General features: G+C 38.2%; 1 protein-coding gene and 1 long non-coding RNA gene across 2 annotated transcripts; one reads left to right on the top strand and one right to left on the bottom strand.

Moving 5' to 3' along the window:
• Window positions 1-17353: 17353 nt before the first annotated feature.
• Window positions 17354-50421, bottom strand: cand1 (cullin associated and neddylation dissociated 1). The gene is made up of 15 exons (XM_003224631.4): window positions 49970-50421; window positions 41392-41535; window positions 36450-36604; window positions 34329-34452; window positions 33497-33753; window positions 33302-33407; window positions 32793-32938; window positions 31785-32077; window positions 31248-31389; window positions 29551-31044; window positions 28221-28316; window positions 25514-25683; window positions 22063-22227; window positions 21151-21258; window positions 17354-18168 (listed from the first exon to the last, which is right to left on the bottom strand). Exons 1-15 carry the CDS (start codon window positions 50035-50037, stop codon window positions 17944-17946), a joined length of 3693 nt encoding a protein of 1230 aa, XP_003224679.1. The 5' UTR covers window positions 50038-50421; the 3' UTR covers window positions 17354-17943.
• On the top strand, window positions 50418-55899 carry LOC134299527 (uncharacterized). Its single transcript, XR_010006745.1, has 2 exons — window positions 50418-50472; window positions 51445-55899. It is a non-coding gene; the product is annotated as an uncharacterized LOC134299527 (long non-coding RNA).
• Window positions 55900-72089: the final 16190 nt, after the last annotated feature.

Raw genomic sequence — 72089 nt, 5'->3', positions numbered from 1 at the left:
CAGAAGCAACTTGCAGTTTCTCAAGTCACTCCTGACATGAAAAAAAAGTGACTTTAAAAAAAGAGATAAGCATACTATTTAATAATATTTATGGTATTTTTATTGGTGGATAAATGGTTTCACAGTTCATGGTATAATGCTGAGTCCAGAGGAAGCTGCCTCATACCAGGGCAAAAACAACACAGTTTTCTCGTATGCGTTTTCCTAGCCAAATGCCATGTAGTTGGATTGGCAGCAGGCCTTCAAAGTCTCAAATAAAGGCCATTTCCAACTAGAGTTGTTAGATCCTAGGGCTTGGCCTGGAGTATTAAATCAAAATTTCCTTTAAATAGCTCTGCAGTTTCTGGCCCCTCAGATTGCATTAAGAATTGCATTTAATTGTGTTAAGATATTATTTAGAATCGTGTCCTTTGTAAAGCAGAATTCATTTAAATTGTATGGTTAGAATTAATGACGAAGTAGGCATAACATCTGCATGTGGCTTTATAAAGACATGCAACTGCATTTTCTGTTACTGGGATGTGTTCGAGGTCTTTTAGTGACTGGAAGATGGTAGGAAGGGCTAGGTAGCAACCAGCTGGTTCTTACAGAGGTCTTTCCTCATGCACAAAGAGAGGGAACTATATTTTTTATACTCCAGTGGTCTAGTACAGGATTTCAGCTTATGCTTTAAATTGTTTTTAATGTTATGGATTGAATCATAGAATCATAGAATTGGAAGAGACCACATGGGCCGTCTAGTCCAACCACCTACTATGCAGGGAAAGCACAATTAAAGTACCTCTGACAGATGGCTAACCAGCCTCTGTGTAAAAGCTGATAGCTGAATTCCATTTTAATGTTGGTCTTTTGTATGCTTTAACTATATTGTATTTCTGTTAATGTATAACCCTCCCAGAGTCATGATTTTGAGGGAAAATTAAAGCGCACAGAATGTGAAGAGGGGAGGAAAAAAGGAGAAATAGGACATGTAGACACTCAATTATCAAGGTTAATTAGATCCAATTACTGTATATACTTGGGTATAAGCCTAGTTTTTCAGCCCTTTTTTTAAAACTGAAAAAGCCCCCCTCGGCTTATACTCGGGTGAGGGTCCTGGTTGGCTTATATTTGGGTCAGCTTATACTCGAGAATATATGGTACATTTATAATTTTTCTCTATTATTATTGGTATTATTACATTTATTTTACTTTATTATTATTATTATTATTATTATTATTATTATTATTATTATTAATACATTTATTATTTTACTCTGATCTTATTATTATTATTATTATTATTATTATTATTATTGCATGTGTTATTTTACTCTATTATTTATTTATTTATTATTACATGTATTATTTTACTCTGTTATTATTAAAAGGATACATAAGCACATTTACATTGAAGAAGATGAGAATCATTATTTGATCAGAGTTGGACAGTCTTATCTTAAATTTGAGTTTTATGTAAATATTCAAAAACATTTAACCTGACGATGCCCCGATTAATGTAATTTTATTGGTATCTATTTTTATTTCTTAAATTTAGCACCCTCAGCTTATACTGGAGTCAATGTTTTCCCAGTTTTTTGTGGTAAAATTAGGTGCCTCGGCTTATATTCGGGTCGGCTTATACTCGAGTATATACGGTAGTTTCACCGGGCCCTTGGTACCTTTGGGATTTGGTTCCAGAACCCTCATGTATACCAAAACTCATGGACGTTTGTGTCCCATTATGTACAATGGTGTCATGCAACAGTGTCCTTTACACAAAATAGCAAAATCAAATTTTGCTTTTTGCTTTGGGTTTTTTTGGGGGGAGTGTATTTGTGTGGATACCAATGGAGGACACTAAGAATATGTATAATTTCATACCTTTGCTCTCAGGGTGTACCTGGATGACAACAGCTTCCAGAATTTCTTTAGAATCTGCCTGGAGGTACAAATCAAAAATTATATATATTTGTGTTTGAAATAATAATATGTAGCATTATGAAGATGGAGTGAATCACACATCATAGAAAAGAGGAAATGTATCACCTGAAAAGGAATCTTACAGTAGAATTTGCATTCATGAGGAAAACTGGAATGATGTCCAACTGACTACGCGTAATGAGCAACATCAAGGTCCATTTTCTTCTTACAGTTCACCTTTAAAACCACACTTTCAGTAGTCGTTGTCCCCTTCAGTCCTTTACAGAAGGCAGTCTCCTGAGAAGTATTGGCCAGCCTGCCATCTAACCCTACTTTTCTTCTCTATTTTGTAACAGGTGATTCTGTGCTCCATTGCATTTACTGGAGTCATTCTGAAGTCACCCAGTTACGTTAGATTCTTATTAGAATCTTTCTTTGGTTGATCCACTCATGGCTGCACTGTTATTATGGAAACCACAACATCTGCAAAGCCACAAAAAATGATATCTAGTTACTCAACTAAATATGTATACAATCGAAGAGGCACATGTTAAATAAAACACGCTTTCTTATCAATATTACTCTTTTAATTAATTTACAGACATGCAAAATGTAAGGACAGTATTCGGAGCCATTCAAAAATATCTCAACAGCTTGCCAGAAACTTTGCAACTAAAGAATTCTAGTCTGGTTGTTTGTTTGTAGTCTGGAGAATGAAAAATTGGGAAATTAGATCAGGAAGGAGATAGTGACAAATCAAAGGATGACGTGTGCTAAAATTCATGAAGGAACAGATGGGAAAAAATATAGAAGTAAATACGTAGAAGGCACACTCTTCTTCTTTTCTTTTTTTTTAACTTTCTACCCAAACGTGGGTAGGAGGGACATATCTTTCTCTTCTTTGCTTAAAACTTCAGCTTTCTATGAACTTGCTTTATTCACAGTAGTTGAAAAGGGGGAAAAGGAGAGAATGCTATTGCTGTTTCATTTACTTCCCATTGCCTCTGAGGTGGGGTTCGTCTTTTGTTTTTAGGACACTATACATGGACTGAACAACAATATAGATCATCATGTGGATTGAATAACAGTTTCATTAAGAAAGCAGTTGAAAACTGGAATATTTGGGAGCATATAATCTGAGAATAAGGAGTAGATAAATAGGTACTGCTCCGTTGGGAAGGTAACAGCGTTCCATGCAGTCATGCCAGCCACATGACCTTGGAGGTGTCTGTGGACAATGTCGGCTCTTTGGCTTAGAAATCGAGATGAGCACCAACCCCCAGAGTCGGACATGACTAGGCTTAATGTTAGGGGGAAACCTTTACCTTTAATCTGAGAAGGAAAGGATTTATGAGAACTACCATTCCTCTTGATGATCCCCCAGCAACAGCAAGAGTATCCTTCTGGGCAGCTAAACCAGGAAATCCCAAATGGATGGTCCCCCACAAGGGTCTTCCTTCAGGGGCAAACCAAAAATGGACAACTTGGAAGTCCCTGAACAGACTCAGAAGCAGAGTGGGCAGATCTGGTCAAAAATTATTTAACTGCTTGTGTTCCCTCTATTTTTTAATCAGTTTTATACTAATTTATGCAATGTTCTTGACACAAAATTAAAACAAATCTGAGAAAGATGTCAACCGAGACAGCAAAAAAGATGATAACAATGTCTGAGACTATGGAACATTCAACCTCGTTTGTATGTTTGGGATAGTAGATGCATTCTTAGAACTACAAAAAGTAACTTTTCCAAGCAACCTTTCACTCTGCCCAAATAGTCCAGTGGCAGATGAAAGTTTCAGAAAAGAATGTCTCAACAAGCATAAGGCAGAATTCATAGATATAGCTTAGATAAGAAATCATGTCTAGTTTCTTAACTTTGGCCTAGAACCACTGCATTTACTATTTTGATAATTTAATAAATATTAAAAATCTCTCTATATATTTCTAACATTTCCCTAAAAGAGAAGGATTTTGTTTCCTCTTGAAACAATTATGGTTTTTTTCATGTCAGAAGCGACTTGAGAAACTGCAAGTCACTTCTGATGTGAGAGAATTGGCCATCTGCAAGGACTCTGCCTAGGGGGCGCCCAGATGTTTTGATGTTTTTACCATCCTTGTGGGAGGCCTCTCTCATGTCCCCGCATTGAGCTGGAGCTGACAGAGGGAGCTCATCTGCACTCTCCCCAGGTTGGATTCGAACCGGCAACCCATCCTTCAAGTCATCAGTTCTGCCGGCACAAGGGTTTAACCCACTGCACCATCAGGGGCTCCAATAATTTTCCACCCAGAGTTTCTGTTGGCAGAAAGGACTTGTGGATACTGACAGGGTTTCAGTTGCCAACCATGTGGAATAGCATGACGTATGTGCATCACGGTTATCAGTAACCTGCAGTCCTACACTTTGGTGCTTCTGTGGTAAATTATTCAGGGTGACAAGGCTGAGCAAATAGCTTAACGAGGGAGGGTAGATTGATCTAACAGGAAATGAATTGTTTTGGCTTGTGGAAAAACCCGCAGCAGGAGCCTGGTTGCTATTTTTGTTTAGCTAAATAAATCTGATTTTGACTAGACCGGTCTGGAACTCATCTCAATAACAGAAGTCCATAAAGGAAATTGGTGTCAGCAACATACAAGCCGATAGATTCTTTTTTCTTCTTTAGAGAGTTAAACCTGGCATAGGTTCAGGGCTTTTAAAGGAGTGTGAGCTGGGAGTTATTTCAGTGTGTGGGAGTGGAAGTGAGGGATACATTGGAACAATAACGGAATTGCTTGCTTAAGACAACAAAGAGGATCGGAGTCCACATATCCTGCCCATGTAATCTTGTGGTTGTGTAAAACAAATTAAAGCCAATTGCTTTCTTTTTGTGCATTCTAGGGAAGAAGATTTTGCAGCCAGTAGATGGTTCATTTTCTCTTGGCCAGTATTTTTGGATTCGGGCCACATGTCATTAGTGACCTATTTTTGCTGCAGTGAGATCAGCTGTGTGTTACAGGACCCTGAATCAGCAGCTTTCCCCCAGGCTTTATCTATCCAGGACTTCAGCCAGCTCAGATTCCCCGAATGTGCTCCTTCCATATTCCCCGTATAGAGCCGTAGGAAATAGCATTCAGCCGTAAAGAACAGTTGTTGGGCCACGGACATCCTAGAAAGACGACCAGGCTGAAGAGACTGCAAGCAGCTGAGACAGCTGAACCTGACACCATTTCTTCTAATTTCTTCTAATTTGCTTAAACTGAACATAGCAAAACCTTGCACACTTTTCTGGATGTTAGAGCCCTGCAGTGCTTGGGACAGAGGATGTACCAGCAACAAATGCTAAGTTTGTTACCAGCAGGAAACAACCATCAAGTTGGGTTATGAAACTTGTCTTCTGTTTGAATAAAGCAAAGGTGGCTTGTTCCCTAGGCAATTTCACACAAAATGTAGAAATAACGCTAGGAATGAACATTTTGGGGGGAAAAAATCTGACCATAGAAAACCAAGATGACTAAGAGATTAAATTCAGTTCATATCATTTCAGAGCTCGCATTCAATCTGGAAAGTCTTCAGACTTCACTTTTGAAATCTGATTTTGTCAGATGCTCCAGAGATTAAGGACAACTGAGTCCCTTTTACAAATGAATCAACTCACACACACCAGTTATAAACATCACCAACATCCTGCCATGTACATGAAAGATGTATGTTAGATGTTATCTCTCCCTAAAACAAGAGTTTACAAGAGTTTAATTAATGGGTGTTATGGTAATATTTTAAAGTGTATATGCCCTATTTGACTTTAATCTAGACTGGCCTCCTACACCTCATACCATTGAAATGACTAAGAGAAAAATTTAAAATAAGATTTTGAATGTTTACATTCAGATTTGCTTGTAGCTGCTCCAATTAATATTTTTTAACCAAATGCCCCCTACCCTGCCATATAATGTGGCCCTTCTAGTTCAATGAATGATAGCTGTTATCCGCAAGATGGGGGTGAGCTCCCGTTGCTAGCCCTAGCTTTTGCCAACCTAGCAGTTCGAAAACATGCAAATGTGAGTAGATCAATAGGTACTGCTCCAGCGGTAAGGTAACGGCACTCCATGCAGTCCCCAGATATGAACCACTGACCTTTTGGTCAGAAAGTTCAGCAATTTAGTGGTTTAACCCACTACGCCACTGGGGTGGCCCAACTTTGCTTAAAGTAGGGCAAAACTGGAGTATAGCCACAAATCCCAAAATACTCACTGGAGCCTCAGTCCATGAAGACAGCCAGCAGTCCATTCCCTGGATTTTTGGCCCTGTCTAGGCAAGCATGTAATCTTGATCCAGCACATTGTATTTAAAGGATCTAAATTATGTTGGTGTGATTTTATCACCTTCCACTGATGAATAGAAATTACATTTAAAATGGGCCAGAAACATGTCTACAATGAACTATATTGCGTGTTTTACAAATCTCTTTGTTGTTTGCTGCCTCCAACAGGATGGTTGTAGAATATTTTTTCACACCAGCATTAAAATGATTTCTACTTGATTTCTACAGTAGGCAATTATAGGTATCAGTTGACACAACTTTAATTGCATATGGATTTCTAAAATTTTCAGCATAAATAATTATCTGCCAGAGAATACTACTACAGTAGAACAAAGGTAATCAGTGGAATAATGGACCAGGTTTTCCCCATCCAATATGCTAGGGATTGGCACTGTATTTATGACCATTGACTACAAGTGTTTCTTCCTTTCCTGAAAACTTAACGGTGGATTGGCAGCCATGGATTAACACTGATTCATGGACAACTCCCAGGACTCTCTAGCGGAGAAATCTAAGTCCTCACCAAACCATTAATTCAGGATTCAATAAGAAGAAGACATTATAGTACTTCATAAATATTCTTATTTAATTTTAATATCATATATTGAACAATTAACAAACAATCGAATTCACACTGTTGCCTAAAAAAAAGGGGGGGGCAAGAGAGAGTTGACAATAGATTTTCAGTTCATCGGCAATCATGGGAATTGGTAGATGCCGGATAAATGATGTTTCTGGTTGCTTGAGAGTTACCTTTAAAAATAGGCCTAACAAATACTATACACCATACTATACCATACTATAAAGTCTGTATTTCCAGTACAAAGATAAAGGTAAAGATTTTCCCCTGACATTAAGTCTAGTCGTGTCCGACTCCGGGATTGATACTCATCTCCATTTCTCAGTCGAAGAGCCAACGTTGTCCGTAGACACCTCCAAGGTCATGTGGCAGTCACGACTGCATGGAGCCCCATCATAAAACAGTGGTATACATTATTTCTTTGATTATTTTTGCCTGTTATTGAGTTCTGGTTATCTGAGTCTACTGTACCTGGTTCACTTTTGTTAAATGTTGTGAATCACAGGAAAACCATTGGAGTTTCTCCACCAGCTTCTGACAAAAACAACTGGAGAGGTATGATTTGATGAAATTGAAAGATCTTTATTTTATTAATCCTTCTCATGTTAAACTTTATTCAACCCACAATCCTATAAAATCAACTTGAAATGGCGATAAAGAGGTGGTCTGTGCTATCTTTTGATGTTCAAGTGTAAGCTATTATTATTCTAGTGGAAAATGTTATGCAAAATTCTGCTGTGATGCAACATGAGTTGTGTAGCTTTTATAGCTGTATTTAGATACTTTTAATCTCTTAACAAAAATTAAAATATTGCCAGATATGATTTTGAACACAGGATGGTTACAGAACGCTAATAAAATTGCCTCCAATTTTTTAACATGCCCATGGTGCCCTGCTATTGGTTATTGGTTGTTGTTGAGTTTATGCTTTTTATGATTTTTATGTTTTTATGTATTAATTCATTGTTATTAAATGTATCTTATGTTGTTGTATTTTATTGTTGTATTACTGGGCTTGGTCCCCATGTAAGCCGCCCCGGGTCCCTTTGGGGAGATGAGGTGGGATATAAGAATAAAGTTGTTGCTGTTGTTGTTATTTGTCTTAGTATTATCAAATTATCCGTCTTTATGTTAGTTCCAATACTAACATTAGATATTGCAAATCACTTTCATTGAATCGAAGAACAGAAAAACCAGCTTGTGGACCAAAATATCTTTTTTTAAAAAATCTTCTGTCCACTTTAATTTCCCATTTTCACATGTCTCCAAGCACACTTTTTATCCAGCCTTTTTCCTAGCCCAGTTTTCCTGTGCTGTGCCGAGTAAGCTTAACAAGTGATGCAAATAAACCAGGATCAAAGCATCATTGTCTGTGGAATATGACTGGTAGTAAGAAGTGATACAGAATCTGCATGGTGATTCCTGTGCAGATGTCTTTCACTTAACAATGTATTACTAATATGCTTTTCTGAAATGGCCCACAACTTTTGAGAGGACTGTGGCCAAAAAGGCCACACATGAAGCAATTTATGGGACTTTCTACTTGCAATAGCATAGAGACATAGTATGCAATTACAAATGGTGCAATACAAATGTGTGAGACTATAAAATGCAATTTCCTGAGCATGTTTTGTCAAGGAACAGGGATCAAGAAGAAACCAGGGTTTTCCTCCCAGGCCTTCAGGTGATTGTAAGCTGAGATTGTCTTCACAAAGCATATTTTAATATGCCGGAAAGACGTACAACAACCATATTTGAATAGTCCATACATTTGAATGTATTAGTGACTTTAGATCGCCATCTTCTGGAGGGAAAATCAAGCAACTCAATTGGAGAGGATGAAGAGAAAGACCAGATACCACTTTCAAATAATTATAATAATATGTAATTTATCCTATTATATATGGCATAATTTTCTGCTGAGAAATAAATGACACTCACAAGGCTTGCAATAAACTGTCATTCTTTCTGAATGAGGTTGAACAATGAAGAAAAATAACTCCAAGTTAACTTCAATTAGTGTGCGGTGTGATGTCCTTTGAGAAAAGGTGTTTATGCTTCTTTTTGGAGAGGTGACATCAGCTGCCATCTATGAGGCAACAGAACTGTTAATCTCAGGAGGCCAATTTCTTTCCCCAGACTGCTCTGCATAGATTTTATGTTGTGGTTATTGGACTGCATCTTGACAAGACTGTTTTTCCAGGTGTGTGTTTGTGCTTTCAAATCGCCTGTCAATGTACGGCGACCCATGAATTTCATAGGGGTTTCTTAAGCAAGGTAGTTTTGCCAGTTCCTTTTTCTGAAACACAGCCTACAGCATTTGGTATTTGTTTGATGGTTTGCCATTCAAGTATTAATCAGCACTTACCCTGCTTAGCTTTCAAGATCAAATGGAATCTGGTGCCTTTAGGGCATTTCAATCCACTTGTTCCATATTACTATGATGGGATGGATTTCTTACAAGAAATCCAACCCATCTCTTTGATGCCATTAAAAAATACTATTAAACCTACTATTCCACAGCTTTATTTCAGAACTCAAATATTCATGTGATTTAAATCAGTCATGAGCAAAACACAACACTAAGTCCATATGTTTTAACCCTTCAAGGCTTCACGTTTGTGTTTGTTGTGGGGGGTGTTCAACTTTTTCAGGCTCCTTGGACTACCCCATTTCTTTTTGCTAAAAAAAGACATTGCCTCTCCCAGGAGCAATTTATGTTTACAGTAGGTTTTCTCCATTATTATTTTTTTAAAGCACTTGTTTTTAATATAATTGAACATCTGTTTTGTTGTTATGGTTGTCATGGTTACAGCTGGTACTGGTACTGGTTGTTTTGGGTATTTGGGGCAGTGCATGTTATACCCATAGTGTTTCAGAATCAGTGCTACACTACAGTTCCCCATCCATTCCATGTAAATAAATGCCCCTATAAGGCCAATTAAAACGTAATCTTTCCGTTTTATTTCGTGTCAGGAGCGACTTGAGAAACTGCAAGTTGCTTCTGTGTGAGAGAATTGGCTGTCTGCAAGGATGTTGCCCAAGGGATGCCTGGATATTTTTGTTTTTACCATCCTTGCAGGAGGCTTCTCTCATGTCCCCGCATGAAGCTGGAGCTGATAGAGGGAGTTCATCCATGCTCTGGGTTTATTATTTATTTACCCCACTTGTACCCTGCCTTTCTCCACCCCGGAGGGGACTCAAGGCGGCTTACACAGGCACTTGTTCAATGCCTTCAGAGCACATATCAGACATAAGTTTAAAATTCGAACCAGCAACTTTCAGGTCAGCAGTCCGGTCAGCACAAGGGTTTAACCCACTGTGCCACGGGTGCTCTGCTAATGTATCTTTCTGCTAATAGATACATTTTACACTCATGGTAACTTCAAAATTACCCTGATCTGACTTTTTTTGGCACATCAGGAACATATTCTGACTCCCTTGTTGAATGTTTGTATTTTTTAAATTCACTTCAGTTCTGTATACTAATAGCCTCATGTTTTAATTTGGATCCGTGTGTGTGTGTGTCGTATTCCAGAAAATAAATATTGGCAACAAAAGGTTGCAATGCCAAATAGTCTTATTTAAGCCATACTGTCTTCCAAAAATGAGCAATCCTGATCCTGTTGGACTTCAGTTTCCCCGGCATATCAGATGGCTAAGCTAATAGAAGATGGAGTCCACTTCCCAATGAAGCTGAAGAAAACAAAAGGATTGGGCCTCTGTCAAGGTAGTGGTGAAATAGTGGTGATAGAGTACTGCAACTCCACCTTCTTGTGTCAGGTCTTCCCAGCTGCTGAACAAAGCCCTTCCCAAGCCTCATTCAATTAGGTTTCTGATACAGGTCAGGCTGGTATACTCATTGAAGACCAAGTCCTAAATGGCAGCTGTCTTCCCATTTCACCAGCAGCATTTTCAATCTAGGGGTTGTGTTGCCAACACCATCCAAGTTAAGTTGCGAGCATGTAAGGTATGATAGCACTCTATTCCTGTCCTGCCTATTAAACTGGTTCTTGTCTCCCCTTTCCGTTTCTCCCTGTCCTGAACAACCACAATGGCTGCCCCAAGTCCAGTATCTCCCAATCTTTTCAACAAAACTCCCCCCTGTTGTAGGCTGACTATATACACTTCAATATGATAATGATGTAATGGTAAAGTGAAAATTAACAGATGTAATCCTATGTTTTCTTTCTAGCATGAGAGTCTTAACAACGAGAACTATAAGATACTACACTTACGCAGAAAAAATGAAAATCTTATTAGCTGGAGGTTTTCGTATAGTGACTCTGTCCATGTGAGCTCTTGGAGAATATCAGTTATAGGTAAGCAACTTGTTTATCTGTTCATAATGTTTGTCAGTTAAATGGCACTTCCTCCTCCCTCAACCTGTTGTTTTAAGAGCTCAAATTAAATCAAATCCCTCCCTGGTGATTGGAATGCTCCAACATGGAGACATCATAATTGCCAAGTACTCCAGAGTAGAAGACAGGCAATCTGCTGTCCTCCAGGTATTTACAACTATGACTTCCATGTAGGCCCCACCATCGTGGATGTGTAAAGAACTTTCAGAGGAGTCAAGAGTTAAAAGGATTTACAAGAGACAAGAAAGGAAAACCACCAGAGAGGAATACAAATTGACAATTTTTGTAAGGAGAATACCAGAAAAGTTAAAGCTTAGAACAAGCTTTGGTTTGTTGAACCCACTGTTGTTCAGTATCAGTTCAACAGAGGAGTTAAAATAATTAAAAGGGTTTTGTGGGGAGAAGATCTAGGAAACTGAAGACCTGCTTCATACTAACAGAAAACAGAGAAAAGGCAGAACTACACAACTAATTACTTTGCCTGATTTTTCCCCAAAAAGAAAGCAGAGCTCAGCATGATGTAAATACAACAAATGATGCTTAAGGGAACTGCAGCCTACTAACAGGGATATCTACTCTACATGAATTCAAGCCTCTGGAGTAAGCCAACCAACACCTGAGGGCAATAAAAGAATTTGTAGGTGTAATTTTATGAGCTTTGTTCATAACTTTTGTGAATTCTTGGAGAACACATGCCCCAACATACTAGAGCAATGGTTCTCAACCTGTGGGTCCCCAGGTGCTTTGGCCAACAACTGCCAGAAATCCCAGCCACTTTACTAGCTATTAGGATTTCTGGGAGTTGGAGGCCTAAAAAATCTGGGGACCCACAGATGGAGAACCACTGTACTAAAGGGTAAATATTGTCTCTCTCTATCTTCAAAAAGGAAGAAAAAAGAAGTAAGTAACTATCAATTAGTCAGTTTGATGTTGATATCAGGAAAGGTTTTAAAATACATTAGTCAGTCCGTGAGCATTTAGAAGGGGATGCTATGATTACTAAAAGCCAGCATGGGTTCATATCAAGGAAAACTACTGTACCGGTAATCTTTTATAAATTTGGTAGATTTGGGGATGCTGCGAATGTAGTGCATTTTGATTTCAGTAAGGCTTTTAACAAGGTTCCCAACAATATTCTTGCAGATGAACTTATAAAATGTGGGCTAGGCCATTTTGTTGGGCTAGATATTGAGTTGGTTGATGGATGCAAAGCGTGCTCACCAATGGATCTTCTTCACCCTGGAGAGCTGTGACTTTATGAGTGTTTAGTTTTCTGTCCTAGAGCCACTGTTGTTCAACATCTTTATCAAAGAATTTGATGTGATAAGCATGGATAATATGATTATCAACTCTACAGGCACCACCAAAAGAGGAGAGGTAGCTAGTTAATACCCCAAAGGACAGAATCAGGATTCAAAGTGACAATACACCGAGAGTGAGGCCAAAACTAAGAAATTAATTTCATCAGGGATAAATGTAAGTCAGGAAAAATTGCCAATATCTGAATTGACAAGTCTCTTAATAGATGACAGGAAAAATGTGAATCAGCAATGTGATTGAGTGGCCAAAAAAGCCAATGCAATTCTAGGCTGTATAAGCAGCAGTATAGTGTCCATTTTGAAGGATTGGACTCATCAGTATCAGGCTCCCCTTTGCCAACAATCTTTAAACGAAGACAGAGTGAAGTACTTTATGCCATATGCACTTCTGCATAACAGAAGGCTGGACAAGATGGCTCTTGAGGTCCTTTCCAATTCTATGATTTTATGTCGAATGGTCAGATGTTATAGTTGTAGTCTAAAACCTGAGCAGAACCACACTGCCGAACCCTCTTCTTGTAGACCAGTGGTTCTCAATCTGTGGGTCCCCCGGTGTTTCGGCCTACAACTCCTAGAAATCCTAGCCACTTTACCAGCTGTTAGGATTTCTGGGAGTTGAAGGCCAAAACATCTGGGACCCACAGGCTGAGAACCACCGTTGTAGACTAAAAGCACATGGAGTATAACCAGTTCCCCTTTGCCCATGCAGAGGACTCAGGCACCATGGAAATTTACTTTGGCAGGGTGCTCAAGAGCATATAGCATCACAAGCAGCAATGAGGACTGGATGCTCCCACAAGTTTTCTGCATTATCCCGCTGCTAGAAGGGATGTGTGTGTTAAAGTCACTTCACCCTCGAGAAGGTATTCCACAGTCTCTGCACTCCCAATGCTTTTCCATGAAATATACCAAGTTCTAAATTTTGAAATTGGGCAATTTTTAAAAACCTAGTTATTTCCCGAGGGATATAAGGTTTTCCAAGTTAAATTTCATAGATAGCTTACCTAAAAAAGGTTAAGGCAGCTAAAGTAGTGGTTCCAATCAAATCCATATAGAGAATATGACAATTATTGTTAATTTATCCTTGGTAGCAGAAAGTTGAAATAGATTGGATAATCTGTATTGATCACTGCATTAGAAAACATCTATGTTTCCATCAACACAGCTAAGACACAACTGGCAATGAGATCTCCCGAGTGTTCTAACAATTCTGAACCGATATCAGTATCTTGCATAACGTTATCAGTGATTCTCAACCTGGAGTCCCCAGACGTTTTTGGCCTTCAACACCCAGAAATCCTAACAGCTGGTAAACTGGCTGGGATTTCTGGGAGTTGTAGGCCAAAAACATCTGGGGACCCCAGGCTGAGAACCACTGGGTAAAAATGGAGTATACTTAAGACATATAATAGGTGTCCTGGAAATGCTGAGTGTAGCATAGAAATGTATTGTCATAGACATCATTAGCAGTTGAAGACTCAGACTATCCTTAACTTATGCTACACTGAAAGAGACAGGGCCCTGACAAAAACATAGGTGGTCTACTTCATGTTCAACAACCTCTTGGCCATTGATTTCAAAGGCTAACTTGCCAGTGAGCTGCTTGGTCTCAGGCAAACATAGCCAACATCAGCAATAGCCAGAGGATCTGAAAACATATCAAGATACAGTTACTGTGTGTTGTTTTATTTGTTCTTTACTTGAAGAAGTTGAAAATACTAAGAGTTGAAGATTTAGCAATATATTATCTGAGAATAGCCTTCCATCTACCCTACTGTAACTGATTGCTAATATTTGAAAACAAACCCAACTTCACATTCTGAATTGGACGAACCATTATTTAGGAAGCAGGTATTGCACGTGAATTTAAGTTTGCATGCTTATGCAGAAGTAAAAATTCTCCAACTGATACACAACATCTGTTATCTATTTTTGAGCATCTTATAAGACTTCTATTAGAAATCTTGAAGTTGCTAGAAACAAAGCTGCAGGGATCCCATCTGACTTTTTCTACCTTTATTAAATTACAACAAATTATCAAAAATGTTACTAAGGTGATAGAACGTGAGTAGGTTGTGACAACAGTAAGATAAGAGCATCTATCCAAGTGGTCAGATACTTGCTAATTAAGCGCCTATAGGAAAAAGAGTGAATGCTCATCTAGTGAATGCTCATCATCATCTTTCATAAAATCATAGAATCATAGAGTTGGAAGAGACCTCACGGGCCATCCAGTCCAACCCCCTGACAAGAAGCAGGAAAATCACATTTAAAGTACCCCCTTTAAAGTATCTTTAAATCAGAGCATAATGTAGATTAAAGTGGTTTCTTATGACTAATCCAATACTTATCAAGCTCAATCATGGGGCACTGTTTCTCACAGACCTTTCAAAGCAAAAGCTACAGACTACACTGGCACCAATTTTAGATAAAAAGCAGGCAGAGGAAAAGTCTTGCAACAACTTGAAGACCGATTTATTTTAGCACAATCTTTCCTGGATTTCAATCCACTTCTAGAGTGAAGTACATTTCAAAAAGTGGACTCAAATACATGAAAGCACATGCTAAGATAAATAATTTAGTATTAAAGGTGCTGCTAGTCTTCTCCAACACGTGTTCTTTTCACACCATGACAGCCTAACACAGCTATCTTTTTGAAAACCATGTATAGATATGAACCTTAGTTTTCATTTTCATGTAGAAATGTATGGGAAGCTTTGCACCATGCTGCTATTTGAATACATTTTGTTTAGGTCTCCATACTATGTTCTGTCACATCTTAAAAGCATGATCAATCTTCCACCAATATTTTAAAATGACAGTAAAAATACTTGAAAGAGCAAGGACAGGTTTTTTAAAGCACATTCCCCTACTCTCTCCCTTATTGCGGGGTTGAATTCTAGGTTAGGTAACTTTCAATCCTCTATGGATCAGTAGGGGGGAAAGCTCCTAACAATGGGAAGGTATTGCAAAGGGGAGCTGGTGGGAAAGGAGAGAATCATCTAAAATTTAGCTATGACTTCCAATTCTAGGAGCCTGCTAAACTTGTCAGGAAGACTATCAGAAAAGCACTGGGTTTGGGGAACAATAGGTCACAAAATAAAGAAAGCGAAGGAAAACTTTCCTTACATGAACACCTAGCAAACAGCAGTTCTTAGGACAGAAGCCATTTCTCCTAACTCTAATGACTGCTTAAAGACAAGGCTAGGTTTCTTCATATGTAGTCAGTATCTCACTAGGAATGTTGTTGAAGAAATTCAATATATCCAATTAAATTTGATGCCTATTATGTTAAAGATTTTTTGAAGTTTTGAACGCCAAGTATAATGCAAATTAACTATGGAATTCCAGCTCAAAATGTACTTTCAATTTGCTAATAAATATATCCAAAAGCCCAGTGAACCCATGCATATTGAGTGCTAATAGAAATACATATATTTGTGTCTTCGGGACTTTATAAGTGTTTGCTCTGAACTAAGCATTATCACGGTCAAATAGATTTTACTTCAAAGAATGCAAAAGATACCAGTCTAAGTTCTCTTTAGATTAATGAAGACAGAATGCAGCAGATACTGGCAAAATGCCAACAACAATAATGCATTCCTCATTAGTTGTACTATATGCAAATCGAAATCACATAGACCACTGCCGAGAAAAGAACCGTAGTTCTTCTGTACCAATAATGAAAATGCACATCTTTCATACGCAGTTTCTAATTAAAATTAATACAACTACAGACCATTTGCTGTGTCATGTTCCACAGCACTTGGAAGCAGTGTTCTCAAGCCGACTTTCCATTACACACATACAGAGAAAAAGATACTGATATTAACACCTGCAAGGTCTATATATCATGACCTTAAAATTAAAGATGCATTACCTTTTTGTACAGGCTGTTTTTAAAGACAAGATACAGACATTAAATTTTGATTCAAACAAGGCAGGATTTTATGCCTCAATATTGCTTTGAATTGCATAGATATAAGCCCCACCAAGCTGAGAAATTGCAAAGTGTCTCCCCCATCCTGGAAACGTGGGATTTCTCCACAAACATTCAGGATTCATTGTATGTTTGAAATATCATTAAGGATGGCAGGCTAACATGCAGAATGCAAGGTCTCTTTCTGGATTCTTACTCCCTCAGAGATCTATTTAACCTACTGCTATACTTTGCTCCCATTATTGTCAAGTTCTGTTTTTCTAGGCAACTTGTCCTTCAGATTCTAAACATGGGGTTAAAGAGGAAAAGGAACAGGATAGAGAACACATTTTCTTAAATCCTTATCCAAGATAGAACACATGGGACTTGTAATATAATAGTAATTCCGAGTACCCCAATCCCTAACCAATTTCTGTGAATGGCTGCAGCCCTGGAATAGTAGCTGTGTGGTTTTATTCAGATTAATGATCGTAGTGGGTTCAGCATATATTGCCTGAGCTCTGATCCCTATCCCAATCTTTTAGGTTGCTTCCTATAAACTGCAAGGGGCATCAATCAATACGCTGGTACTTTCTCTTTCCTTTCAACGCGGATCCTATCCTCTCATTTTTCAGCGCTTCTCTAGTACAATCAACTGATAGATGCAAGCTGTTTCTGACTTTTATGCCTTGAGACTTTTCTTCCTACCTTTCTAGAGCCTCAGCAGTCATGAATATTCTATGCCTCTTGAAAGCTCATATGTTCTTGCCAAGCAATTTAGGACTTAAAAAAAAACATTCTCTTTCTTTTTAACCTACAAAAATGTATGTATTTCTGTGTTTTGGATGACCCTGTTTTGCCTCAAAACAGTCAAGCACTCAAATAATTGTGTCTGCTCTGAAAAGAAACGATACCTAGATATGCATTGAAACCACAGTACAAATTTGACCTTAATTATGAATAAACTGCGCATGCTGTTTTACAGACAACATATATTTGTAAACTTGTTCATGCAAAAGTAGTGTGAACAACAGGAAACGTTTTACCCCCACATCTTTATAAAGAACATTTACTTGTGTCTGCATTTTTAAATGGTGCGCAAGTCCTCTGCACAATAAGTATTACAAAGTTTCTTTTGATCTGCCATCCAAAATCATTTTATGTAGCTGAAACAAAAAGATGAAAGTTATACAAAACAGTATTCTTATATCATGAGAAAAATAATAAAGAAAAATCAGGGTCACAAATTTTTAAACTTTTAATCCTAAACATTACAGGGCAAATGGATGTTGGAATCTATTTCCATACATCATGCATTTTAATGCCTTTTATTTCTATTTAATGTGTGTCCAAATCCACTAAAACATGAGTGGCTTACAACTTTTGAGTTATGGAAATGTATATTCTGGAATAAATGCTACAAAAGCAACAATGGGAAAAAGCCAAACTGTCTCCATAAAAGTAAATTTGAACATTGTGAAGTTTAGACACTTTCTTTTTTAAAAACTTGTCAATTCAGTGCATCATACGGTTCAAATTAATGGTCCCTGTTTTGAGGAAATGTTTAACTAGTGTCCATTGATTCCAAATTAGTAGATGATGAATCTTTTTGGATACTTTCAAAGATGGCAGCAAGCTCAGGATTAGAGCTTATTTGTGACTGAAATTCACTCATCAGAGGACTCTTTTCTGCTTCTGGAATGGTTAATAATGCTGCCACTGCTCTCATGGCAGAACGCTTCAGTTCATCTTGCTTTTCAAATTCCTGCTTCACAGAATTTGCTTTTACCTGTTTTGTTAAAAAAAAGGTGAAATTTAATAAGTTTAACATACAAACCCAATCATGAAATCAAATGAGTGAGATATTCAAACTGATGTACCGTATATACTTGAGTATAAGCCAACCTGAATATAAGCCAGGGCACTTAATTTTATCAAAAAAAAACTGGGAAAACTTATTGACTCAAGTATAAGCCGAAGGTGGAAAATGCAGCAGTTACTGATAATTTTTTAAAAGGTCTCTGCCTCTTTCTTTCCTTCCTTCCTACGTACTTGCTCTGCTTTCTCTTTGTCTGTTCTGGGCCCAGTTCTGTACAACATCTTTATTAATGACTTAGATGAAAAGTTAGAAGGCATGATCATCAAGTTTGCAGGCAACACCAAATTGGGAGGGATAGTTAATGCTCCAGAAGGCAGGAGCAGAATTCAAAACAATCTTAATAGATTAGGGAGATGGGCTGAAACCAACAAACGGAAGTACAACAGGGACAAATGCAAATTACTCCACTTAGGGCAGAAAAAATGAAGTACATTATTAGAGTCTGGATTGCCATTGTTGGGGTTTTTATTGTGGTTTTCCTGCATGGAAGCAGAAGGGGTTGGACTACATGGCCTTTGGGGGTCTCTTCCTACATCATCATCATCATCAGAGGCTGGGATGCCATTTTTGGGGGCTTTTATTGTGGTTTTCCTGCATGGGAGCAGGAGGGGGTTGGACCACCTGGCCTTTTTGGATCTCTTCCTATTCTGTTATTATCTCCATGAAGCATGCCTTCTCTCTCTTCCCTCTCCTGCCTCACACCCTGTATGGTCCCTAAACATTTTAAACAGGGGGGCAGTTCACAGTTCCTCAAACTGTTAGAGGGCCAGACTATAGTTTCTTTCAAAACTATGAACGAATTCCAATGCTCACTGCACATCTCTTATTATGAAGTAAAAAACAAAAAGGGAACAAATACAGCCTCAATGTTAATGATAATAAAAATAATAAAGAGAGTTGGAAGAGACCCCTTGGGCCATTTAGTCCAACCCCCTTCTGCCTTTGTGCACCAAAAACACAAGCAAAGCACCCCTGACCGATGGCCACCCAGCCTCAATGTTGTTGATAATAATAATAATAATAATAATAATAATAATAATAATAATAATAATAATATTAATACATCACACAGTCCTAAACGCTTGGGAAGTGTTTACCTTGTGATTTTTTGATATGAGTTCCAGCATATATATCTCGTTTGCTGTGTTATGCTGTGTCTTTGTGTCAATAATAATGATGATAATAATAATAATAATAATAATACAGTAGAGTCTCACTTATCCAACATAAACGGGCTGGCAGAATGTTGGATAAGTGAATACGTTGGATAATAAGGAGAGATTAAGAAAAAGCCTATTAAACATCAAAATAGGTTATGATTTTACAAATTAAGCACCAAAACATCATGTTATACAACAAATTTGACAGAAAAAGTAGTTCATTACACATTAATGCTATGTAGTAATTACTGTATTTACGAATTTAACACCAAAATATCATGATATATTGAAAACATTGACTACAAAAATGCGTTGGATAATCCAGAATGTTGGATAAGTGAGTGTTGGATAAGTGAGACTCTACTGTAATAATAAAAAAGAGGGTTGGAAGAGAACCCTTGGGCCATTTAGTCTAACCCCCTTCTGCCTTTGTGCAGCAAAGCACTAGCAAGCCACCCGATAGATGGACTCCCAGCCTCAATGTTAATAATAATAATAATAATAATAATAAAAAAGAGGGTTGGAAGAGACCCCTTGGGCCATTTAGTCCAACCTCCTTCTGCCTTTGTTCACCAAAAGCATTAGCAAAGCACCCCTTAATAATTAATTATTAATTAAGTAATAATTAAAATATCATTATAAACAAGCAAAGCTTTGGAAAGCACGCACCAGGCGAGGGAGGAGGCGGGAAAGGTGTGTGCCTTTCCCTCCTCCCTAGCGTTGCATGCAACTTCCTCAACGGAGAAGGAGCGAGCCGCCGCCGCGGGGGCCCGGATAAATGGCTTCAATGGGCTGCATGTGGACCCCGGGCCTTAGTTTGGGGACCCCTACTATATGGCAAGGACAACACAGAGAGGAAGAGAATGAGAAGAGAAGTAAGAGAAAGAGAGAGGAGAAGAGAAGTAAGAGAAAACGGAAGAGGAAAGATAAGAAGAGGAAGGAGGAAGACTTGAAAAGGAAGAAGAGGAAGTGAAGAGGAAAAGGAAGAAGAAAGGAAAACAAAGGAAGTGAAAGAGTTCAGCAGGACTTGCCTCAGATTTCTCTTTTGCAGGCATTGAAGGAAGGCAGCATAGCGGCCAACAGAGGGGAAGGAAGGGGGCGGGGGGAGGAATTGCTTGGGTCTTCAACTCCCAGAATACATGACCATTGAAGAAGCTGGTTAGGGCTTCTGGGAGTTGGAAGCCCAAACAGCTAGAGGTCCGCAGTTTGAGGATGCCTGTTCTAGACATTATGCATGTGTAATAAGTGATGGCACAACACTAACTTTCATAATACCACATAAAATATATTAAGAAATTAAAAATTTACATAGTAGTATCCACTAGCTCACGCCTGAACAAACTACAGCCCTCCAGCTGTTTTAGTTTCCAACTCCCAGAAGCCCTAGCCAGCTTATCCAATGGCCAGGAATTCTGGGAGTTGGGAGGCCAAAACAGATGGATGGGCGCAGGTTGTGTAGGCCTACACTAGCTCAAAGAAAAGCCTCCTAGAAAATAAAATGCAAAGATTCTTTCTGTACAGAGGTTACTCATATTGACGTGCTATTTTACAGGCACAAAAGTATTTTATTAGAAGCAAGATTTCTTTTTTCCTTTTTGCTCCTAGCAACACAAGCAGACATTTTAGTAATGCACCAGTCAGTGAATAAAAGTTTAAGAAGATAATATCTGGATATTACATTTTATTTAAACAAGAGAAGCATTCAGCAAATTAAAAGAAATTCACGTATTACCTTAGTTGTACATGTAGCCCGCAAAGGCTCAACCAGTCTATCCAGCCTCTGCAATACTGCACTTGGACATAGGGTAGACAATCTTACCAGCATTAAAAATGTTAGCATCTGGTTAGAGAGAACAAAAATATGAACAAATAAGCCATACAATATGTTGCAGTATAGAGTACTCCAGCCATTGTGTGGGGCACTATTTTATGGTATTTGGGTGAAAGACTAGTTGTGTCCAATTTCAGCTACATTGAATCCTTCCACTTCTTTGATGGTACTATTTGAAAGAGCTCACCACCATAAAATGCGTATAGGACATTTTTTTAAAACTCACCAGTGAATCAGGTAATATCTCATTCAGTTCATTCTAAAGTCATTTATATCTATATGGCACTTCCTTCTATTCTAGTCATTCCTATTTTCTCACCAGATTTTTCCCAAATTAGTCAGTCAACAACAATGTGTGAATAATTGCTTAAGGGGCTGTTTGGCACACATCACAGATTTCTTTGAATATTTGCACACCTTTTATTAGCAAAACATGCACTGAATCAGTTGGAATCTGATAAATTATAATTACTCTTTACAAGTTATTTTCGTTGTTCTTTAGCCATCTAGAAAAGATCAGCAGGAACAGAAAGTAACAGAAGCTGAAAGCACCTGCTACTATTTGTTGAGAAAATAAATGCCTTATGTCTTAGGGCAGTATAAAATATGGAAAAAGTTTTCATCTTAAAATTTGTACCAAGTTATATGTTTTTATTTCAGCCATAAAGCTTGTGGAAATACATATTTTATCAGAAAATATGCTGATAGTACAAATGATACATAAAAACATTTAGCCATTATTATAGAAAACACTGCATTAGTATGTAGTGAAAACGTATACATATCAGAACATGCACAAGATAAAGAGCTAACCTTAATATCATAGTGATCCTTCAAGCCATCTTCAACATGGTTTAAGAATTCAAAGATGTCTAGTCTATCCAGACAACTATCCAGAAGAGTGTACATGCATTCAAAAGCTGCCTTCCTAATATCAAGACCATCATCAACTGTATGCTTAAAAGGCCCCATTTCTACCTGAAAATAAAATCATCAACATTCAATAAGTGTACATGCAGTTGGTAATTAATACTTTCAATAAAGTAGTATCTGACCATACAAAAATGTAAGGTTTTTTACCCTAGGATAAAACTAAACTGTGTGTATGTTTAAAAAAAAACTACCATATGATATTGTTGATAAATGACCAGAGAAATTGTCCCTGTCTGTGGTGCAAGAAATAAGTTCCTTAATTTTGCAAAGTACCTAAAAGAAATAAAGAACCTGAATAGACAATCTGAGTAACCTGGTGTTTCACTCTGCCTGCCTTACATCGCAGTGTTGCCCAACAGTGCAATTTGAAGGGACTAAATGACTTATTACATATCCCCCCATAGTAATGCAAAGGAGCTATGAAGAGTTGACTGTGGCAAACTTGCAAAGCACCTGGCTGATAAGAAAAATTATGCGCTTCTTTGAGTTGAATTCCACAGTAAAATAGATTTTACTGAAACCAGGGAATCATATAAACAAAAACACAATCCAGTTCAATTCCCTGCCACACATGAATCAAAGCACTCCCAACAGAATACTTTAACCTAACCGTCTGTTTAGATCTGATGTCCACGTTTCAGTTTTTTCCCTTGAGTGTGAAGATAAGCTGCTTGAAGGAGGCCTATCACTTACTTCTTAGACTCACAATCATTCCAGCTTATAAATATTGTCAGAGAAAAGCTGGCTAACCAGATGCTGAAAACTATATACATAACTATGGATTCTGCATCCCAGATTCAACCATCCACAGCTTGAAAATATTTGAGGAAAAAAAATTCCAAAAAGCAAATTCTGATTTTGCCATTTTATATTCCATTTTATTATGCCACTAGCTGTGCCCGGCCACGCGTTGCTGTGGCGAAGTCTGGTGGTATGGGAAATAAAGTATTGAGGAATTGGTGGTAGTTAAGGTCAAGGGTAAAGGTTTTCCCCAGACATTAAGTCCTGTCGTGTCTGACTCTGGAGGTTGGTGCTTATCTCCATTTCTAAGCCGAAGAGCCGGCGTTGTCCGTAGACTCCTCCAAGGTCATGTGGGATGACTACATGGAGCGGCGTTACCTTCCCGCCGGAGCAGTACCTATTGATGCACTCACATTTGCATGTTTTTTGAACTTCTGGGTTGGCAGAAGCTGGGGCTAACAGTGGGGGCTCTCTCTGCTCCCCCAATTCAAACCTGCGGCCTTTCGGTCCAGAAGTTCAGCAGCTCAGCGCTTTAACACGCTGCGCCATCAGGGGATATTATTTCCTAAAGGTTGTGAATATACAATATTTCTGATTGGTTTTTTTTGTTTGTTGGAGGCAAGTATGAATGCTGCAATTAGGAAAAATGATTAGGATGTAATGGCCTTGCAGCTTTAAAGCCTGGCTGTTTCCTCCCTGAGTGAATTTTTTGTTGGGAGGTGTTAGCTGGCCCTGATTGTTTCCTGTCTGGAATTCCCTTGTTTTCAGAGTGGTGTTGTTTGCGATATTTTATGTGCTTCTACTGTCTGTGGCCCTGAGAAAACAGAGGATTTTCCAGACTTTGATGATGGGAATACTTTGTTGGGAGGTGTTAGCTGGCCCTGATTGTTTCCTGTCTGGAATTCCCTTGTTTTCAGAGTGGTGTTGTTTGCGATATTTCATGTGCTTCTACTGTCTGTGGCCCTGAGAAAACAGAGGATTTGCCAGACTTTGATGATGGGAATACTTTGTTGGGAGGTGTTAGCTGGCCCTGATTGTTTCCTGTCTGGAATTCCCTTGTTTTCAGAGTGGTGTTGTTTGCCATATTTCATGTGCTTCTACTGTCTGTGGCCCTGAGAAAACAGAGGATTTGCCAGACTTTGATGATGGGAATACTTTGTTGGGAGGTGTTAGCTGGCCCTGATTGTTTCCTGTGTGGAATTCCCCTGTTTATTTACTGTCCTGGTTTTAGAGATTATATTGTTCTGCATTATTCTATCCCAGTAATTATTTCATATTAAAGAAGAATCTCACTTATCCAACATTTGCTTATACAATGTTCTGGATTATCCAACGCAGTCTGCCTTTTCATAATCAATGTTTTTGTAGTCAGTGTTTTAAATTCATTGTGATATTTTAGTGGTAAATTTGTAAATACAGTACAGTAGAGTCTCACTTATCCAACATAAACGGGCTGGCAGAACGTTGGATAAGCGAATATGTTGGATAATGAGGAATTAAGGATAACCCTATTAAACATCAAATTAAGTTATGATTTTACAAATTAAGCACCAAAACATCATGTTAGACAACAAATTTGGCAGAAAACGTAGTTCAGTACACAGTAATGCTATATAGTAATTACTGTATTTATGAATTTAGCACCAAAATATCACGATATATTGAAAGCATTGACTACAAAAATGCGTTGGATAATCCAGAACGTTGGATAAGCGAGTGTTGGATAAGTGAGACTCTACTGTAAATACTACATAGCATTACTGCGCATGGAACTACTTTTTCTGTCAAATTTGTTGTATAATATGATGTTTTGGTGCTTAATTTGTATAACGATTACCTAATTTGATGTTTAATTGGCTTTTCCTGAATCCCTTCTTATTATCCAACATATTCACTTATCCTGCCGGCCTGTTTACGTTGGATAAGTGAGACTCTACTGTATATTTCTAATCTTATATTATCTGCTTAGAACTGGATTATCTGAGGCCCCTTCTTCACAGCTGTATAAAATGCACACTGAAGTGGATTATATGGCAGTGTGGAGTCAACATAATCCAGTTCAAAGCAGATAATATAAGATTATAAATGGGTTATATAGCTGTGTGGAAGGGCCTTGAGTCTACACTGCCATATAATCCAGTGCAAATTAGATAATCTGTGGAAGAAGCCTAAGTGAGGCCTAAATCTGCCTGTCCCCGAACTGAAACCTGGCTGTCCCTTGGTTGCTAGGCAACCAAGTGGGCAGAGATTAGCCCTCTAAACTGGCAGCAATTGGATAAAAAATAATTATCGCTCTCCCTCTAATTAGGACTTTATTTTTCTTTTTGTTGTATCAACCTTGAGGCGTGGATGATGGGTTGTGTTGTCAAATTTTGAGGTTGGGGGGCCTGTACTTTTGTTGTTTTGTGAATTGCCGTGATGCCATCACTCTTTTATATGTATATAGATTATATATAATGAGATTTTGGTATCCATAGGAGGTCCTGGGATCAAATCCCAGTGGATACCAAGGGCCCACTGTAAATGCCTATCTTAATGATTTTCTGGATACAACTGCATGCTTACCTTGAAATATGAATGCTTTACATACCTCTCTTATTAACTCTTTTCGGACTTTTGTTTCATTATAAAGATGTGGAAGCACAGTATCTAGAAGGTCCCTTATAAGCGAAGGCTTATTGTGTGCCGCTGAATTAAATGTTACCAGAGCTACTCGTCTCACATTAAGATCTGGATCTTCCAATGTTTTGAGAAAGTCACCTACAATCATAAAAATGTGATTAACATGTGCTTTCATTCACTATTTGTAATGGATGAAAGCTGAAGATAAAGGCACATGAGCAACCTGATGCTTATCCTTTCCTGTTCCTGGCCTGATATTCATGTACTGTAATTCTGGTTTCTAGCATTGTTTGTATGACATACTATGGTTCATTCCTTACTATATTCATTTTCAGCATGTCAGCTTTAACTATCTGTGGAAGTAGAATTAGTCAATGAAAGATTATGCTATGAACTTCATTCTCTCAAGGTATAAGATGCTAGAACAGAGGTGTCAAATTCGTGAGCCTCCAGATGTTTCATCCTCCACTCCCAGAAGCCCTAATCAGTTTGTTCAAATGGCCAGGAATTCTGGAAGCTGAAGTCCAGAACATCTGAAAGGCAACCAGCTTGACACTGCTGTGCTAGAAGAGTCCTGTGCATATGGTAGTTTTAAATACATTGACTAATTTTGAAATTATAAATTACATATTTGCCCACAGATTTGTTGGAGCACAGCTTCAGGAAAATGTATTTCACAGAGTGAGCACCATCACATTAAATGTCCTGTCCTGTACATCTTTGTAACAATGGTTTCAATGACTAAAATAGACCTCACAGCAGAAGCACCTGTGCCATAAGGACCAAATAAAGGTAAGGTAAAGGTTTCCCCTGATGTTAAGTCCAGTCATGTCTGACTCTGGGGGTTGGTGCTCATCTCCATTTCTAAGCCGAAGAGCCGGCGTTGTCCGTAGACACCTCCAAGGTCATGTGGCCGGAATGACTGCATGGAGCGCTGTTACCTTCCCGTCGGAGCGGTACCTATTGATCTACTTGCATTTGCATGTTTTCGAACTGCTCGGTTGGCAGGAGCTGGAGCTAACAGCGGGCGCTCAAGCCGCTCCCGGGATTTGAACCAAATAGGTGTACATAAGACAGCAAGTGATTTAAAAACTAAAAGATCATAGACCTGACCTGTTTGCAAGCCAGTTCCATTCTTCCAGCATCAATGCATGCTGCTGGGTCAACCTATTCAGAAGTCTATATAAAATATTCCATAGCAACTACAGCTTTCAGACTGCCCTGAGAGGCAAAGAGGGCAATGCAGTAGTCCAATTCCACATACATCAAAAGCCTGGATCATTTTAATCAAGATACCTTTCTAATGAATAACTATAACTGGCATATCAAAGGCAGAAAGGTACTCCAAGTCGCAGATGTAAGACTATGCCTGAGGTGAGTTCTGCATTTAATTCTCCAAAAGCAGTACACCAAAAAAGGCAGTCTATTATAACAGATACAGTAAACTCCTACAAGGTCTCCCATTTTTATTTCAACTGAAAGCAAACACTGCCAAAGGTTTCAACCTGGCCATGAAGAAAGCGGAGAATGTGAAGCTTTGTGCAACATCTACTTGCTGGACACATCACAATAAACTAAGGTTGAGTATGAATATCGAAGTGGCATTCTCTTTGCATTTGCTTTGTTCCATTATCTTTTGTAAGGAGAGATATATTCATATATTATGAGATCGATCACCGGGGATGCATGAGAAGAACTTCCACAACTAACTCCATGCATTTGGATGCAAGCCATTTCTATTAAAAACAGACAGCAATTCCAATTCCAATATGCCCTTTGTACAATTAATTTCTTCAGAGATTTCATTTAACTGAAGATCTGCTCTACCATCAATTTCCCCCCAAAATCCTATTACCCATGCATCACTATATGAATTAGTGTCAAAGAATTCAAAAGATACATGTAAATTCTTTTTATATCACATTTTTCTGAAGTTGCTGTATTACACACTCATTGAGGAACCGACCATATTCAGTTTTGTTTTGATAGGTCACAGGCCTGGATGCTACACCAGAATATATCCCTCTTCCAACCACAAAAGACAGAGACTTCCAAACTAAGTACCATTTAACCTCACAGGAAAAATTCATTAACTGCAATGATTCCATTACTCTACTTTAAAAGCAACATTAATAACTAAAACTTAATTCTCTCCTTGTTATCAACTTCATACATTTTTTCATTACACTCTCTTTCTGGTGGCAGCACCATTTACTGTCTTGTATTAATATTATGCACTACTACAGCATACAAGAAAACTGTATAGAAATGATACTAATAAACAGATTTCCTGAACACTCTAAAAGCATCCTTGGATCTTTTTCGAATTTCACAAATCTTACATAATCTTAGTCACCAACAAATTCATTATTTTTCCACTGAACCTTATACAGATGAAATCTACATATGTCATGATAAGGTGGGATGATCAGCTTTTAGCAAAATGGACACACAATGGAGTGTACCAAACCACTTTCAACTGGGCCATGAAAGAATGCTGTACTTTGCTTTAAAACAAAGCAATACCAAAAGTGCATGCCATCTTTTACGACTAAATTATTTTTTCTCCCCTACTTAATTTTGGGGGTGGTATATAAGGAGCTTCAAAAACAGGCACAAGCAGCATAGAATTTGATGGTAGAAATGCCCTCCTTCAAACTCATATTTTTACTCACCTATACAGTTCTTTAATAAAGGATCTATGGGTTGAGGATGATCAGAAATGGTGAACTTCACAGCAGTGACCACTGAACTTCGAGCATATGATGATCCTAATAGTAAATAATTAAAAGTAAATTATTGTGTTCAATTTCCTCAACCGAAAATTATAAAAATGCAATTAACAAATAATTTTGCAAATATTAATATTGTCTTCTTTCTATGCTTATAATGAGGGAACTAGTTACTTAGGCTCGCTCAAGTGAACTGGTGACACCATAACATCTTAAAAAAGAAACTGAAACTCCTTGCATTTTCAGAAAATTTCTTATATTTTATGAGGCTGTAAAGGCTATTGAAGAAAAACAAGTCTAAAGCACTTTTTGATCTCATAAGCTAAGTTCCACAGATCCTAAGTCTACAATAATTATGTTTAGGAGATTCTCCCTTCTCTGAGCTGAATAACTTATTAATCATTTCAGAATAGCCATATCTCTTTATTTTTCCATGTTTTCAAACCCTTTGTATACTATTTTTTTGCCACATGGAATCCTGCTAATTACTCAGAAGTTGCTCCTTGATGTTTCAATAATTCTGTGTTAGTTTTACTCTATTTGCTAATAAGCTGCCCTAGAATATGGTGAATTGTGAGATTAAAAAAATTGATAAAAAAGGTTTGTGTCTGCCATTTATCAAATAAGAATGAGAAGAACATGAAGCAAACAATGAGGGGAAATGAATAACTAGATAGAAGAGCTTTCCACCAGCTTAATCTGAAAAGATTCTTGTTGTCGCCCCATGTGACAAGTGAACACTTTTAATAAGCTTATCATCATGTACTTTGCAATGTCAAGATTTCATACTTATTAATGTCTTAAAATACTTTCCTCTTACATTAGATGACAATTCATTTGTTCCTTCTACAACATATCAAGATTTAATTTTAAAAACATTTTCATGAGAAATTATTGTAGCAGTCAGCCATTTTTCTTTGAGGGCTTGGGGGAAATAGACTTTTGTGTGCTATTTTGTTTATATTAAATAGGCATGCTTTCAATACATTTTAATTTTATTTTTAATTATATATTTTTTAATTTTGGTATGTTTTCTCTTGAGCTCCAGACTAGGAAAAAGGTGAGAAAGATAATAACAGTGATATTTATATCCTAATGTAATTATACATTCTGTTTTAAAAGTTAAAATATTCTGATCTTTTTCTTAATCACAAAGCTGATGTTCACAATCTACTTACTACAGCATATAGTTATTAGAACTGACAGAACTATTCTGAAAAAGGGGAGCAACTAGTTGGTAGTCAAAATAGTACATAAAGATATGTTTACTAACCGGATGCCAAATATCCTTTGAGACGTGGAAGTAGTGTTTCCGGGTCTATTAATGTAAGCTTGCCCAAGCATTCAGCAACAACATTCCTAGTACCCTCTTCTGCACACTCACAGTGTTTCAGGAGCAAAGACCAGATGTTCTCCACATATGGTTTTAGACCTTGAACTGATGCAGAGCTAATTATCTCCTTCAAGGAATGGAGCAGAAGGTATTGCCTTTTAGGCTGGCTGGTTATTTCTTGTAAAACAAATGGAAGGTATTCAGGAAGATTGCCGACACTGATGCTGCCCAATGCATAAGAAGCTGCAGACTTCACTTCTTCGCTAGGAGAGGAGAATGCTTCGAGTATTACAGATTTTAGCTCTATTTGCCCACTTAAGTCAATATGATGTCCAACTTCCCCAAGAGAAAGCAAAGCTAAAAGACGAATGGAATCTGTAGATCTTGAATTCTTGACATCCTGAATAAATTGACCTACTACTGCTGGTCCCTCTTTGGGGCATGCTCGGGTAAGGGCAGCTACACATTTGGCAATGGAATAATAAGACTGCTTATGAGTAAGTGCTGTACTCTGAGAATACACTGGCCCTGTTAGCATGCGCAGTAAGTCCATATATCCCAAATTACTTGTTCCAGTTACAACCAGAGCTTGGAAAAATTCTAACATGGCACTAAGTGCTCCACCCTGCAAAAGTGGTGACCTCACTAGCCCAATAAGTTCATTCAGTATAGACCCACTGATTTTTGAGAGAGAGGAAGGATAAACCTTAGCTAGTGTGGTCAAAAAACTGATAGCCATTTGTGAGACATGCATATCACTCTCACTAATAAGAGGTGGAAGCTCATCTAGGACAGCATCAATCATAGCAGCTGTCAAACTGTCACTGTAGTTTTTGATTAAAATGTCTAAAGCAGCAAGTGTCCCAAGTTTCAAAGCGCGCTGGTTCTTTCGGAGAAAGGATGCAAGAATAGGAACACCTTCTCCTAGAATTGGCCTTAGATCTATCTTCAGAGGAGAACCAGCTATAAGAGTCAAAGCCTTCACAGTGGTCAACCGAGTGATCTCATTTTTCAGTCTCTCTAAGAAGATCTGAAGTGTACTAGGTAAATCAGAGCCAAGATTGTCACCAAGACTGCAAATGATTTGACCCATACAGGAAATTGCCCTCTCTTTTACTTCCTGATCAATATCAGCAGCTTTCAGTCTCTTGATTGTACAAGTAAACAAATCTTTGATATAAGGAGTGGCATCAAAAGAAGAAGGCTGATCCAGAGGGCGAATGACCTTCACAAGCTGTTGGGTAACCAGGAGAGCTTCTGATGTTATTTTATAAAATGGGTCTCCAACACATGCGACAACAGGAGGCACCAAGGCCTGAACGTGAGGATGGAAAACTTGAGGAGCGTGATTGCAGAGGATCACATACAAACACGATAAAGCATCTATCTTCAGATTAGAGGAACTTGATTTGTCATTCAGTGAAAAAATTATACCTGAAAAACAAATGCAGAGTTAATAAGTATCATCTGAGATCTGAAATGTGTTTGGGTTATATAATCAGTAACATCTGATTTAGGCGAAATACAGATCAGTATTTTTCCAAACTTACACAAAATCAGTAGAGATGTAAGAAAGGGCAATCTGTTGGTGTATGAATTTCACATTTTTTATAAACATAAAAAAATATTTTTCATACCTGGGACAAGTACAGGAACATGTTGTGTGAGAGCACCAGGTAAAACATTCACTAATTCAGTTAGCATGTTAAAACAACACTGACGAGTCTTCACACTTTTTTCCTTCATTTGTTTGTGCAAGGCTTTAACGATGTTGGGAACCTGTAATTAATATATACTCATTATACAATGTGGCAATGCTTTGAATACATAAACCTGCACATTACGGATGGTTCTTAAATATATATGATGAACCAGATCAAAGGTGTATTTTATTAGCATTCCATTCTCATAGTCTCATGGTCAGAAATAATATTTCTGTATTTGGCTGTAGAAAGAGTCCAGAAACTGACAGCAAAAATCTCTGAACAAGGCCAAAAGCTCATTGCCAACAGCAACTATACCAAAAACTATATATTTATATCAGGGATCACCACAGCATAAGTAAGAGCAATACAAATTGTATACTGCTTTGAGATTAAAAATCCATTTTCTTATATTCAATCTAACAGATATGATATTTTGTGCTGCGACATTCTGACATTCCATTCATTCACCTGACTTTGGAGCATTGTTAAAGGTGTCTCTCCTTGTTCCATTGCATCAGGATCACAAAGCCAACTCTGCACAGGTCGAGTTTGTTTCAAAAGAGAGAGGTAGGCATGGAAAACATCTGCTTTTACATTCTCCTCTCGTTCCTTGAATCTACCAATTAAAGCAGGAGATACTGTCTTGTAGAACTCGGGTAGCATTTCATGCCGGGTACTGACTACAGCATCCAAGCATTTTGCAGCTGCACGTCTAACCTTCCAGCTCATGTCATCATCATCACTATATTCATCATCACTCCCTAAAAAAGAACAGAAGGACATTATAAGATAATTACAATTATCACAACTTACCAATTGCCTATGTTATTATTTATACAATTAAAATACATTGTATCACATGCTGCCCTGAAATCCTTCAATGTAGAATATCTATATTTCAATATTGGTACTTATTACTGAACAGCAATCTAGATACTGTTGCAACTGCAGCTCTAATCAGCATATGTATTAGGAGAATGACAAGGTAATTGCCTGAAATGTTACACATTTTAATCCTTGTATGAAAAATATATAGAAGACAACCAGCAGTTCTATGGCAAATTCATATTTAGATATTCAAGATAGCTTTAAAGGAAATATGACTTAAATAAGTAAATTTTACAAGAAAGGGGTTCCAAAAGAAAAGAATTTACAAAAAAAAAGGGCGCCACAGAAAAGAACTTAAGACACTTGCACTTGTGTTGGCATGTGGAGAAACTCACTTGTAGTGAATTGCTCCCTGTGCCTTCCAGAAAATGTATACACACATAACGATCAATGTAACTGCTACTTTTACTTTATACATTTTGATTTCTTTCAGCTCATCTTGGTTGGTAAGAGGAAAATTAAAATGAGACTACAGAGTACCTCTTCCTAAATAAAACTTCAGCTATCATATTCTGGAAATCATCATATAACTGCAAATGAATGTGCTATATTTAGCACCTTAAGTAAGTTATTCTCCATTGAGCATACCTTGATCATCATCATCTCCACCATCAGCATCCATAGCATTCTCATCTTCATCCTCATCATCATAATTGTAATTGGGATCATAGGTAAGGTATTTAAGACAAATGTTTATAATGGTAGTGACATGAGGATAAACTTCTTTTGGACATCTACAAAATAAGATTAACACTAATTGAGTAACTACTGAAGATAAGCGATTACAGAGTAGAGCTACTTGAAACAATTGTATCCATGAACAAAGTACTATATTGAGGAAAGATATTAGGAATGTAAGATTTTCAAACAATTATTTTTAGATCGCAGATGTTGTATTGAAAGCACAATTATCAAAGCAGAAGCAAACTAAAATTTAGCTCAATGACAAACTCTCAAAGAATGAAGCAATTTCATAGGAAATAATTTGGGGCTTTTTCTGCTTTACTTTAGTTTCAGTAAATTTAGATCCCGCTGTCATTATCTTTTACATTTTAGAGATAATCACTGAAACCCAAGAGTACCTAGGACAAACATACCTCCTAACGAAAGATTCAAATGCTTGAATGCAATATTCTCGAAGTTCATCATCATCTATATTACAAAATTTGACTACCAAAGGTATAATTTTCTCCAGGTATTCACCTGATGGGAGAAAAAAAGAAATAATCATTTACATGAAGCATTTCATATGATAAAATAAAAAGATTTCAATAACATGTAAATGTATTTACCTATTCTATGACCTGCTTGCCTACTGATGGCAGCAATACACTGTATATAGGTCCTAGTTGTTGACATGGAATCATTTTTAGAAAGCTCTGTCAACAGATGCTCAATAAGATCAACAAACACTATGTTGCCACAACTCATAACAAGATGACCAAGAGCAATGATGGTTCTTTTTCTCACAGCAAGCCTTGGACTAGTCAGCTGAGGAAGCAGACAGGTCAGAATAGAAGGATGGAAGTTAACGAGCAGTCCTCCTTGCCTTAAACAGATAAAAATTAATTCAGAGAACACAGTAAATATAAAAATTATCTTGCCCAGGTATTTCTATCATACATTTTTCTCTAAGTGTGTGTACACTTCCAAATATTTTTATTAGTAACACTTAAGCTAATATCTTTGCTCTATCCAAAACCCTCCGCCCGTCTCAATTACTGAAAACAGGAGGAAATAACATACGCTAATAACTTCGTATTCATGCAAATATATTATCTCTTCAACAAAAAAAGTCCCAGACATATGAATGCCAGATAAATATTATTTACAATAGTTAGTAACAAAAGCTAATATATGCTTAAAATGAACTCCTCCTGATTTACAGTGCTATTGTTGTGTGCCATAATCATTATTTTAAGACATTAAAAGTTTTAATGGTACTTTTACTTCTGACAACTGAACTAGAACAATGCTATATTGTTTAAATTTTGTTATCTGAACTGTTCTATAGCAACTAGAGAGGATTTTTGTCTAGAAAACTGGCCTAAAAATGATTACAAAACAAAATGTAAGCAGTTTGTAGAATGACTCAGTATCAATTTTTTAAATATATGTGTTTACCTGCTCAGCATATCAGCCATAATGTCCAAGGCCTCTAACTGAACAGACACATCTTCTTGCTTGGCAATTGCACTAGTGAGACGACCAGTGATCTTTTTACAAACATTAGCTGCTAATGCAGAACCTACAAATATGACAGAATACAACGTTTTGTCAGCAAATATCAACATACACTCTCACAAAGAACCTGCAACAAACTATATTAGTTTTTACTTGACAATTTTTCAAAGTAAATATGGCTTTCTGTGCTAATTTATTAGAAGGCTGAAAGATAATTTTGGAAAAAGACATTCTGATTATTTTCTAAGAATCTGTATCTTCAAAAGACACACAATCCTGCAAACTGATGGCACACATATGCACTATAATCTAGTAAGAGCAATTTTTGTTTGAATTTCAAACCATGACTATAATGACTACAAAGTTATTCAGAAGAACTGTATAAGAAAAGCAACCTATAATAAAATGCTGCACTGCAGAATGTTCCTGATAGGTTAATCTACTTCATTTCCCGTCTTTTCCTCTTCAGGAAGTCACCATTCTGCATTAGCTGAGCACAGTCATTGGCTATTTGGTTGTTATTGGTATTGTAATTAAATGCCTACAAACACTGTCCTAGCAAGCAAATACCTCCTCTCTAGGAACTTGGAAAGTGCCATTGTATAGTGCAATGTAAGTAAGAGCATCCACTTTCAAAATATAAACAGAAAGAATTATATTTATGGTACCAACTTCAACTTTAAGAAGTTTCTCAGACATCAGGAGGAAAGTACATTTATGTATTAAACTAACCACATTACGTCTACTGCATCCTAAAATGAAAGGCCAATAACATTAACATTACAATCAGGATAGAAATGCTGCTGTTATAGATTTCTTCAGACCTGGAGTCAAGCTGTTCAATTAACTTATTTCCATTAATTTCGGGCATTTTTAAAGTATTCTCACAAATAGGGCAGTTATGTACATAAATTTTAATGGGCAATGAACTGGCAATTCCTATTTCAATTACATGGGGTAATACAGCTCTGTGCAAATCACCAACGACCTCAATAAGAGGCAAATGACAACAAAATTGTGCATGCTTTAAAGTTGAAAATAATTTTGAAGAAAAAAAATGTTAATCAGATGAGCAGCTATAGCATTAACATAGCAGATAAACAAGAGAACAGGGACGAAATGAAGCCAAAAAGCTAAAAACTTAGAGAATAAAGCCTTCATACACTTATTTGAATGTATTTGGTTCAGAGGGAGATGGAATACAAAATTGCTGGATCAAGGCACCAAAGGCCTATTGAATTACTATAGGCTATTTTCTTCAAGAAACATCATGTTATAGTGCAAGGGCAACTACAGTAGAGTCTCACTTATCCAAGCTAAACGGGCCAGCAGAAGCTTGGATAAGCAAATATCTTGGATAATAAGGAGGGATTAAGGAAAAGCCTATTAAACATCAAATTAGGTTATGATTTTACAAATTAAGCACCAAAACATCATGTTGTACAACAAATTTGACAGAAAAAGTAGTTCAAGACGCAGTAATGTTATGTTGTAATAATTACTGTATTTACAAATTAAGCACCAAAACTTCATGTTATACAACAAATTTGACAGAAAAAGTAGTTCAATACACAGTAATGTTATGTTGTAATTACAGTATTTACGAATTTAGCACCAAAATATCATGATACATTGAAAACATTGACTACAAAAATGGCTTGGATTATCCAGAGGTTTGTATATCCCAAACTACAGGTAGAAAAGTAACCTGGGAGGAGTGGGGGAGCACAACCTGCATGCTTCCACCATCAATTCTGGACCATGCTATACAACAAACTGGTACTATCATACAATACTATAAATTGAGCAAAATGTGGATCAGGTTTAGCTCCTGTAATCTTCTTGCTTGCTTTCTCCTCAAACAGCTAGAAGTTACATCAGAAAATAAGAGCACTTAGCATCAATGATTAGCATTCTCCCATATCATTATGTTTGAATGATCAGGAAGCATTTTAAATTTCAGTAAAATAATCCTCAGTATTCCTTAAAACTATATTTCAACTTATGTTCATTAGCCAAATCAAACAGGAAAGCAGTAACACAAAGAAAAAGAAGATTTACCACTGGAAGCAGGAGGAAGTTCTCCAATGACTGTTTTAAGGCCAATGCTTGAAATATCACGCAGCTGCTCTTTATCAGAAAGCATATTAGTACAAAGGGTATCTACAATCGTCTCCACTTGGTATTCTTTCACTTTACTCACTAATGGCCCGAGGCTGTAAGAAAACCCAAAAAAATATTAACTGGGGCTTAAGGACTGACAAAAATCACACCCAAACATTTACTTATTTGTACTGACAATTAAAATGAGAGCTACACATTAACAGAGATATAAGCTTCTTTGTACCAAATTAAATAAAAAGATTTCAGGTCTAACTGTGTTTGATTGCAGTATCTATTTTCTGATGTTATCTGAACTGAACATACATACAATTAATTTTGGAGAACTGACAATTTTAAAACCATATACATGTTCATAAAAACATTCAGCAGCTAAAAATTAAAAGCATATCAAGTTAGAAGCTTTTTACAACAAGGGATACAGATGCTGCGCAAACTATCACTATTTGTTGGAGAAACAGTTGTGTTATTGTGTGAACTCATACTCTTTTAGAAATAGGTTAAGCTGAATTTATGCTGCAATAACTTGATATTTTAGAAGCGAAAAATGAAAGATCTGTAAACATTGGTTGTCCCACTGTGGAATTTAATCTGCAAGAGCTCTCACTGTTTATGTGAACAAACTCCATGCCTAAAATCCTTTCTGAAGAAATTTTCCTCACGATTTACAAAATTCTGAAAAATGTTCATGAATACAGGCAAAACATATAAGCAGGAATTATCTCAACAAGAAGAACTAACAGTGAAGCAGTGAAACTACGGCAACTATGGCCCTCCATAGTTTCTGGACCTCAACTCCCATCAGCTGTAGCCTAATAATTTCTGAAAGGTCAGAACTGCCTGCTTTAGCTAGACTAGGATATCACTGTGCATACTGACCCTTTTAAGAATTAAATTTGAATATGTCATATAGCTTTTGGAAAACAGCAGTAGGAGTGGGGGGAGGAAGTGATAATTGCAATGGCACTATAAGTAACACTTGCTAGTATTACACAGAAGGTAGCATGGGAAACACCCCTTCTGAATGTCTTTTACCTCTATGATGAGACAATTATAACTGAAACACAAGATAGTGCCAGGAGTTGACACTCACAATTCAGATGGTTCTCAATGAGCTACTGGAATACAGCAAAGGAGAACTATGAGTAGTGATGTGTGTTATGACAGAACTGGAATCAAACTGAAAGGACATTCAGCTCTTGATGTGCTCAGCCATGAAAGGAAAATCTGAAGTGACACAACCCAAATTACAAGACGCTGGAATATGAGAAGCATGAATCAAGAGAATCTAGACACAATAAAACAAGAAATGGAAAGTAAAAATATTTGCATACTTGGTGGAGGAGGTGAGATGAAGTGGACAAAAGTGAGGCATTTTGAATGAAATAATTATGTTGTTTTATGCAGGAAATGAAAATATAAGAAGAAACGGAACAGCATTAATAATGAGGGAAGATGTGGAAAAAGCAGTCCAGGGTTACAATACAAAGTATGACTGAATCATATCAATAAAACTTCCGGGAATACCCATTAACATAACCTTAAATCAAGTTTATGCTCCAGTTACAGAGGTAGAAGAAAATGAAACCAAACAATTATATGCTGGATTCCAGGAGCAAAGTGATCACAACCCAAAAAAGAACTTCTTGCTAATTATAAATGGTTGGAATGCAAAAGCAAGAAACTAGAGAAGAACTAGATCATAGGAAAATTTGGCTTAGCATCAAGAAATGAAGTGGGAAAGTGAGCGAATTTTCTGAGACCCAACAGTTTGTTCAATACAAAAACATTCCTCAAGCAACAAAAGAGGTGACTGTATACAAGGATATCACCCACTGGCCAATAAAGAAATTTGACTACATTATGAGAAGCAAAAGATGGGATAAGCTCCATCCCCCCTGCAAAAACAAAATCAGGAGCAGACTGTGGCACAGAGCATGAACTGTTAATAAAAAAAATAGAATAAAGCTAAACAAACTATTGTGCCATTAAACAACTTGGAGAATGTCTCTCTAAAATTGGAATATAATTTGAAAAATGCAAGAAAAGCGGTACTCAAATTCTACAACTAAGATTATTACCATATATGGAGTGAGAAATGCCAGATGTCCCAAAATAGATTTGGGAAGGTAAGAGGTTCTAGAGATCATGTTGCAAGCATATGTTGGATAATTGAATGCAGCACAGAATTTAAGAAGAAAATCAGCTTGGATTTTATAAATTATACAAAAAAGCCTTTGTGCAGATCATGAAAAACTATGGATTCTTCTTAAAGTAATGGATGTGCCACAACACTTGATAGTAGGGTTGTGCATTTGGGGTAAACCCGATCCGTTTCGTGTCCTAGCTTTCAGTGGGGGCTCTGATCCATTTTTTTGGTGCCTCCCGAAATCAGGAGGGCAGATATCTGTTTTTGCTCTCCGGTGCCAAAAGATCCATTTTCTATCGGCCCATTATTTTGGGGGGGGGGGGGGCCTTCCCACCCAGGCTCCCCTTCCCTGTGCGTACTTTAAGTAGGCTTCTTCTTATTTGCTTTTTCTACTCTAGAAGTGGTGCTCGGCTGCAGGCCCTGGCAGGCATTCCTGCATGCCACACACACTCTCTCCTTGGAAAGACTGTGTGTGTGGCCTTAAGCCAAATGCCTCTTACTGCATGGCACGCATACACTCTTTCCAAAGACATGCAGGTGCAGCTGCATCCGGTCGGGGCCTGCAGCCAAGTGCCTCTTACTCTGTGATGCCAAAGCAGGCCAGGTGCCAGGATCCGGTCCTGTTTGCATTTGTTTCGAGCTGATTTCAGTAGCGGGAGGGACCTTCCTGTTCTGTGCTCCCGAAAAAATGAAAGAAACGAATTCAGCACACTCTACTTGTTAGTCCTCATGTATAATCTATATTCAGGACAAAAGGCTTAGACAGGATGCCAAAAAATAGAATTTGCATTAAGGTTAATCAAAGTTTCATTTTGTCACCCTAGCTGTTAACTTGTATGCCAAACATATCATACATGAAGAAGTATTCAATCAAGAGAAATGAGCCACAGAAATTGGAGAAAAAACAATGATTTGAGATATGCAAATGACACCATACTATTAGAAGGAAACAGGAAAGACTTGGAATGATTACTGAAGGAAATCAAGAAAGAAAGTGAAAAGGTGGGTTTATGTCTGAACATAAAGAAAACAGAAAAAAATAACCGAAATGTTTTACATGACTTTGAAGCAGACATTGCAACAGTTCAAGATTTCCAATGCTTTGGCTTAGTCACTAATCAAAATAGAAACTTCAGTCAAGAAATCAGAAGAAGGCTAGGTCTTGGAAGAGCAACTATGAATGAACCAGACAAAATGCTGAAGTGTAAACATTCATCACTGAATACTAAAGTTTACATTATCCATACCATTGTATTTCCATTGTTTAAGTATGACTGTGAAATCTGGACAGTGAAGAAAGCTGATAGGAAGTCATCTAACTGAAATGTAGTACTGGAGAAGTGTTCTACGGATACCATGGATAGCTACAGAGACAAATGAGTACTAGAGCAAACCAAGCCTGGACTCTCCCTAGTAGTCAAAACAACTATACAAAGACTGTCATACTTGAGCATATCATGAGAAGACATAACACATTAGAAATGACATTAATGCTTGGCAGGTTAGAAGGTAATAGGAATTCCAGATGTACAGACTCAGTCAAAGAAGCCTTGGCTCTGAATCTGCAAAACTTGGTTGTCTCTTATTCAAGGATTTGCTACCTGGTGGTGGTTAATAAAAAACTACAGTTGGGTGTCTGCTTTACGTAGTAAGCGTATTACATAAAATTAAAACCAATAAGGTACATGAACCTAGGGCTAAATCTAACTACACTGCTCTTCATAATGGGAATTATTTCTTCTTCCCATTCAAAAAATAATTCTAAAGATTTTCCACAGCTTTCAAAATTGCAGTGCATGGGAGTCAGGGCCGAGAAGCCAACTACTGTATCCTAACAGTAGAAAGCTCTCAAGTACACAACCAAAAAACAGTATTTTGCGTAATAAACATGTAAGTATGCATGAAAACAAATCCCTGGGGCTGTTTCTCCACTATTTATGAATCTAATGTTTTTAAGAATCAGATCAGCAAAAATGCCAAGAAAAGTGTTCTGCTTTTTATGTACAAAAGTAAAAAAAGGATAGTTTTGAATAATCATATGTTTAAAAATTGGATACAACTTTTTTACTGAAGAAAGGACTTTTATGCAACTTAAATGTTTTTCAAATATTGCACTGATTACATTCAAAGATTATGTTCCTGCCACTATCACAACCAATGGCAGTAAAAAGGCAGTAAAAACTTTACATATAATCATATGGGTGGGCAGCAATACATATGGACAGCACACACAAACAAGTCTATAATAATATGTACCCTGAAAAAAATAATCTGATCTAGCATTCAAACAAGAACCATGTTCAGGTGAACACTGGTGATCTTCAAAGATATGGGGAAGGCTGGAACACAAATTTCTAAATGTTTTTTGCTAGTCCTTGGATATGCATTAGGGAAATATGACTTATAAAACTGTTTATTATGTAGAAAGAGGAAATATGTGATGATTTTTATCTCTAGGGGTTATTTAAGTTAATGAAGCAGGTTTAGAACAGAGCTACTCAGAGTGCTGGTACATGGTCCTGTGTCAGTCTGTACCAATACTGTAATAATGCCTTGTGCATGGAGGTGGAATTTGTTGTTTTAATATCACATACCATATTTTTAAGCAGCACTGGATTAAAACAAGCATCAAGTAGCATACAAAAGAATTCAACTCAAAATATTTTCTATTTTCTCATATATATATATGACATCAGGGTATAAGAAATAAAATTTAATAAGATTTATACATACCATTTGACAGCTAAATTTTGTACTTCACCATTTTTATCTTCCAACAACTTCAAAATCATTTTCACAACCTTCCTTTCACTGTCATCATCTAGCTTGATAGAATCTTTCTGTAGCTCAGTCATCAAGTCATTTGTTGCCATGAACCTATGAAAGAAAGTATTTGATTTGATGGTACAGCAATACATATATATGGACACAAATATGTAGGCCTCAGTGCATTATTTAAAAAATATGCAACAGTAACCTTAATAACACTAAGTAGATCTGGGTAGTGCTTAAATAGAAGTATTTGTGAACACTGACCAAAATACAATTACTAGCCCTAATTAAAGCATGCAAATTGAATCATGTTTTTGTAAGTGTTAAGTTACAATTCAGTAACTAATTCAATGGGTCTACTTTAGCTGCAACCAGCATTTGTATTTATTTATTTATGTTCTGCCTTTCTTGAATTTAGAACTCAAGACGGAATTATTTTCTCTTTCCTTACTAGCGTATTTGACCCTTTAAAATTAGGGTGCATTTTTTTCTGTTCTATTTTGTAGTAAGACATTCGGTAAATATTAAAAAGGATCAATATTACAGTACTGTACTGTTTGATTTCTCTATAGTGTGCGAGATGAAGCACACCTGTAGGGAATATTCCTGAAGTGCCTACTCCTGCTCCACCTGAACTGTTCTATTCCCAATCACATGGTTTTTATTCCACTTCCAACTGCTCTGTAAAACGAATGCCTACTCTTGCTAAACTGGTTTTGTTTGATTATACCTGAATGTATTTGAATATATCCATTACATTTTTTTAGCATTTATTATGACTAGCTCTCAGAATCTTGGATGAAGAGTGGAAAATAAACCAATTATTAAATAAATGCATAAATAACAGCAAAAGGCAAAGCTAGTTTGACACTTAGGTAGTATGACAAGTGGCACATTACAAGGCTGAATGGGTCTGGAGAAATTATCACCTATTTGTTTTAAACACAGAATGCGAAGCAAGGACTTGAATCCACATTTGAAGTATGAATACCTAGTATTACATACTAGTTATTAAAGGGTAATTTGCATTGTAAAAGACAATTAAACCAGATTAAAGAACCTTCAACACACACATATGTACATATGTATCCTGACTGTGACTAATCTACTAAAACCTTACAGTACCACAACCCTATCCAAATATTCAAACCTCCACAGCTTGAAAATACAAATTACAAACATAAAAACTTGGAAGGAAAACCTTGATTTTGCCATTTTGTATAAAGAACACAATTTTACTATGCCATTGTATATAATGGAAATTGAGCAGCCACAGATTTTGATATTCATTGGAGGTCCTGCAACCAAACCTCAGTGGATAGCAAGGACCTATTGTATTCCGAATTGGGGGAAATAAATTATTACTGTTGAAACTAATACTCAATAAAATGGTATCATTTTAAACAACTACACAGTACCCTTACCTCTGGGATAATGGCAAAGTTGTAACCTTGACAGTTACAACTTTCAATAACAGCTGAGGAGTATAGTAAAGTGGGGGTTCTCTATTATTCCACATTTGAAATGTGTTTATATAGTATTAAAAAGATATTGAAAGTAACTTTTCTCCAGTAACGTAACCATTACAACCAAAAGCTGTATTTCCCACAGCTATGGTTGATCAATGGTGCATTAAAAGCATATTATGAATTATATAGTACATTACTGTATCTTCAGCATATCTAGTGCAGTGCATTAGTAGCTACTTCTTTCATTTACATACTCTTCTGATGCCTGTTCTACTAAAAATGCAGTAATACATCAATGACACCTACTACAGAACATTGCTCCTAAACTGTGGGTCCCGATCCCAAATGAGATCCCTTAGCTCAATGTTGGGGGGCAGTGTCGCAAAAATTGGCAATAGTGGACTCTGCAAGAAATGCTTCAGATATACTCCACAAAAAGGAAAATCAACCTTTTTAGTAAGCCTTGCAAATGCTTGTTTATTATCAGTACATGTTTGGTTTTCATATCTATTTTATATAATAATAAATTTTATTACCTGCCTCTGATGGCTTGAGGCGGGATACAATAAAGTCAAAAACATATGAACATAAAATATATACAATAAATTACATAGATAAAACCATAAAAATATAAAAAAACTTGTACCAAACTCAGACACAAAATTGATATATAATAGAAATAGAATATAAATTAAAACTCTAAATTGAAAGTTGACTGAGTAAGGCCTGCAGGAAGAGATGGGTCAATTGCATTTTAAAATCCGACAGCTCGTTTAGCCGTTGGAGCACTTCCACAGTCATGGGGCAGCCAGTAAAAAGGTCTTCTGGGTTACAGTCACCACTTGGGTTCTGGCTGTTTGGAGTAATTGTTTGCCAAAGGCCCTAAGTCTCCCAAAGGGAGGATTGTTCAGGAGAAGGCGATCCTGTAGATAACCTGGACTCAAAATATGTAGGGCTTGAAAGGTCAAAATCAACACTTTGCCCATAACCTAATTGGCAACCAGTGGAGTGACTTTAATATGGATGTAATAAGCTCACTCGATATTTCTGTAACCAATTTGGCTGTCATGTTTGGAACTAATTGGAGTTTCTGAACTTGGAACAAAGGTAACCCAATGTACAATGAGAAGTCCAACATTGAGGTTACCAGCATATGCACTATCATTTTTAGGTCCTCAAATTCTAGGAAAGGGTGCAGCGGGAATATCAATCAAAGCTGGTAGCAATCACTCCTGCATAAATATATATAAATATAAAATAATAAAAATAGCCCATATATCTGGGGTTATGTAACAATTTCTTGGAGGGAAAAGGGATCTTGAATGGAAAAAGTATAAGAAAAAGTATACGGCTCGGGCCCTACCTATCTCCGTGATCGCATCTCCTCCTATGAGCCAGTGCGGACCTTGAGATCTTCCGGGGAGGCTCTTCTCGCGCTCCCACCACCGTCTCAAGTGCGGCTGGTGGGGACGAGGGAACGAGCCTTCTCGGCAGTGCCCCCCCCCCCCCCCGGCTCTGGAATGCATTGCCAAAAGAGATCAGGCAATCCCCTACATTATCCAATTTCCATAAGGAACTGAAGACCTGGTGGTGTTGACAGGTTTTTGAGTAATTACATTGGACTACCGCCGATTTCTGGGCCTGAATATATTGCACAAGATTTCCCTAGCCTAAAATGATACATTTTAATATATTGGTTTTATGGTTCCCGTCCCCTTGATCTGGTCATGTAAGTGTGATTTATTGTTATAATTGTATTGTTTTACTTTGTTTAATAATGTGTACTATGTTGTTATATAATGTTTGTGTTTGCTTTTATAACTGTAAACCGCCCTGAGTCCCATCCGGGAGATAGGGCGGTATATAAATATAGTTTTTATTATTATTATTATTATTATTATTATTATTATTATTATTAAGAATCCCTGTTATTAAAAAACCTGTCTCTTCTAGCAGACCTACCCAATCAATTCTAAATGGTGAATTTTAACTTTATATGTTGTTAGTATTTATGTTAAACTTTGTTCTGTACATTTAACATATACATTTTAATAGTATTAAACTTAATATGTGTGTTTTAACCACGTTGTACCCCATCTCAAACCATGAGAGGAGACAGGTTGTTGTTGCTCTTATTTCTCCTGCAATCCAATGAAGTGTCTTTGGTCCAAAACTGCTGCCATAGCTCCACCGGTGGTGCGCTTTCAGACACAATTCAAAAGTGCAGATTATGACAAATGAAGTATTATATAGACTATACCTCCACAGAAGGCTACCTGTGTTTGGTTGGAGATTTGGAAAAGCACTTCGTACTGAAAGTGAGGACATGGAAGAGAATATTTGTAGTGCCTGGTTCTTGGAACTGAGACCTCCTTTCTCAGAGAAGCAAGACTGGTGCTCTCCTAATTGTCCTTCCATAGGCAGGTGCTTGCTTCAGAACATTGTAAAAGATGAGTCCTCATGGGGAAAGGGCCTTAAATAATATACTGTTTATAGCCCCCTCTTTTTCAGTGGGCATGCTCTTGGGTAAAGGTTTCCCCTGACGTTAAGTCCAGTCGTGATCGACTCTGGGGGTTGGTGCTCATCTTCATTTCTAAGCCGAAGAGCCGGTGTTGTCCATAGATATCTCCAGGTCATGTGGCTGGCATGACTGCATGGAGCGCCGTTACCTTCCCGCTGGAGCAGTACCTATTAATCTACTCACATTTTGCATGTTTTCAAAGTGCTAGGTTTGTAGGAGCTGGGGCTAACAGCACGCGCTCATTCTGCTCCCAGGATTTGAACCTGGCACCTTTCGGTCCGCAAGTTCAGCATCTCAGCGCTTTAACACACTGTGCCACCAGGGGCCCTAGGGCATGCTCTTATTTGCCTTTAATTCTATTAATAATTTCATTTTATTTTAAAATTTAATAATGAGGAAGGTAAAGCGCTTACAAATGCCTAGTATATATTTGAGGCATTTTCCACATTATCTAGGTTGTAATGTGGGTTGTGGAGTATTTTACTGCAATTTATTTTACTACCATTAGCTAATTTGAGCACAACATGATAGGAAAAATATAATAAAATAGTAGCTCAAGACTACAGCCACATTATCCTCATGCTACATTTTCCAGTTCCTATACATAGCTTCTCTTTTTAGAGTTAAGTATCACTAAGCATTATTTGATTTCTGCCATGCTTTTCTCTTAATATGGGTTTCAAAGTAGCTCACAATGAGTTAAAAATAGTTAAAACAATAAATAGTACAAATGTAAAACAACAACTGAACAATCACATTAAAAACATTGCATACAGGTTAATAGAACTTGCTTTGGAGGCCATTTAAAATAGAATTTAAAATAAAATTACAGGTCACCTGATTACAAACCCAAATTATTAGGGAACAAACCAAGGTCATGTGGCTGGTGGGACTGCATGGAGCGCCATTACCTTCCCACCAGAGTGGTAACTATTGATCTACCCGAATTTGCATGTTTTCAAACTGCTCGATTGGCAGAAGCTGTGGCTACCAACAGGAGCTCACCCCCGCTCGCCAGATTTGAACTGCCAACTTTTTGGTCAGCAAATTCAGCAGCTCAGTGGTTTAACTCTCTGCACAACCTAGAGCTCATACTGGATAGCAAAGGGAAGGGTTAACACCTCTGTGGCGTTTGTTTTGCTGCCTGTGGCCCTGTTCAGAAGATTTCACCTCACTTTCCGCCCCTGTGATAACTGGATTTTGAAAAATATGGCTTAGTGCTATCACAAGGATTAGTGATAAACCTTCAGTGTAAATAAGTAAAATTTTATTTCTATCCCCATCTCCCCAAGGGAACTCAAGGAAGCTCCCAACATAAAAGGCAAATATTCAATATCATAAAAATACAACAATAAATTAAACAACAACAATAAAAACTTTATTTGTATTCCGCCCTACCTCCCCAAAGGGACTCAGGGCGGATTCCAACAAACAAAAGGCAAAAATTCAATGCCTTGCCAAGACTGTCAATTCAAATACAAGTACAATAACAACCTGACCAAGTCCCAAAATAAACCAACAAATGCAGATAAGCAATACAAAAATTTGACAGTATGACAGTCAGGTGAAAAGCAGTAACAATAATGAAATGTCAATAAAAACAGAGTTAAAAGCCATGTCCAGTGGAGACCCCTTTTCCCATAACTTTTTCAGGAGTCAATGTCTTTCCTGAGGGTTAGATCTCTCACTTCCTGTTATCTCACTCACATTTTTAACTATGAGTCGTTTGTAAGTTGAGGACTGCCTATATTCCAACATCCAAAAAGCTTCTGGTCCCAAGCATTTCAGATATTCAACCAGTACTTCAAAGAACTTGTTCAGGGAAGATTCTGGTAGGGTGGATCTACACTGCAGAATTAATGCAGTTTAATACAATTTTCCTGTCATGGCTCAATGCTATGAAATCATAGGAGTTTTAGTTTGGCATCTTCGCTACCCAAGCATGCTGCTGCTGCCGCCGCCTCACCAAACTACTATTCTCAGGACTCTATAGCATTAAGCCAAGGCAGTTAGAGACGTCAAACTGTGTTCATTCTGTAGTACAGACACACCTTACCAGACTCTTTCCTAAACATGCTACGTATTTGTAGTATAGCTCGAGTACCCCTTATCTGAAATGCCTGGGTCCAGAAGTATTTGGGGATAAGCGTGCTTGCATTTGTGTCCATTATGGGTATCTTGGAAATTGGACCCAAGCCTAAGCTTGGTTCGGGCTCTGCCTTCCTTTGCAACCACATTTTCCCCTATGAACCGGCGCAGACTGTAAGATCTGCCAGGAAGGCCTTTGTCCCGCTCCCGCCACCGTCACAAGCACGGTTGGTGGGGACGAGAGGTCCCTCTCGGTGGTGGCCCCCCGGCTCTGTAACTCTCTCCCCAGAAAAATTAGGCTAGCACCCACTCTGCCCACCTTCAACAGGGACCTCAAAACCTGAATGTGGCAGTGTGCATTTGATAATGGTTAGGTCCCTGTCCATGAATGCCCAGCCCAAATTGATCGCTAGATTGAATTCAGCACTTTACTTTCAGCCCTGGCTAATCTGCTTTTTGAACAAGCCCACACCCAGCCCCCTCTAATTTCTGATCTTGCCCACTTTATTCCTGGTTCTGGTTATTGAGGTTGCTTTGATTAATTTTAATGTTTTTTATACTCTGCTGTTTTTAATTGTTAATTATATTGTTATATACCAACATACCATATGGCCCACTCTTTAAGATCTTCAGGAGAGGCCCTACTCTCACTTTCACCACCATTGCAAATGCGACTGACATCCACGGTGGCTGCCCCTACCCTGTGGAACACTGTCCCAAAAGAAAGTAAAAAAGCTTCCTCCCTTGCTCCTTTTAAGAACCAACTAAAAACTTTCCTGTTTAACCAGACTTTTAGTGAATAAAATTAATCAGGAGTGACAGGAAATATCATACCAAATATCAAAGTGCAATATATAGCTCGCTATGATACCACATGAATGTGATTGTACATTGTAGTTCTCTTAATTTGTTTATTTTATGATGCTTATATTTATTATTGATGTATTCTAATTGCCGTTTATGTGATTTTAACATGTTGTAAGCCGCTTTGGGTTCTGTGAGGGAGAAAAGTGGGATATAAACAAAGATTTATTATTAGTATTACTATTATTGTTTTTCAATGCGTTTTTAGTTGATAAACTCTGTTGTTACTGGGGTTGTTCCCGCTTGTAAGCAGCCCTGAGTCCCTTCAGGGAGATGGTGGCAGGATATAAAAATAAAGTTGTTGTTGTTGTTATTATAATTATAAACACCACATTCATTTATGCATCACACATTTATGCTTATACAGGGTGTCTGCAGGAAATTTTATGAATATTTGAAATAACTTTGAACGGGTAATAGTTTGTAGATGCTGGAATTCAACCTCACACTGCCCAAGTCCCAAATCCTCAATGAGTAACAGTTTACTTATAACGGCTAAAACAGTGGTTGTCAACCTGTGGGTCCCCAGGTGTTTTGGCTTACAACTCCCAGAAATCCCAGCCAGTTTACTTGCTGTTAGGATTTCTGGGAGTTAATATCCTTTATACATAAAGATACATGTACATATACAGATACATATCTGTATCGACATACATACATTATTTAACCTACTGATGGAGCTTCCGGTGGCCTAGGGAATAAAAGCCTTGTGACTTGAAAGTTGGGTTGCTGACCTGAAAGCTGACAGGTTCGAATCCCACCCAGGGAGAACGCGGATGAGCTCCCTCTATCAGGACATGAGAGAAGCCTCCCACAAGGATGGTAAAACATCAAAAACATCCGGGCGTCTCCAGGGCAACGTCCTTGCAGACGGCCAATTCTCTCACTCCAGATGCAACTCCAGTTGCTCCTGACACACACACACATACACAAAACCTACTGATGCCTCGATTAATGTAATTTTATTGGTATCTATTTTTATTTTGAAATTTAACAGTAGCTGCTTCATTTTCCACCCTCAGCTTATACTCGGGTCAATAAGTTATCCCAGTTTTTTGTGGTAAAATTAGGTGCCTCAGCTTATATTTGGGTCAGCTTATATTCTTGTTTTATTGTGGAAATTTGAGCTTGGCCCCATGTTAGCCGCCCCAAGTCCCTGCGGGAAGATGGTGGCAGGGTACAAAAACAAACTTGTTGTTGTTGTTGTTATTAAAGGCCAACACATCTGAGGACCCACAAGTTGAGAACCACTGCTTTACAGCCACATCACAGGGCACCTCGCGCTTTCTGGCTAAAGAGCCGAATGCTCATCTGTTTGTATCCTGTTTGATTTTTGGATGCTCTACTATATTTTAGGGTAGTTTCCCCTAACAGTAGAGGCAGCCCTAGGCGCAGGCAATGAGCGGAGATAGGGATCCAGAAAAGGCCGGGCGTGCTAAAGCTGGGAACCGACTCGCCTTTCTGCCGCGTGGAGGCCGAAGCAGCTTGGGCGGGGCAGAAGGCCTCGAAGGCGGGGAGCGAGGAGAGGCCGCGGCCTGCCCGCGAAAGGGAAAGCACCGAGCTCTGGGAGGGAAGGGCCAGCCGGCCTGCTTCTCACCTGAAGTCCTTGTCACTCGACGTCATTTTCTCCAGCAGGTTGGAGATGTGGTACGAGGCGCTCGCCATGTTGAGTCGGGTCCCGCTGAGGGCCGCGTCTCGCCGGCTCCGCGTCGCCCAGGGCGGAAGGAGGCCAAGGAGGGCTCGGTCAGGCCTTTCGCCTGAGGCGGGGGTGGGACTCGGAGACGGAGGGAAGGAGGGAGGCTCAGCGTCCGCGCCAGAAGGAGGAGGTCACTCTCATCGCAGGCGAAGGAAGGACGCCTCCTTTTGCCGCCGCTCCCCTCACACTCTCTCTCTCTCCTCCCTGGCGAATGGAGGAGGACCCGAGACCGCGCCGTCCGTTGCCTCGCGAGGTCAAAGTTCAAGGAGGCCCTCGCGCGAAGAACGCGCCGACGTCGCTCGCTCCGTCGTCGCCTCCCATTGGCCTGCGCCGCGTTCGCGTGGGCGGCCTGGCTCCCGTGTCGTCACCACGCACGCGGCGTAGAGCGTGCGCGAGGAGGGACGGTTAGTAAGCAGAAGCGTGTGTGTGTGGGGCGGGGGAGGTTAAAAAAAAACTCATTCGAAGGGAGGGAGGGAGGGGTGGGGCCAGGGAACACCTCTGTTCCCGGCATGCAGTGCTTTCGGTAATTACAGTTCCAAAGGGAGGTTTAGGAGGGGACGAGGCCTGCGGGTGACGTCACGACAGGCCTTAGCAGGAGAGGCCTCTAGGGGAGTTTATTTGCGGAATAGAAAGGATATGTATTCTCTGTGTATATGGGTTAGGATACTCGAGAGCCAGCAAAAGCGTTGGACTGAGGGTGTAGAATTGATGCAGTTTGATACCACTTCAATTGCCATGGCTCAGTGCTATGGAACCCTGGGAGTTGTGTTTTGATGAGGCACCTGCACTATTAGACAGAGAAGGCTAAGGGCCTTGCGAAACTCCAACCCTTAGGATTCCACACCATTGAGCTGTGGCAGTTAAAGTGGTTTTCAAACTGCACTAATTCTGTGTAGAATGCATCTCATCACATTAAAACAGTGGATGTGGCTCTTACCGTGTTTCCCCAAAAAAAAGACAGTGTCTTATATTAATTTTTGCTCCCAAAGATGCACTAGGTCTTATTTTCAGGGGATGTCTTATTTTTCCATGAAGAATTCACATTTATTGTTGAACAAAAAAATGAACATTTATTATATACTGTACAGTAGTTGTCATCACAAACCAGCATAACCAGACAAACTGAATCCTATCAAAAATTTCTTGTTATTACCATTATTTCCATGTACAACACTCTATGGTACGGACATTTACTGATCCTGCATGCTCTGGTGTTCTGTTTGACGGGCATGTTTCCAAACGAAAACTTTGCTAGGTCTTACTTTCGGGGGAGGCCTTATATTTAGCAATTCAGTAAAACCTCTACTAGGTCTTATTTTCTGGGGATGTCATATTTTAGGGGAAACAGGGTAATGAGACATGTCACATCATCACAGGATGTCTACGCCCCACAACCCTGGAGAAATTATACTGTTTAGCAGGCATTGCACCACCTGATATCTGCCGGGAAGTAGCAGCCAGCAATGAAAGGACCAAGGCATTGACATCTACGGCCCATCCCCTGTCCGGGTATCAGCCAGCACACCAATGCCTTAAATCAAGAAAGTTTTCTAAGATCTACAGAGATACTTACAGGAACACCTCAGCGAGTGAAAGTCCAAAAGTGGCAGGCTAAAACCCAGAACCTCAAGGCCATGGCTGATGCCAAATGAGAGTCTCCCTCCTGGGCACACAGAAGACTGGGCGACTTGGAAGGCTCTGAACAGACTGCACTCTGGCACCATGAGATGCAGAGCCACCTTAAGAAATTGGGCTACAAAGTGGAGTCCGCGATATGCGAATGTGGAGAAGAGCAAACCACAGACCACCTATTACAATGCAAACTGAGCCCTGTGACATACACAATGGAGAACCTTCTTACAGCAACACCAGAGGCACTCCAAGTGGACATTTAGTATAATGCCAAGTTCTTGCATTTTTTAACTTTGTGTTTTCAAATACAGTAGAGTCTGACAGTGTTTTCAATACATCATGATATTTTGGTGCTAAATTCGTAAATACAGTAATTACTACATAGCATTACTGTGTACTGAACTACTTTTTCTGTCAAATTTGTTGTATAACATGATGTTTTGGTGCTTAATTTGTAAAATCATAACCTAATTTAATGTTTAATAGGCTTTTCCTTAATCTCTCCTTATTATCCAACATATTCGCTTATCCAAGGTTCTGCCGGCCCGTTTGTGTTGGATAAGCGAGACTCTACTGTACTGTACATTACAACTTGTACCCTTGGTTCGCTTCTGACACGATAAAATAAACTGTGTAGATGCACCCAATAACTCGGAATTGACTGCATTAGACCTGTTCGTGAAGGGGCAAGGATGTAAAAGATATAAAAATACTTCTCTTAATCCAAAGTCAAAAGCAGGAGGCCCCTTTTCTGTGAAGAGGGCGAGGAAAAACACCACAAAAGTTGGATCTTTTGCCAAACTGCAAAAGAACTATTTATTGCGTGGCCATAGCAATGAGACAAAAACATGCATACATGCAATCAAAGGATTTGTCTGCATTTCCAAAATGGTTGCAAGGTTTTTATCACCTCCACAGAAATTAGCAAGCATATCCTTATTGGCTTACAAAGATCATTTACCCCATTTGTCTAATGTTGTCTACGTCACAAGCATCTTAACCATCATGCAGTCCCATTGGTTTTCTATGCTGTAACAACATGTAATTCTTTAGACAATGGTGCTTTCATGTTATTGACCCTGACTTGTTGCAAGTATATGCTCGAAATCGTATGGGAACCGGTTCTGACTTGATGTATTGTTATTATTTGAAAGTAACTTATTTTCTCTGGAACAACTCTTTTCCCAAACATCAGCATTTTCTCTCAAGCGTGGGCCTTCCTCAAACATAGGCCTTTTGCAACTTAGGTCAATCAAAACATATGGGACTTATAGCCATTACAAGTATCTTTGAAAATTCTTTTTAAATCCACGTCTCCCTCATTAGGATCACAACTTAATGGGATAGCAAAATGTGACAGAATGAAAAATCAAAATGCATAGTCCTCGCACTGCCTTGCCAGAGAAAGAAGATATGTGCCACGCAGGTGAACAATAAAGAACAAGTGGTTTATTCTTAAACCCAGAACAACATATGTACAATGTGCTCAGTTGCACCAACTCACATAATGACCTTTTATGAGAGATTTAAAATAAGTCTGTCCTTTTTCAATGTGGATAATGCCTTCCAACATCTCATGAAGCAAGAGCAGACTTCAAACTCTCTCTCTCTGCTTCTTTCTTCCAACTGTCTCTGCCCCTGCTTAGCCCATGCCTGAACAAAATTGCTACAGTATCAAAAAACCCCAGGCTTAACAGCTCTCCAGACATGCCTTAACCCAGACATGGGCAAACTTCGGTTTGGGAATAAAATATAACATGGGTTCATGTTGAATTCACTGGTAGCTCTGTTTTTTTTAAAATCAGATTTAAGTTTTCTATTAACACCTCTTATCATTGTGTATTTTGAAAATAAATGTACATTGACTAGATTATCTCTATCTGAAATTGAGTAGGGTCACTCTCCTTCCATTCATGCATCTGGGTTTGTCAGGTATTTGTTATCCCATGCGTGTGTGTGTGTGTGTGTGTGTGTGTGTATATATATATATATATATATATATATATACACACACACATATACATACCTGTGCATGTGTGTAAATTCCTGATTCTGTAGGTTTGTTCTTAAGTTGAATTTTTACGTAAGTTAGAACATATACATTTTTAGTGTAACTCCAGCCAAAAACTTATTTTTAAAATTTGGGATAGCATAGGGAAGGGTAAATACCCATATGGTGTTTGTTTTGCTGTCTATGTTCCTGTTTTGAAGGTTTGACCTCGCTTTCTGTCTCTGATACTTGGATTTTGAAAAACATGGCTTGTTGTGGAAACTGAGATTGGTGATAAATCTTCAGTGGAGACTTTTTCCTCACGATAACTCTTTCAGAGGTGAATTTTCCTTCCTAGGATTAATTTCTCTCACTTCCTGTTGTCTCACTCCTGTTCTTAACTATGAGTGTTAATTATTTTATTTATTTATTTACTATATTTATACCCTGCTCTTCTCACCCCGAAGGGGACTCAGAGCGGCTTACAGGTTATGACAAAATGTAATGCCATGTTGTACATAGACACACAAATATAACATTTTGAATTGTAAAACAGATTGCAACATATAGATGCAATAAAACAAATCATCCTGTCTCCCTGATAATCTGACAGGGAAAATGCTTCACCCTGGGCTGTGTGTATTTTAAAGATAGTAGTTCTGGTGAGAATAGGGGAGGGTAGACCTGAGCCAAAGTCAGAGCCAGTCCGTGTTAGACTTCATATTAATTCACATAATCCATCAGGTCATATCAACTCATATCCTAGAATTTTTGTAACTCTGGAGCAAACAACAATTTATTTTCAGGATATTTGAAGTAAGATACTTTAATATAGTGGATGGAATGTAAATATTCATATTTGAGAAAAGGGTTCATATATAGACAATCTTTCACTCAATATATCTCGTACACGTCATTGATTCAGTTCAGAGGTTACAAAAGGGGTTGTTTAGTACCAATTAAGCCAACAGTCCTATAGCCACTTGAAAGTAAACCCTATATCTAAGTAGACATTGTGCTAAGTCAGGATAAGTGAATATACAAAACACTCCAAGCCCCAAAGTCATAGGCAACATAGTTAATGATGAGGCATTGAATTCTTGTGAGTTGAATTCCAGCAATTCTTAGAGGACTATGCTTTACTCACCCTATGCTAAATTATTGTTTCAGAAACATGCAGTCTTTACAATTTCTTATAATGAAAGCCCTTTAAAATCTTTTTAATCTGATCTGGTCCTGAATTGCTTTTGGTGATAGTGTAATTTCTTTAAATTTAAGGTTGCATTTAAGGTGACTGATTGGAATTGTATAATAAGTTCCTGAAATACAGGAAAACACTTATGAATACACCTGTATATCATTGTATTTACGTGTCTCCTGTTGTTCAAAGCTTTTTGCCCATGGCTTTGCATTTCTTGTGAAACCTGTAAACTTTTATCACTGACCACAGTGCTCCGTAAGTTTATTTCCCCTCCAGTCAGATATAGTACCTTCTCCATAATCCTCTATATCAGTGGTTCCCAACCTTTGGCCCTCCAGGTGTTTTGGAGTTCATCTCCCAGAAATCTCACCCAACTTATCATCTGTTAGGACACCTGAAGGACCAAAGGAACCACTGCTCTATATCCTTAACAGAGTTTTCTTATTCTTACCATTATTGTACACCTGAAAATACTTACTTGCAACACAATTACCATTCAATTCCAAGCTTAGTAGGTGAATAATCATAGGTGGGAATGATCAGTTCAGAAGAGTGCACCCAGAAACCACAAGTTACAGGGTGATTTACCCACATTTTATTTAATTGACTTACACTTTGACAAGATAACAAAAGGAATTAAAACAATGAACGAACTATTGGACAGATCGGAATGAATGTTTGCTTGTTTACAATCAATTCTGCTTGGTATGTATTGATTCATCTCTGTCTAGCTTTGTGTGATGTTCAGTATAGACTCCTTTCACCAGCTAAATAGAAATGAGACTGTCATTAATTCTGGAGAGTACTAACTGAATAGGTACTAAGATTGGCAGTGAAATAAGGAACTCTTCCTGCATCTTTATGGGCAGTAAAAAAGGCAACACCTGTTGAAATTCCCTACGTCCTGGGATCAGTCTTGATGGCAGTGTTACCCTGTTTTCCTGAAAATACGGCAGTGTCTTATATTAATTTTTGCTCTCAAAGATGCGCTAGGTCTTATTTTCAGGGGATGCCTTATTTTTCCATGAAGAATTCACATTTATTGTAGAACAAAAAAAAAGAACATTTATTCTATACTGTGCAGTAGTTGTCATCACAAACCAGCATAACAAAACTGAATCCTATCAAGAATTTCTTGTTACTACCATTATTTCCATGTATAACAATCTATGGTACGTACATTTGCTGATCCTGCATGCTCTGGTGTTCTGTTCAGAAACTTTGCTAGGTCTTATTTTCAGGGGAGGCCTTATATTTAGCAATTCAGCAAAACCTCTACTAGGCCTTATTTTCAGGGGATGTTTTATTTTCGGGAAAACAGGATAGGTAGATCAGGACTAGCAACATTGAGAAAATAATGTGAAAAGGGCTGTGGTTCAGATTCCCTTTGTTCATGAGCAAGGATGGCAGAGCATGTCCCCTTAGGACCCAGCATTTTAAATAGCCAAATAAAGAGGTAAGGCTTTGAAGATGGATGACCTGATGGAAAGAATCTTATTAGGCAAGGGGAAACAATATATTGAAACATAGTATTTGGGAGTCCATTGTTAGGTGGCAGATTGTTTTTTTCACCCCAAAGAGATTTTTTAATTAATCATTATTATCATTATTTTATAATACATCATCATAGTTAGAATACATTATCTTTTTCCATTCCCTTCTCCCTCCCCACACCCACCCCACCCCACTTCCTTGTTGACAACTTAAACCTTTTTTTTCTTGTTACATGAACCTTCTTTCCTTTCTGTCCAATTTTTTCTTCCAGCTTTCATCATATGGTTTTACAATCTGTAGCCATCTGCTAAATGGAGTCCATATTTCTTTAATTTTCTTCTGTTTGTTTGACCATTTTTTGCTACTTATAATGTCCATAATATCCAGTTGTATTTGATCCCACATATATTCATACCGTTTTTCAAGTGTCCATTTCTTTTTATCCTTCCACCCCCACGCTATTACTGCATGTGCAGCTCTAAATATTATCATCATTAATTCTTGGTCTTGGTCTTTAATTCTTCTATCCCCATATATCCCTATTAACAAAATGTGTATATTTATATCAAATTTTGTTTTAGTATGAAATTCAACCTGGGTTAGAATTTGGTTCCAAATTTGTTTATCTCTTCACATTCCCACCATAGATGTGAGTACCATGCCTCCCGACTCCCACACTGCCAACATTTGGGATTTAATCCCTGAATCATGTGTGCCAGCTGAATTGGTGTTCTGTACCATTTCATAATTATTTTCAGTTCTAATTCCTTATATATTTTTTATTTTATTTAAACCATTGATTATCTTTTCTATCTTTTCTTTCCCTAGGCCCCCTTCCCTTTCCCACTTGTTTTCCATTATTCTATACATAGACTCCTTATCATCTGTCATTCTTCCATATATTTTATTTAATCCTTTTTTACCATCTCTATTTTAATATGTTGTCTATTATATTTTCTCCCTCATTACTTTTTTCCTTCTTGATTTGTTCCCAAATTCCTCTTAGTGTTAACCAATTTATCACGCCCCCTAATCTTTCCAATTGTTTCCATTCCATTCCTTATTTTCATTATATAAATCTTTAATTTTACTATATCTCATCTGTTTCAATTTTTTTATAATACTCTTGTCCTCATTATTTCTTAAACTACCTATCGGGGCTTCTTTTGATAAATATGGCATCCATTTCCCCCATATTTTTAATGCTATTTTCCTTGGGCCTATTGTTTTTTTCTATTCCTTCTTTTAATTTTTTTGTAAATATTCCATAGTCTCCTTGACTTTTATTTACTTCATTCTCTAATCCACTTCTCTTGCTTCTCCTCAACCAATTCCAACAACGCCTTCAGCTGGAATGCTTCGTAGTATTCTTGTAACTATGGTATTCCCCATCCTATTTCTTTATTGGGTCTATACAGCTCCTTATTACTTATTCTTGATTTTTTTTCCTTCCAAATATCCACTTCCTTATTTTTCCATTCCATTTTTTGAATTTTTGTTGTGAAATCTCCAATGTAGAGTTCGAAACAAATACAATAATTTGGGGAGTATACACATTTTAATTGATCTAATTCTCATTGAAATACTTAAGTTCTTGTCCTTCCAATTAATCATTTGTAGCTGTATCGTATTCCATGTCTTTTATAGTTATAATCCCAGATCCTTGTTGGCTTATTAGTTAAATAAATTCCCAAATACTTAATTTTGTTTTTTTACAATCTGTATATCTTTTCTTTTCTGGATCTCTTCTAAAATTCCTTTCCCCAACAGCTCTGATTTTGTCATATTTATCCGTAAACCTGAGATTTTATAATAATCTTCCAATATTCCAGTTCTTTCAAGGCGTCCAGTGGATTTTCTGTTATTATTTTAAAAAATCATCCGCAAACAGATTCACTAGGTGGAAAATTGTTGAAATCATGTGCAGCCCAATCTCTGGCTCTCCAGCCATTCACCCCAGTTTCTGCCTCACCTGCTGCCTTTATTTCTTCTTCCATTCATATAGCTCCCATGCATTTGGTGAAGGAATTACGTTAAGTATATAAATCCAGAGGCTAATTTCTAGAGGTTGGTGAATGTAACCCATATTTCCTTACTTTTCTATTTTTGGCCTCCACTAAAATTGTAAAAAGCAAAAAGCAAGAACAAAAAAAACATGCTGTCACTCAGCTGTAAAATTCATGTCGCTAGGAGCAAAGTTAAAAACTAAGAAATAATTGTGTAGATTAATTGCCTATGATTTGATCAGCCCTGATTACTGCCAGTTTAGTAGAGAGGCAGGTCCCTCCACAACTTGCCCATCCATCTAATTATCAAGTGTCAGGTAGAAGGTTTACTTGGATCAGAACTTCAAATGTCCTTTAATCCAACTTCTAACACTAACTGGAAGCCCCCAAAAGAAATGCATTTTCCCTTAAGCTCTTGAGCCTCCATTTGCTTCTCAGGGACCACTATCAGTTTCCTCTTGTGCAAATAAGATTTAAGTAGTTGTGCTCATAGGAGGCTACCAATTGAGGTTTTCATACTGTGTCTTCATGGAAGTTTATGGGAAGCCTTGTATAGTTGTTGTTTTTTCCCCTTTATAGTCCTTCAAGTATTCTCTCTTGGTTTTACCAAAAAAGATTTCATTAAGGAAAAATATGAAATATTAATACAGTGTCTTTTCACTTCTTAGTAATAAAAAACTCTCTTTTTGGAAGCAGCCATAACTTCAAAACACAAAAACCTTTAACTTTGTCATTAGGGAAGGATGTGTGTTGCTCCCTGAAGAATTTAAAAATTATGCCAGTGGTGTCCAATATAACAAAGTATTGTAAGGGAGATGGAGAGAAGAGATTTATAGGCATACAGAATTTAAATTAATTAAAATTGGCCTAGCCGGATAAGTCTTTCACAGGAAACTACAAGTGATTGAATACTAGAATTAAAGGTGGGTGTAAAACAATCTGAAATCATTTACTCAACCGTCAATTAGATTATTTAAATAAAATAATCTTGAACAGTGCAATAAAGTGTGGGCTAAACATTGTGTAGAATTGCATTTTTAAATAGGAAACTTATCTCAGTCTCCATTATCCAAAATTCTCCAGACATAATGTGTTCAGAATTAAGCATTTTTTGCATCCATTTGAGCTAAATCCAACATCTCAGGAGTGGACTGCCATAGTCTATCCCCCTGATTCTGTTTCTCTCCCAATAATCTGTTCAGAAGTGATGAGGAAGAGAATAGTTGAGTCCATATTCCATAGGTGGAAACTATCTATTGATGATAAACTGGATTAACCCATTCATTTCAATGGGAAAGTTAAATAAGTACAAGAGCAAGCCCCTGGTAAAACATTATGCTAGAATATGCTAAAAACCTTTAAAAAAAACACAGTGACACTTAAAATGCTTATTTGGCTCAGCTTTGCCATTAACTGTAAACATCTATCCAGAATTTATCCCAGTGTGGGAATGTTAACTCATACAGTATTTATTGTTAAGTAGTAAAGCTAAAGGTTTTCCCTTGACATTAATTCTAGTTGTGTTGGACTCTGGGGGGTTGGTGCTCATCTCCATTTCTAAGCCCAAGATCTGGCGTTGTCCATAGACATCTCCAAGGTCATGTGGCCAGCATGACTGCATAGAGTGCCGTTACCTTCCCATTGGAGCGGTACCTATTGATCTACTCACATTTGCATGTTTTCAAACTGCTAGGCTGGGGCTAATTCGAACCACTGACCTTTTGGTCAGCAAGTCCAGTGGTTTAACCCCCTGTGCCACTGGGGGTATATTTATCATTACTTTTCTCAAAATAAATGTTTCTGTGGGCTGAAAAGCTAGCATGTAAATTGAGCAACTCGTAGCACAATTTCTTACTATGAGGATAATGGTAAGGGTAGCAGTGATACAAACAATATGTTGATGCCTTACTATGAGATTTCATAAAGCACTCTCCCAGTAACCACAAATACATAATATCTACGCTCTGACAGAGTTCAGAAGGATTGGGCAGAAAAGCAAGAATTGGATACAACCCAATATAATGAAGTACAACATAGTAATAAACCTGCTTACCACACAGGAAAAGTGAGAAATAGCTATGAAGCTTCGGGAAGCTTTCATTCAGTGATCCATCAAAGACTAATGAAAAAATTCAAGTACATAGTAAAGGGGGGTGGGGGGAGAAACTATACCCCGCAACTCAATTAAAATACAGAGGCTACATTAAATATCTATTGCATAGGGAAGCCTTCCATTTTTACTTGCAAGTCAGTTCTGTTTCCCAGTTTCTAAATTATGGTTTCTAAATACAGTAGCTTTCTGGTATAAAAAGTACCCAAGAAGGAGGAATTACATTTAGAGGACAAATTGCATCACATATAGCTAAACTATTCTTAGAGTTTGATTTGTCATTTTGGGAATTGGGGATTTACTAAGCATAAAATAAAGTTTGAGGCTCTCAAACACCGATAGATGTATAGTTTGCAAAATGGCAAAACATATCACGAAGAGATTGCGAACATGAGAGATTTATTTATTTTGTGTCACACGCATTGCATAATAAATAAGCTTAAAAGTAATAAAATAAAGGAATCACAAGCAGCTAAATAGTTTTAGACCAAAAGCGGTCAACAGTGACCGCATTGTCCGTAGCTTTAAGCAACTCCTCCTCCGTACATGAGGCAGGAAATTGTGGCAAGCATACATATGCAGAGTTGTTTGTTCTGCTCCACAGTCACACAAGGTGGAGGATTCCTCCAGGTAGTGCCATCTTGCCAGGTTGTCTTTTGATCTGCCCACTCCGCTTCTGAGTCTGTTTAGGGACTTCCAAGTTGCCCATTCTTGGTTTGCCCCTGGAGGCAGACCCTCATGGGAGCCATCCAGTTGGAATTGCCTGGTTTAGCTGCCCAGAGGGATACTCTTGCTGTTGCTGAGGGAACATCAAGAGGAGTGGTGGTTCTCATGAAGCTTTTCCTTGATTTGAGTCTACTGGGAGGAGGCTGATAGTCATGCAGTGGATGGCTCTCACAATGTTCGGCCTTATTTCTCTCAGTTAGCAGCAACTTCTTGTCGCACAACAGGTGTAGGTTTAAGGTATCCTGTGATTATTCTGCATGTTTCGTTCAGTGCTATGTCCACCTGCTTCGCGTGGGCAGACTTGTGCCAGACAGGACAGGCATACTCAGCAGTTGAGTAAGACAAGGCCAGGGCTGATGTTCTTATTAATTGTGGGTCTGCACCCCATGCACTGCCAGTAAGTTTCCACAGGATGTTATTGCGTGCAGTTACTTTGTGCTTGGTGTTCATGCAGTGTTTCATAAATTCTCTGGTCAGCAAGAGCACTTCAGTTAAGTAGTATTCTAATCTCTGCCTGAAGCCTAACCCTGCCAAGACACAAGTGTGTGCTTTCACCTACGTAACCGTGAAGCTAATAGGAAACTGAACGTTATTTAGGAAGGCAAAGAGCTCAAACACTGTTTCCATCCTAAAACTGGCTGAGATTTCTGGGAGTTGTAGGCCAAAACACCTGGGGACCCATAGTTTGAGAACCACTGCTCGAGCAAGGAAACAGAGCAGTGTGGAAAGCAAGGAAGAGGGCCTAGGAAATATGTGCTATAATTTCAAGGAACTCTAAACCCTGTGGAATCGAATGGAAGTCACTTCCCATTGCCTGGTTATTTCCAATTTTTTTTTCTCCATTTTTTTTCTTCTTAATTTTTTTATTTTTTATCTTTTTCCCCTCTGTTTACTTTTCCTTTTTCATCACTAACTCATCTTTCTTAGTATCTATATCTTTTCTTGCCATACCCTCTTTATTCTATTTCCCCTTCCCCTCACAATTGCAATTAGCAATTATGTTTTTGTTTTTGTTTATGTTTTTGTAAATCCTGTTGAAAATGAATAAAAATTACTTTTTTTAAAAAAGAGAACCACTGCTCTAGAGCATCAATCCACTTTAAATCTGCTTCCTGTAGAATTCTGGGGTTTGTAGTTTAGGGAGGGGCCTTTAAACTGCTTGGCCTCCTTAAACTACAAACCCCAGAATCCTGCAAGAGGCAGCCACAACATTTCAAGATGCTTGAGTGTGATGAAGTCCTTAGTGTGCTGTACTAGTTTTATTCTGTCTTTTAAAATTAATGTTGTAAATTGATTTTGTTCTATTGACAGTTTATTTCAGTCTCAATTTTTCTACATTTTAGGGTATTTATGGTTTAGTTGTATTTCTTTTTATTCTGTAAGCAGCTTTGAGTCCCATTCTTGGGCAGAAAGGTGTAGACGGTGAATGATTCTTAGTACAGTTTCCAATCTGATGGCAATAATATTTTACATTATCTATTTAATATACATGGTTGTGACATCACTAAAGATGTTTGTGGCCCAGACATAGTGTGCATTAAGACCAACTATGTGGCCTGTCATGGGTATCCATTATAACTTCTCTCCACATTTGTCTCCAAACCTGCTGTCACCATTGGAGCTGTGCTAGTGGTGTGGTTGCAGGGCGATGACTTGCTTTCTTCCCCAGTATGTTAGTGCTCCCAACAGCCTACCAGATAGCAATCCTTTCTAAAGTCATGCCTCTGTTCTGATCTATGACACTCCACTGTGGCTTTTGGTTTCTCCTTCCTGACATTTAAATCCAGGTATTTGTTTGAAACATTCTTGGCATTTATATCAAACTTTGTCTGACCTCATAGCTTGGCATGTCTTTCAATTCTGACCTGGATGTGAAAGTGTTTGCTTTTTGATATTGAATGCAGTTTCAGTGCAGTGCAGAAAATCTTAAGTCAGTTTTTAAATTCACCTATGTCCCTAATTAATTAATTAATCTGTCTTATTTTAGGTAGTTTGTGGATCAATCATTTTTCTTGCTCTTTCCCAGCATTGGGATTATAAATTAGAAGGTAAACCAAGCCCAGTGTCATTATTTAATATATTATTCCATTAATTTCGGTGGATGAATTTGGCCCGCTTGAAGACAAGTGCAGCATTTTTCATGAAAACAATGCAACGTTTTCATAGTTAAAGTCATGCCAATATAAATGGCTAAAATTAACTAGCAGGGTCCATCTATCATGCAGACTCAGTTCTCTAGTGTATCCCGGCTATGCTTACACAGCATAAACTGAGTAAAAGTGAATATCCCCATGGTTTCTTCCCTGTCCCTGGCTAGATGGGAAGCAGAAGCCTTTTGAGCTGAACTTTTTTCATTACATCAAGTTACTTTTCAAGTTGTGGCATTGGCTTGTCTGTGTTAAAATGAAAATGTATGACTAGCTCTCTAGCCAATTCAGAGTAAAATTTAATGGCAAAGTGCCATTTCATTCAACTGCAACTGTTAGTGCTAGGTTGTTTCTACCTATGGGACTCATGTAGAAGATTTATCTCTTGCAGAACAAGTCACATGAACTGCAAGTCAGCAGTTTCTGCCAACAAGTGCCAGCTACACCAGCTGTAGCAGATCTGGGACCTGGCAGATAAAAATAGGAGTCATGGCTGGGTGGGCGGGCAGGCTAGCTATAGCTGGGGTTGCCTTTTGAAAGGAGCCACTTCAGAGGAGAACTATTTATCTGGTTGGTTGGTTTATATACTATCTTTCTCTATAGAGCAGGGGTCTTCAAACCTTTTAAGCCGAGGGCCAGTTCACAGTCCCTCAGACTGTGTGTGTGTGTGGGGGGGGGGGGGGGGGGGGCAGACTATAGTTTGAAGAAAAACATGAACGAATTTGTATGCACACTGCAAATATAATAATAACTTCATTAATAACTTTATTTTTGTACTTTGCCTCCCATCTCCCCAAAGGGATATGGGGCAGCTTACATATGGCACAAGATGCCTAAAACAACATATAAAATAAATACACAGTACAATACAAAATAAAACCACTAGTATATAAAAACAACAATTTGAACTCAGAGGAGCACCCAATAACCTATAGTGTCAACTGTCATAAAAACATGACCAACTGTAAACAAGAAGAAAAGAAAGGGATAGTGCAAGTTGTAGCTAAGGAACAAGGGAATGAGATAAAAGTGCTGTGCTGTATCATAATTTCAGGCGATTGGGCTAGACATATTTTAGTGCAAAAAAAGGAAAGAGCAATACAATATTTAAAATGAATAACAATTTTAATCAGCATAAGCTTACCAGTATTTTAATGGGAAGTGTGGACCTGCTTTCACCGGCCTCTAGGGCCATGCCGTTTCACCAATGAAAGGGAAGGTGCACATTGTTTGGGTCTCTTATGCAGTTCTGTGATATGCTTTTGCTGGAAGACATTTGTAACTGATCTTACCAACCTTACAAGATTGGTAAGTGGCCCATTTTGCAGGGCTGATTGTGTGGCCATTTTTCAGGCTTTACTTGCAGAAGCTCAGCAGAGCAAGAGGGAGGAGCAGTCAGGCAGCCATTACAATAGGTGCAGTCTGATTGGCTGATGCAAATGAGAAGTTGCTTAGCAACTGGAGAGGGGTGGAGCCAAAGTGACAGTTGGAGCCAAGCAGCCAGAGAATTCTTTTTCAGTTAGTTTGGAATTCAGTCAGTTGGTAACTGTGTTTTGAAAAGGAAACCTCTTTAAGGAATATAGTTAAAGTCTTCAGAAAAGGAGAACTATATCGTGAAATCTAAAGTCTAGAGTGTTGCTGTTTAAAGCCCAGGAGAAGAGGATTTAAAAATAAATAGTCCTGTTTGTGTTTCCTTGGTGAAGGAACATATTTACACAGAAACCAAGTTATAATACCATCCTTTGAAGAGAAAAACATAAGCCTTTAATGAAACCGCTAAGCACCTTTACTGTTCTATGTTAATGAAACCATTACGCATTACTGTACAAATACAAATAAACAATAATTTCTTGTTTCTCCTCACATAAAGTGTCTCATGTGTCTCTCTCAATATCCTAATCTAGAAGAGGCTCCTGAATAAAACATTGGTGGCAGCATTAGTAGAGGTAGTGAGTTTGAATCCTTTACATTTTGGTGGCAGCAGAAATAAAAGCCTTTGCAATTCTGGTAAATTTGAAAAATCCTCTCCATTACATATGGTTGAAACCTCCCAATCCTCCATAACATTCATTTCAGGTAAAAAAAATAAGGTTTTCAGATTATTTGTAAAAATTGTATTACATGAAGGTTCCTGCAATTGATCCCTTAAGCTTGCTGTTTATTTATTCATAATATGCCTCCTAAGAGATGGGGAGATGCTAATTTTCACAGATCAATAGTTATGTCACAGGAAGCTATGGAAATGGTTATTAATAGGAAAGGAAATATCAGGGTGCTGTCTTTCAATCCAAATTATCTGCATAGCCTTGGCATCAGTCTTCCCACTGGATCAAAAAATGCTGCTTGTCATGGAATAGTAAAACATCTAGCATTCAGGAATTGAATCTGGATTAGCAGTTTTAATCTGGCACCTTGTTCAATGAGGTGCAGGACCATCCAACTCACCTTTGTCGCCATGGAGCAGCAGGCAAGACCAAAGAAGGGAAGAAGGTGGCATTGAAGTGATCTTTTGGGATTCCATCTCACAACCAGGTGTCCAATCCTATAGTTTTCTGAGTTTGAGTTCATATTTAACAATTGATAGCCAGAACAGGATAGAAAGTCTGGGGATGTACCTTCCATTTTACTAAATTTCTGGATAAACTGGGTTATTTAGTCCCAGTTCAATCTAATTTCAGACCTATCTGAGGATATTAGAAACAATTGCCTAGAAAAGTAGTCATGTCTCCTTTGGATGCCTTCAAAAAGAGACTGGACAGCTACCTGCTGGGAATGCTTTAACTGGCGATCCCACATTGAACAGGGGGTTGGTCCCAATGACCCACGAGAACCCTTCAGACCTTATGAGTGTATTATTCTATTATTCAGTTTCAATTCTACCCATTCTATTGTTTGTGCTGACAGCAGTCAAGCAAATACAGAATTAAAATGTTGTTGGATTTCAATTACTAGCAATCTTCATCATTGGCTATGCTGATTAAACCTGTTGAGATATACAGTACGAGCCAACAAATCTGGAGGGCTTCATTCTTGGTGTATTGATTCAGTTGAACTACATGAGGTATGTTTCTGAACGGACATATCGATATTTATGCCATAAGGGTGTTTAGAATTGCCATGTAAACATATAAGTAGATAACATACTTTTATAGTTATTTCTTGCCAGTGCTGACGCAAAAATAAGATTGCATAGAAAGTAATAGCTTTGGCATACTGACTCATCCGTAGGATTGATTGGATTCTACTTCCCTTAAGGAACATGCGCGACACATCCTCTTAGTTGTTTTTTAAAATGTTGTTTAAAAGATGCCTGCTTTTTAAGAAAAAATGTTCCCATAGTCACTCACAACTATAATGCAGCAATTTAAAAATACGACAAATACTTCACACACCAGCAAAACAAAAAAACCCACCATTCTTATTTGGTTTAGCAATCCAGGGAAACAAATTGTTATTTAGGAAAGAGAGTAGTAGCAGTTAAAACACCAGCACATCACTTCAACCAAAAGCCAGATAAAAATAAAAAGGTCTTTAAATCCTGTTTGAAAGCAAATAGGGAAGGAGCTAATTCTACTTCTCTTACGAGGGAGTTCCACAAATATGCAGAGCTATTTAACTAGTCCGCCAAATGTCAACATAGATTTCTTGTTGCCTCTTTTAGTCAAGCAGTCTGCTTTGACTTCTGTCCCCTGTGGATGTTTCATTGAAGTAATATGACAGGCTCCAACTACAAGGAAGGGACTTTCTCAACAATTCTGTGCTTGTAATTCTGCTTCTCAAGTAACATTTTTTTTCAAAACATAGCTATAATGTAGAAGTGATACAAATGTTCAGCTAGCCAATATTTGTCCAGATTCCCCTCCTTCCAATGCAGGTTTGGTTTTCAGGGCAGCAGGGAACGAGTGTTGCAAGACTTCCATCACTGCTTCTGGCCCTTTGAAGCCAGGCGAGACACATGGGAATAATTGTAGAAGGTTTCCTCCTCATCCAGAGCAAAAAAAAAAGGCAGTAAGGCTAATACATCTTCCTCTTATGCTGTACTTCTAAAAATACCCGGCTACATTAATTTTTAGTCCTACACAGAATAGTTGAAAAGAAGACTTCTTTCTATCAAATTGATTTCTATGGGCCTACTCTAAATAGTATAGCACTGGATTTAAGCCTGGGTGAGCAAAGTGCTGCTCTCTAAATGTCAGAATATACATTCAGGCTACTCTAGCCAGCACTACATATGTTGAAAGTTGCAATGTGTCAACTTCGGGTGGTTGTGTCATATAAATTATTTTGCTAATTTTGGCCAATGAGAGAGAAAGCTAGGATGACATTGTCCTGTTTTTCCAAATTGTGAAAGATACAGTGTAGACTTGATCTTATGTAGAGATTTCAGACTGAGAGCTCCATGCCCAGTGAGCTTCTGCTAAACGAGATCAGCTAGGACAGAGAACAAGCGGATTGAAGGGAAAGTGGCAGAGGTCTATTCAATTTGGATAAAGGGATGCAAGTTTTAGCAAAAGCTTTAAATGTACAAGTGCAAATTCACAGAAAAAAACCCAAGACATTGTATGTAGTTCTGACAGCTATTCAGACTTTCTGTGCCCTCCCGTGATTGGCTGAAAAGCGGAGCTGACTAGGATCTTTGCAGGGATTGCCCTGGGGTTCCCCTGACATCACACCATGGAGGGAAGAGGAACAGCTGATGGGTGGTTAATTTAAAGACCCAGTGCATTGTAGAGACACCCACGTGGAGGGCATGAAACGGGGAAGTGATGACATGGGTATGCAGATAATTTCTTGATTAACTTAAGTGTCAATTTCCACTGAGACTAAGGTGTAGGGCTCAAGAGACAAAGGGTGAGAAATCTAGATAACCAGGGGGCCAGCTGCCTATTAGGGAGTCTAATGTATACATTTTTGTTTAGCATTATCTTCCATGAGAATGACAAGTCTCTAGCTTTTTTTTAAACATGAAAACATCTTAAGATCATCTTGGTGAAAAAAAGATCCTCTGTCTCATACACACACACACACAAAGGGTTTGATTTTATCTGGCTTGTGAAGAAAGGTCTTCATTAATTATATAACAATCTCCGCTCCCAGGCTCTTATGCAAACAGGGGGCATGAGGACAGCAGGTGCCTTCAGGATACATTTGATACAAATTTATACATTTAAGAATTGATACAGTACACAAACAACACAAGTTACACAAAAGTATCGTTTTATACATTTATTAATGGGTTTAGATTTGATAAGAGTTCGAGATACAGCAGCTGCTGGATCCTACCGGAACCACCAGTGGCTTTGACATTTCAAAACTTTGAAATTGCGGAAAATGTTTAAAAAATAAAGAAAAATCATTCTTGCTTGAAGTCTTCTTTTGTTCATAAAACATGTAGAGAGGGGGATGCCATGGCTCAACAACTCTTAGAATCAAAGAATCATAGAGTTGGAAGGGTCCTCATGGCCCATCAATTCCAACCCATGCTCTGTGAAGGATCTTCAAGCTAAATTATCCCCAGCAGGCATTTCTCGAGTCTCCTTTTGAAGACATCCAAAGAAGGAGACTCCTTCACCTCTCTATGCAACTGGTCCCATTGTTAAACTGCTCTTACTGTAAAGAAGTTGCTTCTAATGCTCAATCAAAATTTGCGGTTACGCATGGCCCTATCTTCTGGGGAAACAGAAAACAGGCCTGCCCTGTCCTCTCTTAGACAGCCCTTGCGATATTTGAAGAATGCAATCATATCACTCATCTGTTTTCTCTTCCCCACATATAAAATATATCACATAGAATATCATGTGGTAGAGTAACTTTATCGTTGGCAACTTAAAATTAATAAGCTACATTCAGCTTAAAAACCTTGTTAAACTATCATCCCCATGGTAATTTATGTTAAGATAAATCCTTCTAAAATCAGTGGGGCTTGTCTCCAAATAAACACATCTGTGATGAGAGGTTGAAGTAATATTTAATTTTCCATTGAAAAATCTTGTTTTGTGATGTGGCAGACAAATTTAGCCATTGCAACAAAGATCTCACCAAATTGCATTCTTCTACAATTAGGGGCATTTTATCTGTCATGTTTGTCAGTGTCTCGCTGTTTCCGCTTATGTTTCATTAAGAAGGCTGATCTTGTCTGATTTATAACTGTCAAAGATAATTAAAAGCAATTCCTTGATTTCAGTTGCTGACACTTGACCGAAATTGTAAACTGTAGCAAGCAGTCAGATTTAACACATTTGTATCCATCTACCCAAGGCACTGAAAGTGGCATGAATGGCATTGTCATGCTTTATTCTTTATTATTTGAATTGGGTGAGGTAATGTAATGGTCATTTGCCCAAGTGAGGCTTCTCAGGATGTTTCTGCTATATTTTCCCTTCTTGCCATTCTCAATTCCCCCATTTTAATGATTTTAATTTTATTTAATTCTTTCTGCTAGAAAGATAAAGTCTCTCCACAGACTAGTCAACTTGAGAACTCAAGCAGATGAAAGTGTCTAAATATATATTCTCTTTTTCTTAGTTTTGCAGCTTTTACTGTAACCTATTTTACTGTAACATACTGCACACTCACAAACCTCATCAGGCACACTTTAAACTAGATCCATTGGGGGAGGGGAACAACAGCCTGGCGAACACAGGGAACCGCCAAAAGGCTAAACGGAGGGCTGCGCAAACACAGCAAGGAGCAAGTACCGAGAGCACAATAATCCCAAATAAACAGCTCAGGGGAAGGTCACAGGGGCTTACATGTCTTTACACTAATGCACAGAGCATGGGAAATAAGCAAGACGAACTTTTAGCACAGCACCACAAGTACGATGTCATAGGCATCACTGAAACCTGGTGGGATGACTCCCATCACTGGAATGTAGCCATTGAGGGCTATAACCTCTTTCACAGAAATAGAACAAAGGGGAGAGGAGGGGGAGTAGCTTTATATGTCAAAAACAGTTACGTTGCAGAAGAAATGCAAGACTGTAATCCGGGATACCAGCTTGAAAGAATCTGGGTAGGAATCAAGGGAACCGGGACTCAAAAAGATCTCATCGTGGGTGTCTACTACAGACCTCCGAGTCAGGATGAAGGACTTGATGAAGCCTTCTGTCAACAGCTGACCAAACAGGCACAAAGAAGAGATATAGTAGTCATGGGCGATTTCAACTATCACGATATCTGTTGGAAATCAAACTCGGCCAAGAGTACAAAGTCCAACAAATTCCTCACTTGCCTTACTGACAATTTTATGGTCCAGAAGGTAGAAGAGGCAACAAGGGGATCGGCTACTCTTGATCTAATCTTAACAAATGTGGAAGACCTGATCAATGCAGTCGAAGTGGTCGGATCCTTAGGGGCAAGTGACCATGTGCTCCTGCAGTTTGTGATACAAAGGAAGGCTGAAACTAAAACATGCATTCTGGACTTTAAGAGAGCTGACTTCCAAAAAATGAAGGAAATACTGAGCGGCATTCCATGGATGCCAATATTAAAAGACAAGGGAGTTAAGGATGGATGTGAGTTTTTAAAAAGTGAAATACTCAAGGCGCAAATGCAAACAGTGCCAACAAAGAAAAGAAAAAAAAGACAAGTGCGAAGAAGCTAGAATGGATGTCCAAAGAACTTCTAACCGGGCTAAGACTCAAAAGAGACATGCACAAGAAGTGGAAAAGGGGAGAAATCACCAAAGAAGAATTCAAATGTATAGCCAACTCCTGTAGGGAAAAGGTTCGCAAGGCTAAAGCGCAAAATGAGCTCAGGCTTGCCAGGGACATTAAAATCAAAAAAGGCTTATTTGCTTACGTTGGTAGAAAAAGGAAGAACAAGGAGGCAATAGGGCCTCTGCGAGGAGAAGATGGGGTGATGGTGACAAGGGACAGGGAAAAGGCAGAACTACTTAATGCCTTCTTTGCCTTGGTCTTCTCACAAAAAGAAAGCTATCTTCAACCTCAGCAACACGGAATGGACGAAGGATTAGGGGAAATCCAACCCAAAATAGGGAAACAAGTTTTCCAGGAACACCTGGCCTATCTAAATGAATTCAAGTCCCCAGGGCCAGATCAGCTACATCCAAGAGTATTGAAGGAACTAGCTGAGGTTATTTCAGAACCACTGGCAATTATCTTCGAGAGTTCTTGGAGAACGGGAGAAGTCCCAGCAGATTGGAGGAGGGCGAATGTGGTCCCTATCTTCAAGGAGGGAAAAAAGAACGACCCAAACAATTACCGTCCGGTCAGCCTCATGTCGATACCAGGCAAGATTCTGGAAAAGATCATTAAGGAAGTGGTTTGCGAACATCTAGAAACAAATGCGGTCATTGCTAATAGCCAACACGGATTTACCAAAAACAAGTCATGCCAGACTAATCTGATCTCTTTTTTCGATAGAGTTACAAGTTGGGTCGATACAGGGAACGTTGAGGATGTAGCATACCTGGATTTCAGTAAGGCCTTCGACAAAGTCCTCCATGACCTTCTGGCAAACAAACTAGTAAAATGTGGGCTAGACAAAACTACGGTTAGATGGATCTGTAATTGGCTAAGTGAACGAACCCAAAGGGTGCTCACCAATGCGTCGTCTTCATCTTGGAAAGAAGTGACGAGTGGAGTGCCGCAGGATTCCTTCCTGGGCCCGGTTCTGTTCAACATCCTTATTAACGACTTAAACGAAGGGTTAGAAGGCGTGATCATCAGGTTTGCAGATGACACCAAACTGG

The sequence above is a fragment of the Anolis carolinensis genome, chromosome 5, assembly GCF_035594765.1.
Source record: "Anolis carolinensis isolate JA03-04 chromosome 5, rAnoCar3.1.pri, whole genome shotgun sequence".
Lineage (NCBI taxonomy): Eukaryota > Metazoa > Chordata > Lepidosauria > Squamata > Dactyloidae > Anolis > Anolis carolinensis.
This window is presented reverse-complemented; position numbering and strand designations above follow the sequence as displayed.

Bases quoted from the DNA above. Each gene is read 5' to 3' on its own strand.
- cand1 (XM_003224631.4), bottom strand. From the start codon at position 50,037: ATGGCGAGCGCCTCGTACCACATCTCCAACCTGCTGGAGAAAATGACG. The intron at 28,317-29,550 runs GTTAGTAAACAT...ATTTACTATTAG, and splicing joins CAAAGGATATTTGGCATCCG to GATCATCATATGCTCGAAGT. The intron at 21,259-22,062 runs GTTAGCTCTTTA...CTCTCTAACCAG, and splicing joins AGGATCACTATGATATTAAG to ATGCTAACATTTTTAATGCT.